General features: G+C 47.2%; 3 non-coding genes across 3 annotated transcripts; all 3 read right to left on the bottom strand.

Annotated features, from left to right (window-relative positions):
- Positions 1–37891: 37891 nt before the first annotated feature.
- On the bottom strand, positions 37892–37998 carry LOC146818010 (U6 spliceosomal RNA). The gene has a single exon (XR_014964531.1). It is a non-coding gene; the product is annotated as a U6 spliceosomal RNA (small nuclear RNA).
- Positions 37999–39836: 1838 nt separating this feature from the next.
- On the bottom strand, positions 39837–39945 carry LOC146818009 (U6 spliceosomal RNA). The gene has a single exon (XR_014964543.1). It is a non-coding gene; the product is annotated as a U6 spliceosomal RNA (small nuclear RNA).
- A 1835-nt stretch (positions 39946–41780) lies between these two features.
- Positions 41781–41889, bottom strand: LOC146818008 (U6 spliceosomal RNA). Its single transcript, XR_014964542.1, has one exon. It is a non-coding gene; the product is annotated as a U6 spliceosomal RNA (small nuclear RNA).
- Between the last annotated feature and the right edge of the window lie 30200 nt (positions 41890–72089).

Genomic DNA, 72089 nt, shown 5'->3' with positions numbered 1-72089 from the left:
GGCCTGGCACGTGGGGCAGGACCGGCAGTGGTTGAGGACGTCGTTTCTCATCTTTGGCCAGAAAAAGTGGGTCACCAGGCGACTGTAGGTTTTGTCCTGGCCCAGGTGTCCAGCCAGAGGGACATTGTGGGCCAAATTTAACAGGAAGTCTCTAAAACGGAGGGGCACCACCAGCACTCGACTGGCCCCTAACTCCGCGATTCTCTGTTCACTGTACAATAGGTCGTTGTCCCAATAGATCCAATGGGCTCCGGTGGTGTCCCCTGCGCTCTGGGCGAGGGCTTGCTGGCGGAGTCCCTCGAGGGAGGGACAGGTCTTCTGTTCTTGACGGAACTGTTCCTGGGTGGGCCCCCCTTCTTGACGCCACTGAGCCAGGTTGGGAAGGTCCTGGGGCTGAGCGAGCCCTTCGGGGGTTTGCTCTGGGGGGTCGGTATGGTCGGTGTCCTCTACTGGAGCGTTCGGGGGAGGAGGTGCTGGCCATTCTGGTTCTTCTGGTCGGGGGATGGCACGGGCGGCCATGGACCGGGTGGTTACGCACGCCCAGTCCGGGAGGCCCAACATCCCCAGGTGCTCTCTTCTTTCTACGGCGGCCCACGGGGAACTCTCAAGATCATTCCCCAGGAGACAGTCCACGGGGGCATCATCTCGGACCGTCACCTTCAACATGCCGGAGACTCCTCCCCATTCGAAGGGGACGCAGGCCATCCGACATAGACTCTCCGAATTGTCGGCTGAACGGACGGGGCAGAGAATGTTCGGCAGGATCTGCTCTGGATTTACCAGGTGACAGCGGACGGCCGTCACACTGGCCCCCGTGTCACGTAGTGCTTCGGCCCGGCGTCCATTAATGTTCACCCACTGACTATATTTTCTGGTGTTGGCGGGTAGGGGAGCCCGCGGGACCATGTCTCTTCCCCCTAGGCACGCTAGAACCATGGCGGCCGGTTCCCACTCTTGTTGTTCCTGCTCGTATTCTTCCTGTTCTTCGGAGATTTGTTCTCCCCCCAGGGCGGCGGCAGCTACCTGGCGGGGTCTCGGAGTTTGGTTCTGTGGACAGTTCGGGTCATTGGCGTAGTGGCCGACTCGCTGGCATCGGTGACACGTGACATTGGCTCGGAACCCCGGGCGCATCGGGGGGTTGCCCCGGCTGGCCGGGGGCGGGGTGCTGGCCGCGGGAGCGGCCGGGACAGTGTCTCTTCCTCGTCCCTGGCCTCCTCCTCCTCCTCGGGGACGGTGCTGACCTTGGTTGTTCCGGTTCTGTTCGTGCGGCCCTCTCCGGCCCACTCGGGTGCTTTCCCACCGGTCAGCTTCGGCGGCGAGTTGCCGTGGGTCAGTCAATTTACTGTCGAGGAGGTGCTGCCTGAGCTCGACGAAGCAGTTGTTAGAGAGGTGCTCCCACACCATGAGATTAAAAAGTTGCTCGTAGGTCGTTACGTGGCTTCCCTTGATCCAACCCTCGAAGGCTCGGCTGAAATAGTTGACATATTCCACCCAAGTTGTACCCGGGATCCGGGTGCAGTCTCGGAACCTCTGGCGGTACATTTCGGGTGTGAGCCCATATCGGGTGAGGAGGGCAGCCTTCATGTGGTCATAGGATGACATCTGATGGTCTGGGAGCTGTAACAGGGCATCGCGGCCTTCATTGACGAACCTCCCCCATAGACCGGCTCCCCAGTCACTTCGATCGATCCGGTGGGAGGTCATGGCGATCTCGTAGGCCTTGAACCACTGTTGTATGTCGTCCTCTCGGACATATTCTCGAACGACATCCTTGGGGATGTGGACTTTCTTTTCTGTCGCTCCCGGGGTGCGCGGTCGCTCGGGCACCTCCAGTTCTTTGTTCTGCTTCCGTAGGTCTATTTCTGCCAGTTTGCGCTCGTGTTCGTATGCTAATCTCTTTTCTTCGAGCTCTCTCTGCCTCTGTTTTTCTTCCCGTTCTTCTCGGAGCCGCAGATGCTCTAGGTTCAGTTTTTGTTCGGCTAATTTTAGTTCACCGTCCATTTTGAGCCGTGCCATTTCTAACTCATGTAGTCTGTTTTTTTCTCTCTCTTGGATCTCTTCCTGCGAGAGGCCCGTTCCTCGCTCTTCGGGAGCCGTGGTGTTCCTCTCTGATGCTGCAATGTTTTGGTCCGGGGATCTGGCGGCCCCGGTTTCTGCCCACGACTCAATGCGTGCTTGAAATCGTCTTTGGAACTCAGGCCGGTGGTAGCAATGCCTAGTTCAATGCAGAATTGTTTCAATTCACGATGGTGTCGTACTTTAATCTCTGGGACCGCGTAGGGGACAGGGCCCTACCCCTGTCTATCTTGGTATTAGCGAACCGCAAATGGTAAATGCGGTATGTACGAGTGCTTTATATACCGTTCTAGCTATGAATGCACTGTGTACACGTTATTCCGCTTCACTACGCGGGTTCCATTTTGGAAGCGGTGGCCATCTTGTCATTGCCCTCACATAGGCTATAATGGAGCAAATACGGGCCTCACAGTACATGGGCTTCTCCTCTGACTTCTCTGTGACCTGGGCAGCTGGCTCTGCTGCCCCGGGTCAAACCGGTCTCACGAGCTCCCCTTCCTCCGTCCACCTGTGATTAGCATCAGGGCTTGACCCGTCATAAAACCCTTTCATTCTACACAAACCTCCGGCTAATCTCTTTCACACCTGCTTGTTCCTGCTTTATGACTTGTTTCCCAAAACAGGAGATGCTCATGTTTATTGGGGGGTCTGTCAATATCAAATGTGGGATCTGATCCTTACTGTGTAAATCATTGTGGGCTGGCCGAACTGGAATGTGGGATGGTCATCATGACTCTGCTTTTTCGTTTGTAATGTATACTTGTAATGGCCGTATCATAAAACCTAGGAATGTATGCTTGAGGCCAGAAAAAGGGTATTTAAAGTGAAGTCCGTTTCTATGATTTTCAGCAGTCTCCTGAGAACATACACGCTGTTGTACTTCTAGGATACCTGTCATTGGTCTGCAGCCAATAAACGATTCTTTGACTTCACCCAGAAGACTCTGTGTTTCTGTAGGTCCGGAACAGGGTGAAACCCAGAAGTCATAGGGTGTGTGCCCCTGCACCGCTGGGTCTAAAATACCCAGTACTTCAGTTTGGCGCCCAACGTGGGGCTCGATTTCAGCGGTACCAGTCCAAGCCAGAGGTTCGTGAGGAGCTTCGTGTGGAAATTCCGGAGGAAGGCCGCCACTTCATCGACCCCTGCATGTCGACGTGGTCCGAAAGTCTTTTCTGCAAGGTTCTCCGCGTCCCGACGGCTACGAAGGACTGCTGCCCTGATTAATCGACCTGTTTTGGACCCTTGACGAGTTTGAGAGAGCGAAACAATCGAGAGAGTCTTCTGGTGACGCCATTGATCAGCAATATTCAGATTAAGTATAAGTGGAGCGTCTCCCATTTGTTTTGGTATCCTTCGGGATCATTTGAAATTAGTGATTTGGAGTTTGCAAACGCCAAAGCCAGAGGACTCGTGTATTCACGAGACTATCGTAATCGATAATCCTTTGACGTTTGGGATCTAGACTAGTGGGCGAAGATGCCTGGTTCTGGAATATTTGGTAGATTATTCTGTTTGGGTTGCGGAAAGGATTTCCAGCTGGAGGAATCATGTCCGGTTCCTCCGGTTGGAACTCCAACTTATGAGCTCTATGTGAAGCATGGCGTAGGCCCCATTGCATATAACGAAGTATGGATCCACTACACTAGGAAAGACGGTGTTTTAAAATGGCCCCAAAATGGTAGTTTCGATACTGATATTTTAGATAATTTGGAAATTAAATTGTTCAAGAAGAAAGCCCGGCCGGCGATGTTTGACTCTTTCCGCTTATGGCGAAAGGAAGCCAAACAGAAGGAAATTAAGCTAGCGAAAAAGAATGAAAGAGAGAGAGGTATGACAGTAATGCAAGCAGCTGTACAATTTAAGGATAATGAGGAGGAGCAAATGAGTGAGCAATTGCACAGGCAGCGTAAGTTAGGTATCGACAAATGTTACCCAGCTTTACCACACTCTAAGCAGAATGAGTCCGAAGAAAAGGAGAAAGATCCCCTGATGTCACATTTGTTGAGTTCGCCACCCCCGTATGCTCAAAATGCCACGGCGCCTCCCCAGCTTGTGAATATGCCACCTACAGTGAATATACTGCAAGCCTTACCGCAACCGCCAGCTGTGTTCCCGACTGCTCCCGCGCTCCCTGCGACTTTGCCTAATTCAGCAGCTGCCTCTTATGACACTATTCCTTGCACTACTTCAGTACCTGTTTCTACATCCTCTTTTCTTCCCTCTGTTTTTCCCCCTGTTTTCGCCTCAAATTCTCCTTCGGCGCGACAGCGTTTAGCTAATGTGGTTACTACGTTAATGTCGCCTCTCTTTGATTCGTCTGGTGCGACCCCTGGCTTACAGCGTAAGCAATTGCGTAGTCAGTTGCCTAACCCTGATGAGAAAAAGGTAATAGATCGCATGGCGCGCAGATGGATTGTTTTCCCTGCACTGTATGATTTGGAGTCAGTGGTTAATGTCTTCCATCAGTGGGATGCCCCGAAACAGAGATATGTGTTTGAGAAGATGTGCAAAATTCTCTGTGAAGAATTGGAGGATAGTGGTAAAAATCCGAGCCCGCAGGAATTGTGTAGAGTGAGGTCTGATTTTGGAACTGGTATAATTGTGGATCGCGAAGTAGATAAAGCAGTTGCGGTTGTATTGTCCTTCAGGAATGGTGATTGTCAACAGTCGTTGTTTGAACCTGATGTCCTTGTGGGGAAAAAGGTAAAAGTGCGACAATACCCTATGAGAGAAGTTCCCCCGGTATGGAAGGAAGCAGTTGCAGCTGATGCTGGTGCCGGTATTGCCGCTGCGCCGGCGCATTTCCAGCGTGTTTGGGTGCATGTTCCATGGAAGCGATCTGAGGTGTTAGCGCTTAAGCAGTCCTTACCTGATCCCCGTAAAAACCCAGCAGGTTATTATAAAGAGTTGTCACAGACGGCAGGGTCATGCGTTATGAATCTGGCCGACATAGACATGTTGTTTGGTAATGTTGTTCCACAGCCTCTATGGGGGTCAATCCGTAATGTAGATCACGATGCAGAACTAGGAGACACATGGGCTAACATTGTTGCTGCTGATGCTAGACAAACTGGTGGTGCGAAACCAGAGCCTTTAATAGCAGAACTGCCTGGTAGAATTATCACGTATATGAAGACAATAATGCCTGTGATGCGTGTAAACTGGGACAAGTTATCTGCATGCAAGCAGAAGAAGGATGAGACAGTGTCAGACTTCTTTACCAGGTTTGAAGAAACGTTTATTGATCACAGTGGGCAGGATATGAGTACTGAGGGTGGCCAACGGTTATTTGTGGATACATTTGTGCAGAATTTACTTCCTGATCTGTGTAAAAAGTTGAAAGATTCAGAGAGTTCTTGGGCTGTTTCTTCTTCAGCGCAAATACTGGCTACTGCACAGTATTATGAAAATCGGGATAAAGACGAGAAGGATAGGACAGAAAAGAAAATGAAGGAATTGAAGACAAAGGTCCTCTTACAGCAGGCCTATCCGCCACGTGGAGGTCAGAATAATTATAGGCAACCCCAAAGTGTCTATCACCAACCCCAACAGTTTCAGAACAATCAGCAAATGAACGGGTATTATCAACCACGTGTCCCTGTAGGTCCCAACCAATGTTCATACTGTAAAGAGGAAGGTCATTTTAAATATAGTTGCCCTAAATTACTACAGCGGAACGGTAATATGTATGGCGCAAGAGGTAGAGGTGGTCAGCAAGCTCCTAGAGGTAGAGGGCGTGGAAATGTTCCCCAGAACGCGCGTCCTCTGCCGCCTCAAAATACCATTAATAGCTTTGATCAGCAAGCTAATGCGACTAGTAATACGGCCCAGTATTATAATAATGATTATTATGCAGAGGATGGCGATGCAGAAAATAATGATTACTAGGACAGCCATAGACAGAGAGAGGGAGTTGTTTCAGTGCCAGTGGATCAGAGTGGACCGTATGTTGAGGTGACTACAGCAAATGTAACGGAGCCTTTTCTGCTAGACACTGGTGCTGCAAAGAGTTCAATCATGCATTCAAAACTCCCTGGCGCACCTTTGTCTGGCGACATAAATGTTTCAGTAGGTTTTTCTGGCGCCCCAGTTAGGAACCCGATTTCTAGTCCTATGTCACTTTCTGTTGGACCTTGCGAGCTGAAAGCACCCCTGATCCTAACAACAGGTTGTGGTGAGAATTTGCTGGGATAAGATTTGTTGAAAAGATTGCATGCTACCCTGTATTGTTCTCCTTCAGGAGTACAACTTACATTAGGTAAGAAAGTGATTTCCCCGATGTACTTGTCTAAAAATACAATGCCGCCTGAACTGTCATCCCTTCCGGATGCCCTCTGGGCTACTGGTCCCAATGATGTGGGCCTCTTGGAGATACCGCCATACGTGGTAACTTTAAAGGCTAATGTCAGACTGCCACGTATTCCCCAGTATAAAATCTCTAGTGAGGGCCAGAAAGCATTGTTAGACATTGTCGGCGACTTGATTAATAAGGGTGTGATTGAAGAGACAAGAGGCAACGTTTGCAATAGTCCGATTTTACCTGTCTTTACCTGTCTTAAAACGAACGGACCCTTCACAGCCACCTGTTTACAGATTTGTGATTGATCTTAGAGAGGTTAATAAGATTGTTGTACCACAGTTTCCGGTTGTCCCTGATATAACTGCCTTGTTAACAATGATTCCAGCCTCTGCTGCATGGTTTTCAGTGATCGATTTGAAGAATGCTTTCTTTAGCATCCCAATTGCGGAAGAGAGCAGAGACATTTTTGGTTTTAGTCTGGGAGGCCGAAGCTTCCGCTTCAAACGCGCTCCCCAGGGCTACTGTGAGAGTCCATCCATATACAGTCAAGCTTTGAAAGCACAACTTGATGCACTTGTTCTACCAAGTGGCGCTATCCTGATTCAGTATGTGGACGATTTACTAATCGCTGCGGATACTGAAAAGATCTGCAAAGAAGCTACATTGTCATTGTTGCGCCATTTATCTGCTTTCCATCACAAGGTGTCTCTCTCTAAGCTGCAATATTGTCGACAAGAAGTGACCTATTTAGGTCATCTCTTATCGAAGGAGGGAAGGAAACTGACCCCAGAGAGAATTCAAGCTATTGCACAGTTGAGTGTGCCAAAAACACAGAGAGAAGTGCGTGCTTTCTTGGGAATTACCTCATACTGTAGGCATTGGATCCCTAGTTTTTCCTTGCTGGCAAAACCTTTGTTAGCCTTAACATGTAAAGACACACCAAATCCTATCCCATGGTCTGAAGAGTGCCAGAAAAGTTTTGTGGAATTGCGCAATGCATTGTGTTCAGCACCTGTCTTGGGCACTCCTGACTACAGCAAACCTTTTACATTGTATGTTCACGAGAAAGATCGATGTGCGTTGTCAGTGTTAACACAGCCTTTTGGCGACAGACCGCGCCCATGCGCATATTTTTCATCAACCTTGGACCCTGTAGCAAGGGCATTGCCAAGCTGTCTGAGAGCGACAGCGGCTGCAGCAATGTCTATCCGACAATCTGCTGGTTTGGTAATGGACAACACATTGATCGTTATGGTTCCACATGCTGTAGATACATTATTAAATAGGACCAAGACACAACACTTGACTAGTGCGCGATTATCAGGTTATGAGCTCACACTGTTAGCAAATCACATACACATAAAGAGATGCAATACGCTGAATCCAGCTACGTTATTGCCGATTCCAGCAGACTCAGATGAGATTGAGCAACATGACTGTCTGTTCAGAACGGAAGAAGAGACGAAAGGAAGAGTAGATCTAAAAGATACTCCCCTGACTGAGTGTGATGGTACTTTATGGGTGGATGGTTCGTGTTTTAAGCTCCCTAATGGTGACACGACCGCTGCATATGCTATCACGACTTTGCACACAGTTGTGGAAACTGCACGAGTGCCACATAACTCGGCCCAAGCAGCAGAATTAATCGCCCTCACGAGAGCATGCGTGTTGTCTGAAGGAATGAGAGTGAACATATACACAGATAGCCAGTACGCCTTTGGCGTGGCTCATAATTTTGGGCGATTGTGGAAAGAGCGTGGGTTCCTGACGTCACATGGAGCTAAAATTCAGAATGGCAAGTTGGTGAATGATCTCCTTGAGTCACTGACCCTACCGTTGCGATCATGAAATGCAGTGCGCACAGGAAAGTTACAGATGATGTTGGACGTGGGAATGCGTTTGCTGATGAGACCGCGAAAGAAACGGCACAGAATGTGAAGACTAGAATGTATGTTGCAGGCCCCGCAAGATGGGTTAATGATGTTGGGATGTGTGAAAACACAATAGAGAGCGTGAAGTCGCTTCAAGCTGAAGCCACAGAGGAAGAGTTAAGCAAGTGGAGAGAAAGTATGGGTAAGTTGGATGAGAATGGTTGCTGGATTGATCTGACAGAACATAGGCGATGGTTGTTACCTGACGCATATGTGCTTCCAGTGGTTACTATGGCACATGGAATGGCACACATCAGTACGAAAGGTATATGCAAGTTGTTGGCTCCAGTATGGCAGAATGCTGGGATTCCCAAGTGTGCAGAGAATGTGGTTAAGAATTGCATGGTATGCTTGAAGTACAACCCTGGTAGGGGAACCCCAACTCCAGCTGGTCACTTTGCACCCCCATCATGTCCATTCGAAGTTTTGCAGCTGGACTTTATTCACATGGAAAGATGCAACAACCTGAAATATGTACTGGTGGTTGTTTGTGCTTTCTCGAAATGGATAGAGGCTTATCCTCTGAAAGATAACACTGCCCTATCCACAGCTAAAGCCCTTGTGAAAGAGTTTTTCCCTAGGTTTGGAATGCCAAGAATGGTGTGGTGTGATAACAGAAGTGAGTTCGTGGGTAAAGTGATGAAGAATGTATGTGAAGGATTAGGCATCCAGCAGAAATTCCATGCTGCAAATCACCCCCAATCAGCTGGATTAGTAGAGCGCTACAATGGAGCCTTAAAGCTCAAGCTGGCCAAAATTCAGGCGAGCACCGGTCTTAAATGGCCTGACGCTCTGCCTCTAGCACTCCTGTCCACCAGAATGACCGTACACTCACGAGTGGGACTTAGTCCATATGAGGTAGTTTTTGGCCGTCCGGCCAACATATGGGGTGTACCGAGGCCTACGAAGTTTAGTGAGATAGAGCATCCAGTACTGCTCGATTACCTGTATGATTTGACTGTTAAACTGCGTGTTTTGCACCAACAGGTACATGATACTCTCCCTCAAGCCTCTGAAACTCCTGGACACCCTATCAACCCTGGTACGTGGGTGCTAGTCCGAAATTTCCAGCGCAAGAGCAACGACGAGCCTCGCTGGATCGGCCCTCATCTTGTTCTTCTGTCGACAAGATCAGCAGTGCGAGTGAAAGGGAAGAAGCACTGGATCCATGGTACCCACTGCAAAGTAGTCCCCTTGCCTCTGCCATATGACCAGTGGGTCAAGGAGGGTATCGCCGACTCTGAAGCAGACACTGTACCTCGTTTTATACCATTCAGTGACGCACGCATAAGAGGCACAGTTTCAGACCAAGAGAGTGACAATATTCTGCAGGAAGCTGTGCCACCATCAAATCGACTGGACACCACTCAGCCTGAACTTTTGTTCCAAGACCAAACAGCACCTGGCCGTCTCCGTTATAATTTGAGACCTAGGCCCATGGACAAATAAAGATTTCCTTACTATTTCCTTTTTGACATTTTTTGCTCTCCCATCTGAAAGACTTTCTTGATTTTTTGTTTTTCGAACCACCATCCGGGTTCTGCCGCAGGGTCGCGGTGCCAAGACTTTGGGGTACAGGCCGAAGACGTTAGGTCGACGGTCCTGGTTGGTCTAGGGCGTTTCCCTGGACTGACAGGCGTACTCCTTAGCAGAAGAAACTCATCCGCCGCGAGCGGCCCGAGTAGAGGATGGAGTTTTTTAAGATGGAGAGACCCGTTGAGGAAATGAACTTTAAAGCAAGGATATGTAAAATTATGAAAAGTAAATGTTTTGTCTTTTTGTGCCTTTTTACACTGTGTAGTATAGTAATGTTTATTGTAGGATTTGTGTTCTTCTCCACTCAAAAGCCCATTGCACCCACTGTACAGCCTATATCTCCTTCTACTGCCTCCTCTCACTCTTTTCACCCTTTGCCTGAACACGAGCAGACCAGACGATCCGAGTTTGTAAATAACTCGTTTATCCAGCTCTTGCACCAGCACCAACTAGTAATGAATACGACCAATTGCTGGGTGTGTGGGTTAATGCCACATACCATTAACAAGGGTATTCCCTACCTGGTGCTGCCGTATAGTTACAACGGATCGTCATGGGCATTCCAGACCATGTTTCTCTATGCTCTAGATACGTACTCCCCTCGTCAACCGCGTTCCATCAGACCTATCACCAATAACAAGGCTTTGATGAAAGGAGTTGCCGATATGAGTAGAGATATCGACGCATACTCGTCCATTCCCAAAGAAGAGTTGAGACCTTATGTAGGATGGAACGCGACGGGGTATAGTATTAGTCTGGGTGAAAGACAGCGAAAAATCTCATCTCCAATCTGGGTCGTACCCCACATGGGACGGTTCTGCTTACAGGGTAATGGTCAGAATCCTAGAGCTCAACTGGGAAGAAGTGACTGTACTGAAACGTACACTTTCCCGTCACAGTTCTCCCCTGCGTTTCTGGCTGCCAAGGGCACATATTTCATCTGTAATGACCGAGCATATACATGGTTGCCCCCTGATTTCTCGGGCACATGTTATATTGCGAATTTGCTACCGCCAACATTCACTGCCGCCTCTGACTATCACAAGACTAGAGTTGTGAGAGGCGTGATTAGTAAGGAGGATACTGCCGGTCAGGAAGCAGGAGACTTCTTCTTGGGTTTCCTGCCGTTTTGGGGACCTATGGTCAATAGTAGGAACCTGCGACAACTGACACGTGTGGTTGAATCCACTTTAAATGTAACGGCTGGTGCCCTTAGTAATCCGACAGCTGAGCTCCAAGCGGATCGCCTTATGACTTTACAGAACCGCATGGTTCTAGACGTTATCCTTGCAGACCGCGGTGGAGTATGCAAGGTTATTCAATCCAGTTGCTGCATTTTCATACCAGATAACGCTCCAACAGTGTATCAAGCCATCTCCAAGCTCCATAAAATATCTGAAGCCATACACGTGGATAAAGGAGATTGGTCAGTGATGGGGTGGTTCTGGGAACTGATATCTGCCTGGGGTTGGAAAGTTCTAATGGTCATTGGAATGATCTTAGCCATCCTTTTCCTGTTCTGTCTGTGCATACAGTGTGCTCCTGCGATATGTGGCCTCTGTGCTACCTTATGTGTAAGGAAACCTGTATCGAGGGACGAGCTAAGTAATAGGATGATGCTACAGCAACATCTCCATGACTTTGCGAACATTGACCTAGACTCGGATTGAGATGAGTATAGTGATTGCCTATGTAAGGGCAAAAGGAGGGTCTGTCGTACTTTAATCTCTGGGACCGCGTAGGGGACAGGGCCCTACCCCTGTCTATCTTGGTATTAGCGAACCGCAAATGGTAAATGCGGTATGTACGAGTGCTTTATATACCGTTCTAGCTATGAATGCACTGTGTACACGTTATTCCGCTTCACTACGCGGGTTCCATTTTGGAAGCGGTAGCCATCTTGTCATTGCCCTCACATAGGCTATAATGGAGCAAATACGGGCCTCACAGTACATGGGCTTCTCCTCTGACTTCTCTGTGACCTGGGCAGCTGGCTCTGCTGCCCCGGGTCAAACCGGTCTCACGAGCTCCCCTTCCTCCGTCCACCTGTGATTAGCATCAGGGCTTGACCCGTCATAAAACCCTTTCATTCTACACAAACCTCCGGCTAATCTCTTTCACACCTGCTTGTTCCTGCTTTATGACTTGTTTCCCAAAACAGGAGATGCTCATGTTTATTGGGGGGTCTGTCAATATCAAATGTGGGATCTGATCCTTACTGTGTAAATCATTGTGGGCTGGCCGAACTGGAATGTGGGATGGTCATCATGACTCTGCTTTTTCGTTTGTAATGTATACTTGTAATGGCCGTATCATAAAACCTAGGAATGTATGCTTGAGGCCAGAAAAAGGGTATTTAAAGTGAAGTCCGTTTCTATGATTTTCAGCAGTCTCCTGAGAACATACACGCTGTTGTACTTCTAGGATACCTGTCATTGGCCTGCAGCCAATAAACGATTCTTTGACTTCACCCAGAAGACTCTGTGTTTCTGTAGGTCCGGAACAGGGTGAAACCCAGAAGTCATAGGGTGTGTGCCCCTGCACCGCTGGGTCTAAAATACCCAGTACTTCAATGGCTGTACTCTTCCAATTTCTCCATCTGGAACTTCTCGGTGGATCCGCTCTCTTTGGTTGACATTGTGGTTTCGTCGTGGGGTGAGCTACTCTCTGTACGATTACGCGTTGATTCGGATCGCGCCGCTGGCCACCAATGTTAGACGGACCGGGAGGGTCGGCCGAGGACAAGGGGAGAGGTCTCCGGGGAGAGCCGTCTCCAGCGATCGTACAGACGAGTAACTTCCCCCCCACAGAGGTACACCACACAAAGATAAGGTTTTGACGGTCTTTATAAGCAATCTCTAGGTACGATAGAATGGTACAAGGAGGTCAGGACTCAGGGGTCCCCTCGATACTAGTCTCTTGGTTGGGAAAGGGGGTAGCGGGACAGTCTTGTTACCAATCTGGTAGATGCGATGATATGATGGATAGCTCACAATCCTCGAGCTCGGTGTTCTAGATGGACGGGCCGCGGCAGCGCCAGCAGGTCCCGGTGAAGGTGGTCGTTACAACGGTCCGCGGCAGCGCCAGCAGGACCCGGTGAAGGTGGTCGTTACAACGGTCCGCGGCAGCGCCAGCAGGTCCCGACGAAGGTGGTAGTCACACCGGTCCGCGGCAGCGCCAGCAGGTCCCGACGAGGATGGAGGATGCAGAAGGCCGCGGCAGCGCCAGCAGGCAGGACGATAGTTCACAAGGCAGGGCTACGGCAGCGCCGGTAGTCCGTCAAGGATGAGTTCTTCTCGGTGTCTCTCGACTCCAGGATACAACTGCCTTCCTGCTCTGGAGCTGCCCCAGTTATAGGTCTGGCGCCCTTTGATGTCCGGACCCTCGCACTTGGAGGTCGGGAGGTCCGGGATGAGGGAGTCCAGACACCCAGCAGGGGGGTGGAGCCAGCGCCCGGGGGAGCTGGGGGGCGATCGGCACCTGGCGGGGGAGAGCCATCGACACTTTTTTCTCCCATCGACCTGCCAAGTGGTCCGTTCACCTCCTGGGTGGATGGTGGTGCCGGGATGTCGGGGCCTGGCCAGGCCCAGGGTTAGGGTCGAGCTGAGGCCACGCGGCCTCGTGGTGCAGTGTCCAAGATGGCGGCCGGGCCGGGCGAGGGAGCCGGTAGTGGTTCGGCCCCATGATACAGAGATGTCCGGGGGCAGGAGTCCCGTCTGGAGACGGGGTGCGGGTTGTTTCTGTGGGTAACACCTGGAGGGCCGGGGCTCGGGCCCTGTCATGCGGGGAGGGAGCAAGCCCTTCATGTGGCCTGTCCAACAGTGTTGATTACCAATTGGTGTTGGTGCAATAACTGGACAAATGAATTGTTAAAATATTCTGTTCTCCTGATTAGTTCATGTTGGGGAAGCGTATATAATTGTTGTGTGGAGATAGTAGAATGAAAAGGCAAAGAAACAGAAGTAGGAACAGATTTGTGCTGCATAACATGAACAATCCAACCTATACAAGCCAATATGATACTAGAAAACATAAGAACACACAACATTATGCCACATTGACTGTACACTAATTTACAATATTTCTTTTTCATCCCTTCCTTCTTATTATTCTTTCCCAATTTGACATCCATCCTCTAAAATTGTTGCTCACTGCAATCTTCCTTACTCACTTGGTTGTGATTATTAGCCGTCCTATGACACTGCAAGTCCTGGGGGCCTAGCCACTATACAGGTCACGAACCAAGACTCCTACCGTGACCCTGCAACCTGGACAGATGATACATGTCACGAAAGAGATGAAAATTTCAGGTGTCCTTGACCAGTCTAGGCCTTAAATTATAACGAGTTCTGTTCAGTACAGTTTGGTCCTGAAATAGTGTCTGTGGATCTGTAGTGTTCAATCGGAGATGTGGCGGTACTGCTTCTTGTAAAACGTCGTCATCTTCTTTTTCAGACCGAGCTCCATCTAGGTGTGCACTACTGAAAGGTACAAACCGAGGGACCCTTTCGCCTTCAAAATCACCTACACCCTTACAGACCCACTGGTCAAAAGGCAAGGGCAAGGGCACCTTTTTGCAGTGCACGCCATGGATCCAGTTCTTTTTCCCTTCGACCTTCACTGCTGTACGTGTTACTAGAAGAACCTGTTGATGCGCCCTCCAAAGTGGTTCCAAATTCCTTGTCCTCTGAACATTTTTCACACAGACTCAGTCTCCCGGGTGGATAGAATGACCTGGGTCTGTGGAGGCCTCTGGTAAAGCGTCTCGAACCTGTTGGTGGAGCACACATAATTTAGTGGTGAGGTCATGCAAGTAATCAATCAGCATTGGATACTGTATGTCAGAATACTTTTTAGGGCAAGGGACTCCCCAAACATTAGCCAGGCGCCCAAAAACAACCTCGTATGGGCTGAGTCCCAAACGAGAATGTACAGCTGTTCTAGTGGATAGGAGAGCCAAAGGTAAAACATCGGGCCAGGCAAGTCCCATGCTAGCCTGTACCTTTGCAAGCTTAAGTTTGAAAGTGCCGTTATAGCACTCTACCAAACCCGCTGATTGGGGATGGTTCGCCGCATGGAATTTTTGGACGATACCAAGACCGGCACACACCTTCTTCATAATTTGGCCCACAAATTCACTTCCATTGTCACTCCAGACAATGCGCGGCAAACCAAACCTAGGGAAGAACTCTTTCAGAAGAACTTTGGCAGTGGACAAAGCAGTGATGTCTTTCAGGGGGTAGGCCTCTATCCATCTGGAGAAGGCACACACCCCCACCAAAACATATTTGAGATTGTTGCATCGTTCCATGTGAATATAATCAATTTGCAACACCTCAAAAGGATATGTCGGGGGAGCAAAATGACCTGCTGGAGTTGGGGTTCCCTTTCCTGGATTATGCATCAAGCAAACGATACAATGCTTCACTAAATTATCTGCACATTTTGGAATCCCTTCGTTCAGCCACACTGGAGCCAGAAGCTTACATATTCCTTTCGCACTGATGTGGGCTGGACCATGTGCCATAGCAACTACAGGCAGTACATAGGCATCTGGTAACAGCCAACGCTGATGTTCTGACAATTCTACTTGACAGAAGAAACCACCACGGCTGACCACTGGTTCAGCACCTCAAACCTAGTATGTACAATAGTAGATGTCCTGTGCACAATTCTTCCAAAGTCCGCCGCAGAGGGACTCCACTGAAAATCAGATGAGGAAGCACTTTTAACAAAAGAGGAAGGTGCACCAGAAAAAAGTCCAAACTTGAGTGAGTCCTTAGAGTTCCTTTTAATTTTCATATATGTTTTTTTCTTATCATAGAGTAAGAAATCAGCCAACGCGTTTCGTTCTTTAAGATAAGAACTTCTTCAGGGCTGAAACAAGTAACAAACAAATATATAGACATAACTACATGCATATACAACATATATATACATATATATACATATATATACAACCAAAGTGCTACACACACTACATAAGACCATGCACATAAAAACATCGTTACACATATAAATATAGACAAATATGTATATGTAAATACAAAAACATACAACGATATTCATATAAAATGAGAATAATATAAGTATACATAAAAACAGCAGAATAAAAAGACTGCATATATACACAAATAAGAAGAAAAAATCTCATTCATTATTCAAAGGGTACTAATACAGTAAACAAATGCTCATAAATATAGGATTTGTGTGAATATATTCAACACATTCATATTATAGAAAGAGAATAATATCCCTCTGCGGTCTAGGTCCCTCAACCGCAGGACCTAGACCTAGACAATTTCAAAAAATCTCAAACACTGGCCAGTTAATAAGAGGCAAAAAGCTATATATATATATCTCACCGGTGTTTAAACGTAGTAGAATAAGTAAAAAGTAGTCATCCAGCAGTATGTAATTCATATATCGCCGTGCAATCAATAATAGACGAGTTCCTTAATATAGATTCAAATGAATAGTTTGCAGAGATTCCAAAATGCTGTAATGTAAATAAAGACAAGAAAACAGGAGAGAAAAAAAGAAGGAGAAGAGAAATGGATAAAAGAAGAGAGAAAGCAGAAATGAGAAGGAGAAAAGAAAAAATAATAATAAAGGGTACAATGTAATATGTATCCTGGTCTCCAAGAGCCCTATGGGCCTGCAAAAACTCCTTGATCGCTTCACCTCGTTCTGCGTAGCCAGAGGCTTGGTTATCAACATAGCTAAAACCAAGCTTATGGCTTTGGCACCATCTAAAAGTTTCAGAAATAAATTTAAATTGAACGACAGCCCGCTGGAGTTAGTAGAGGCCTTTGATTATCTTGGGGTAAGGATGAACAATAAATTAAAATGGTCACCCCATCTGACCAAAATGGTCCTGAACCACAAACGGATTTCTGGGGCCATAGCGAGGCACCAGAGACTCTCCTACAGTCGACCTGTAGCTCCAGCCATTAAAGTATATGAGTCTTTTTATTCTGCTGTTTTTATGTATACTTATATTATTCTCATTTTATATGAATATCGTTGTATGTTTTTGTATTTACATATACATATTTGTCTTTATTTATATGTGTAACAATGTTTTTATGTGCATGGTCTTATGTAGTGTGTGTAGCACTTTGGTTGTATATATATGTATATATATATGTATATATATGTTGTATATGCATGTAGTTATGTCTATATATTTGTTTGTTACTTGTTTCAGCCCTGAAGACGTTCTTATCTTAAAGAACGGAACGCGTTGGCTAATTTCTTACTCTATGATAAGAAAAAAACATATATGAAAATTAAAAGGAACTCTAAGGACTCACTCAAGTTTGGACTTTTTTCTGGTGCACCTTCCTCTTTTGTTAAAAGTTCTGACAATTCTATCCAACATCCCATTGCGTCTAACATTCCTGTACTCTCTTTCCACTTACTCAACTCTTTCTCTGTAGCCTCTCCTTGAATCGATCTCACACTTTCTATTGTATCCTCACACATTCCTTTTTCCTTGACCCAATTTGCAGGGCCCGCAACATACATGCGACTCATAGCATCTCTGGCTGTTTCTTTCGCTACCTCATCCGCAAAAGCATTCCCACGACCAACATCATCAGTAGGGCTCCCGGTTTTCCGTATTTACGGATTTATACATATAAATACAGACGGAAATCGATAATTCCTTTGTCTGTATTTATATTTATAAACGGTAAAATACGAGTAAATGTTGCCGCGCTAGTCTCCCGCCTCCAGATTCCTGCAAGCAAAAACCAGATGCCTCTGGGTTTCAGCTGACAGGGCAGTATTGTGTAATGTGCTAATTCTTCCAGCAATAGTCGGAGTGGCGATGCAGGGGCTCTAGAAGGGGTGAACAACCAACAAAGCCCCATTAACAAGCGAATGGTCTTTTAAAGACCTGTGAAGTGCTCGGGGGCGGCTGTGTGTAAGCTGTTTCAGCCCGGGCTGCCACAAACGTGGGGGGGGGGAAGGTACGCACTGCCAGCAACCTGCCAGGCCAGTGCACAACTCTTGCATTCCCCTGCCACTCAGAAGAGCTGGCGAGCGGGTGGCCCTTGCCGCAGTAAAGCTACAGACACAGAAAGTAGAAATTGAAATAAATAGAAGGCTTTTTCCGGAGAAAAGGCTTTTTGGTTGTTTTGCAAAAAAGCCAGTGATGATGTGAAAAATAAAAGAGAATGAGACATGAAATAAGTAAATAACGACTTGCAATTTCACCTTCCATACAAACACAAATGTAAGAGCCTGTTTATTTGTAAGAAGTGTTATAAAGTGCTACAAGTCGCCTACAGCACTTCAGATCATTAGCCAAAAGATAACACTGAGATGAGATCGTAAAGCATCTTCACTGCCCCAGGCAACCTGCTATAGTGAGATTAGGCAAGACCTAAAAGACTGCTGAACACAAGTGGACATAGTTTTCTGTTTGTTTGATGTCTCCTAAAAGTAGACTAGGCACCGTATTTTGGGCAGAAGTTACAGCGTTTCTTTGATATAACTCAACTTCATTCACGCCTCGGCTCCCAAAAGTATATTGTATTGCATTGGCATTTATGTTTATCGATTAGTACTCCTGGAGGCGCTAAAGTGCTTTCCTATAACCCTTCAAATTCCAAAATGGTTATTTACTCAGTCTCTTTTTAAAAGAAATTCCATATTGGGATAGTATTGGGTTAGCATTCATCTGTGAATGGTGTTCCATCAACAAAATGAAAGTTAGCACCTATTTCAAAACACAATACACTGGGTTTGGTGAAGGCCACATCACGTTGGGGTAAGACATCGTATTGCCGCGCTAGTCTCCCGCCTCCCGATTCCTGCAAGCAAAAACCCGATGCCTCTGGGTTTCAGCTGACAGGGCAGTATTGTGTAATGTGCTAATTCTTCCAGCAATAGTCGGAGTGGCGATGCAGGGGCTCTAGAAGGGGTGCAAAACCAACAAAGCCCCATTAACAAGCGAATGGTCTTTTAAAGACCTGTGAAGTGCTCGGGGGCGGCTGTGTGTAAGCTGTTTCAGCCCGGGCTGCCACAAACGTGGGGGGGGGGGGGGGGGGTACGCACTGCCAGCAACCTGCCAGGCCAGTGCACAACTCTTGCATCACCCTCTCTCTGTCATTGCGCGCCATGCTTCTGAAATGTAAGAAAACAAAGTGCATTTGCGTTTCAAATGTCCAGTCCTGCCCCTCCCGCCCCCTTTGCATAGGCTCTTCTCCTTTCCTTCTGGGCCCCACAAGTGTGAGCGGGTGCCGGGGTGGAAGTCAAAATGCACAAGAGGCCCAGGTGTTTCTTTCTTAGAACATGACACGCAGAATCGCTCACCTTAGTACATAAGGTGAAGCGATTACACTTGTCATGTTTAAAGAAAGAAATAATAGCCTTTGCATCTTGACAACTCCTGGATGGATTCCTCTGGGAAGCCGGCGTGAACTAGCCAGCACAAGCATCCACGTAGGGGCTGGTCGTGGGTCAAAATGCAAAAAGGGTATTTCTTTCTTTCAACATGCCATGTAGTATAGCTTCGAGTTATGCCCTAAATTGAAGTTATTCTGCGTGCCATGTTTAAAGAAAGAAATGCCTTTTTTTGCATTTTGACGACTGCTCGTTGGAAGCTGTCGGGTTTGATAATATCTGTGTAGCATCCATAGAGGGTCCTCAAAATGCAAAAAGAGCATTCCTTCTGTAGTGCTGTAATCTCCATGAAGCTACATTTCTAGGAAGGGTCTTGCGGAGGCCATGTAGGTGAGAAGAGAATGTTTCAGAATTAAATTACTTTCTTGGTCTTTTTGAAGCCAGTTATATTTTCAGAGTGCAGCACATGGGCAGGAGTCGGGTAACGAATTGTACAAATGCTGGCGAATGTTCTTTACTGAAAGTTGAGGTCAATGAATTTTCCCGTTTGTTTAGACCCCATGAGGCTAAAAATGTTCTCAATGTCATGTGGTGAAGACCAATTGACAGCAAACTGTTGGGTTTATATTTTCAAGTTTTCGGATAGTAAAAATGTATTGCCTTCCAAGATCCATGCAATGTGCAGTCAGGGCTGTGACTAAATCCAGGCTTACGTTTCTTTCACTATCCTTACAGTAAAAAGCCTTGCACAGGCACAGGGAGATTAAGTGATTTGCCCAGAATCACAGGATGCTGAGCCAACGCCCAGGCTCGATCGAACCCAGTTCCTCAGCTCCAAAGTCACCAGACGTCCTCTCCCCCCTCCATGTTTTCTTTACATGTTTGTGCACAGTACCCAAAGAGTTGAAGCGGAAAATGTTTTATTCGCTTTAATGCCACATTTAAATAGGGGCGCGTCAATGAACCCCAAAATGTGTGAAGTATCTTCATACTTTTTGTTGTGAATGTTTTGAATCAATACAACACTGTTGTGCGGCAAGATTGATTTGGGAAAGTACGTGGGTAAAAACAGATTACTATCAAGGTATACCTACGTAACCCTCCAGTGCCTTGTTATAAAACCTGACTGCCGGGGCACAATGTCCTGTTACAAAAACATTGTGGACGTATGTGACCTTTTATATTCAGAAGTACTTTGCAGAAGTGCACGAGCGCATGCATTCTCAGACTATAGAAATGTCTCGGAGTTGTGAATTTGGCTTCTGTGCAAGTTCATAGTAAATGTTTCCTGTCTGCGGAGTGAGGGGTTTATTACATGGTTTTATTGAGGCCTCTGGGGCAGGTTTCAGAGGGGTGAAGCTCTAACAGAATCTTTTGGTCATTCCAGTACCATCAGCAAATATTGAACGGGTTTTCAGTGGTCTTCACTTCATTAACAAACCAGAAAGAGCCTCAATGCCCTCAAAGTCTCTTGAAATGCACATGTGCTTGTACTACAATGGCAAAGTTTTCAGCTGAATGTATTGTGTTGCCCAATAGCAACCGGGCGCAGGTGTGCCTTGTCAATGTAAATAAATGTGGAAAAATACTAGCTGTAGCGTCGCCTTTTGCTTGTGGCAAAAATAAATATGGATAAATACAGAAAAAAAGCCCAAAAAATAAATATGGATAAACACAGACGGAAATGGCAAAAAAATAAATACCATAAAACCGGGAGCCCTAATCATCAGTAATCCTCTTATGCGCACTACACTTTATGATTGCTATCTGGGTAGGCAAAGCAAGTGACTCAAGAAGATCAGTTACCAACTGACCAGAGGCGTAGCTAGAGCTTGTGGCGCCCGGGGCTATCCCTCAGATTGCCGCCCCTGGGGGAGGGGTGCTGGGTAAAAAGGCCAGCGAGCACTTGAAAGAGGTCCGAGAGACACGTAGTATCGCCGCTAATAGTTACCTCGATCATGCAAGTTACATGCACATACATGACACGGTCCAAGGCTTCACAGTGGAATATACCGGTGACTGGCAGTACAAAAGAGAACACACAGACTGTATGATCTATCTGGGGACTCAGAAAAACTGCATGTGACATCCATCAGAGAGCTGCATGAACGATTACCTGGTAATCTCCTCAGCACATTCCAAACATGCACATACATGACACTGTTCAGGGATCCATCATCTACAGCTGACATTCAATGACCATACATCATGGTCCCGCCATCAAAGTAGTGGGGACCTGCACAAACGTGATGTGCTCTGGGGACCCCAAACCAACTTAACAGTGTCGAAGCCTGTGATTCTTTATCTTTCAAAAACAGCAAATTAATTATTCACAGGGAATGACTCACTGGAGCCCTTAGAACCAAACGCAGCACAGAGGGGTCTGTCAGCTCCACCTTGCCAACACAGAGCGAATACAAAGCCCGCTCTGGTGGCCAAAAGGCAACAACCAGGGGTTGCGCCCTGTCATTACTTCTAAGCAGCAGCAACCAACTCCCTGGGAATGAAAAGACGTGTGCTCTTGGGACCCAAAACCAGCTTGAAATAGTGCATCTCTCTTTCACAGCAGCCTCAGCACACACATGGTGCACAGCCTGCCCAGGGGCCCAAAGCTAAAATACAGGTAGGGGCGACACATTATCATCACAATCCTTAAACACAGCTGTAGGAGCCATGGGAACATGTTCAACTTTAACCAAGGCCCGGGACAAACTGTTCCGGCGCTGCGGCACTCCTTGAATATTCAGAAGAAACAAGAAACATTACATTTTTCTGTGATTTTGTTCTCACATTACTTTCATGGTAACCAACAGTGTTAAAAGTCTACAAGAACAGTAAAATCATAATAATGTGTCAAGTATGGAACGGCAAGGCTCGCACACTGCCGGGTGATGTGGGCCATGAATGGTCAATGTTTCGAAAAAGAAATGTGCAAGGCAAATACATAGATACAAGACAAAGACGACATGAAGCACGTTAAGTGTGATTGTCAGCTGCTAAAATACAAGTGAAATGCATCTAGATTAAAGGAAGCAGATGTACATAGGTGAGTCTTGAGCAAACCAGGTAGGCTGCATTATGCTAAACTTACATGAGGTGCTGTTAGGTGTGTCTATTTAAATATATTTCCAAAATAATACAGCACATTATGACTAAATTAAAGAAGACAATAACAATCAAACTGAAAATGAAGGGATGTAAAGCCAGGGAATTGAACCCTGGATGTACATGAGATAATCATGGAGATTATGGGATGGGCTGTTTTGTGCTACACTACTGTGACCCCCTGTTAGATGTGCCCATTAAAATATATTACCAACATAAGTTAAAATAATTTGAGTAAGCTACATCTGAATTATACATTGAAGAAGAAAATTGTGCAATCTACATGACTGATATGGGACTACTGCTGCCAAAGAGATTCAACCCTTGATGTGCATGAACAACAGATGATACACAGTAAGAAGCGTTCTACTGTACATTGCTGTTTTGAGTAGTTCCAACGTCAGTTGGTAAAGAGCAGCCTCAAAGTGCATAGCTGCCAAGCTTTCAGATTGCTAGGTGTGATATTTTAATGATTTTATTGTAATTGTGAGTCCGCCGCTGCAGACATTTGCACCAGTTTTAGTCTTCTTAGAGTTCCTCATTGCTCAAATGGGTGTAATTACTGATATATATATATATATATATATATATATATATGTTTCCCTCGTCTTCATTGCTTGAGTTTTGCTTGCACAAAAGTGTCACTCACAGTCGTTGAAATGTCACTCATAATTACAATTTAATTATGAAAATGTCACACATAGCAATTTGAAATTTTGGCAGCTGTGCAGGGGGCCCTCGTGGGGTTGAATTACGGCCTGAATAAAGGCCTAGAAACTCCAGCCAGAGCGATCGGTGAGTGAGTCTCTCCTTGAATTCGTAATCTCAGGGAGAACTCCAAATGCTACCCCAGCAGGCAGCGAATGCTCCATCGCCCCCACCCCCTGATGCCAGTGTGATACTTGGCAGGACTGCCTTTGTCACTGTGCGGCTCAGCGGTCTGTGTGAGGTGAACAACTGCTGTAAATGTGATACCCGGCCATCGCCACAAAATTAATTGCTGAGAGGAACTGGCAGCTCGCTGGGAAACTAGGGACTTTGTTTTCGAAGAGCCACGGCTTACTCTGCAATATCATGACCTGATTGATCACCATTAAGGCCCCCAAGTAACTGTTCGGTCTCATGCTCCTTAAAACCACTAGAATAGAGTCAGCTGCCTGGCAAGTGGTTTGGAATGTGCCTGCTGATGTGCATTTCTGCAAACGCAAAGCATTTTTTTTTTCACGGGCATATTAAAGCATTTTGTCAGCTGAATTTATAAATCTGCTATATAAGTTGCAGAGAGATGGAGGAAGGGAGACACTGGCATAGTAAAGAGAGTGGGCAGAAAGAAAGGTATGGAAAGAGGAGGGAAAGGCAAGAGGAAGGAGGGGGAAGAGAAGAGAAGAGGGAGAAAGGAAAGAGAAGGAAGAGGTGAAAGGAAACAGGCTGAGGCAAGAAAAAGAAAGTAGAGAGAAAGCAGATGTGTGACCCTAAAAAGACCAGATGTCAAAATTATTAGAGACAAGAGGGGAAGAAGACGAACAAGATAAGCGAAAGAGAGAATGGAGAGAGGCTTGATGGAAACCAGTGTTTCATTCAAGTTTTCAACCTATGATGCCAGCTCTGTCCCAACTACCAGTGATGGATGAGCTGAGAATGGAACCGCCTACCCCCCACAGTGAAATTATCTTTTAATAATTTTATCATATCATAAATCGCTTTCTTCAAGCTGCTGCCTGGCTGAGATTATTCTCTCTTAAAGGGGCATCTGAAGGAAAGGCAACAGGCCTCTCCTGCACCACTAATGGGCACCACCAGTAACCATTCCAGAATGCTGTTTGATGACTGTGACGTCTGCTTGGATATTGATAGCTATTGTGACTTCATTCACTAGATGCCCTTTAATGAATGGTCCTTGGGTAGCACACACAGTATGATTCAGTCTTGTTGCACAAATGGGTGCAATGTCTGATATTTATATGTTTGCCTCAGCCTCGTTCCTTGATTTTGCTCGCCAGAAAGCGTCACTCATTGCCATAGAACTGTCACTCATAATTACAATGGAAAAAATTATGAAAATGTCACTCATTAGTATCTGAAACCTTGGCAGCTATGCATGATGAGCCACTCAGCCACCCACCCCTCTAAAAACGTTTATCTAGCTGGGCTCCTGCTGCTCTCTTACCTCACTCGCTCCATGGTCTCTACTCTATGGCAGGCAGGGGTTAATAACTTCAAATTCCGGTGCTCTGACTGCAGCAGCCAGACTCCAGAGCCAGCCTGCAAATCACCCATAGCAGCACTGCCACTGACTGCCCCAGACCACAATTGACTCCTCACGACTTACATGGCCGGATCCAGCTTGAGCGCGTAGCGGTGAAGCGCGTGACGCATCACTGCTACGTTCTCGCGTCGCGAGGGCGGGCCAAAATCATGTTGTCCAGGGCCGTCATTGGTAGCGCTCGCGCGCTACAAGATTGACGGCTCTGGAGGTTGGGACTGACCATTCTGCCACCAACAGTCAAGGCAGGCAACTTTACAAACGCGGGACGTCGTCGCGGCCGCCTCGGAAATTTTGGCAGCACTGTCAATAACTGGGACGCGCGTGCTGCACTGGTGGCCCGTTGCGGCCGCGACGGCCTTTAGAATTTATTTGGGGACACTGTGTCCCCAAATAAATTATAAAGGCGGCCGTGGCCGCAATGGGCCGACAGTGCCCGCGGCCGCCCCCAAAATAGTGCCGCCTGGGGCGGACCGCCCCCACCGCCCCCCCCTAGCTACGCCACTGTAACTGACCATGCTGTATTTTAGTACCGTGGGAGGTAAAGAATCCCCTTTCCTTCCATAAGCGACCAAAGCTATGTGCCACACCAAACGCATACTGGCTGTCGGTATATACATTCACTCTCTTCCCCTTAGATAACACACATGCTCTGGTCAAAGCCATCAGTTCAGCCGCCTGAGCTGAATTATGTCTGATGCGTGCTGTCTCCACAATTGTATGCAAGGTGGTAACAGCGTAAGCTTAAGTTGTTTCACCATTAGGGAGTTTAAAACAAGAACCATCCACCCATAGGATCCCATCCGGGTCCATTAGTGGTGTATCTTTCAAATCAATCCTACCTTTTGTCTCCTCCTCAGTACGCAGAAAACAATCATGTTGTTCCTGAATACCTTTCTCTTCTGGAAGAGGTAACAATGTGGCTGGATTTAAAGTGTTACATCGTTTGATGTGCACGTGACTAGCCAAGAGCGTCAGTTCATACCCAGACAAGCAAGCGCTTGTAAGATGCTGCGTTTTTGTCCTATTTAGCAAGGTATCCACTGCATGTGGTACCATGACAATAAGAGTGTTATCAAGCACCACTCCAGCGGATTGACAATTTTATTAACCTCCCGGAGATCAATAACAAAGCGATAAACAGGAGGCTGAGAAGGATCAGTGCGTTTAAGAACCGGAAGAACAGGACTATTGCATACATTTCCCCTCGTCTCCTCGACCACACCCTTCTGAACCAAATAATAAATAATAGCACAAAGTGCTCTTTCACCATCATTGGGAATTTTGTATTGAGGGATGCGTGGCAATTTAGCATTGGGCTTGAGGGTAACAACATAGGGTGGGATCTCAAGACAACCAACATCATTTGGACCCGTAGCCCAAAGTGTTGCAGGGAGAGAGAGCAATTCAGGTGGAAATTGATCTTTAGACAAATACATTGGAGAAGTCAGTTTCTGCCCCAAAACGAGATGTACACCAGAAGGAGAACAATATATCGTTGCATGCAGTCTTTTCAATAAATCCAAACCCAACAGATTTTCGCCGCAACCAGTCGTTAAAAGAAGCAGAGCTTCCAAATCATAAGAACCAATTGAAATAGGCAGAGGACAAGAGACCGGGCTATGAACTGGGGCGCCAGAAAATCCTACGGATACGTTTGTTAAGCCAGACAAAGGTGCCCCAGGGAGTTTGGAGTGAATAATAGAACTTCTCATCGCACCAGTATCTAAAAGAAATGGCTCTGAAACACCCATTGTAGTGACATTAACATAAGACCCATTCTGATCTACTGGAATCGATACAACTCCCTCACTTTGTCTATGGCTGTCCTAGTTAGCGTGAAGACCGTCATTCTCACCTTCAACATAGTAATCATCATTGTAATACTGTGTAGACTGAGTATTTTGTTGATCAAAGTAGTTCATAGAATGTGGAGGTGGAGGGGAACGCTGTGTCTGGGGCGACATACCTCGACCTCTACCCCTGGGCGCTAACTGGGAACCACCACGACCTCGTGGAGTAGATAGTCCTCCATTACGCTGTAATAAAACCGGGCAGCTATTCTTAAAATGACCTTCCTCCCTACAATAGGCGCATTGGTTGGGACCTAACAAAGGCCGCGGAATATAGGGCTCAGGCTTTTGAAACACCCTCTGAAACTGGGGAGGCTGTTGAAACTGGCGCTGAGCAGAGCGAGGAGGATAAGCTTGTTGCAGAAGAACCTTCGTTTTTAATTCTTTAGTCTTTTTCTCTTGCTTGTCTTTTTCCTCTTTGTCCCTGTTTTCGTAATATTGAGCAGTAGCCAATATCTGAGCCGAAGAAGAAACAGCCCATGAACTTTCAGAGTCTTTTAACTTATGTGACAACTCGGGGAGCAAATTGAATATGAATTTATCTACAAATAATCGCTGTCCACCCTCCGTAGTCATATCCTGACCACTGTGATCAATAAACGTCTCCTCAAAACGAGTGAAGAAATCGGAGACACTCTCATCTTTCTTCTGTTTACACGCGGCTAATTTATCCCAATTAACTCGTAAGGTGGGCATCATTGTTTTCATTAAAGTAATAATCCTACCAGGGAGTTCTGTGATCAAAACATCAGGCTTAGCACCACCCACTTGTGCTCTATCCGAGGCAGTTATAGCATCCCAGGTACCACCCAATTCTTGAACGTGATCCTCTCTACGAATCCGAGCCCATAATGCTTGTGGGACTACATTTTCCATCAGCATGTCAATATCCGCTAAGTTCATAATACAGGCATCAACAGTCTGAGACAATTCTTTATAGTAACTAGCAGGGTTTTTACGGGGATCCGGTAAAGATTGTTTGAGGGCCAAAACATCAGATCTCTTCCAGGGCACATGTACCCATATACGCTGGAAGTGAGCGGGAATAGCTGGATTATTACCTGCTTGCGCAACCTCTTCCCTCCATATCGGAGGAACCTCTCTCATTGGGTAATGTTTCAATGTCTGCCGAACAGCAGGATCAGAATCAAGAAAATTTTGTGAAGAAAATAACGACCTAAAAGTAACAAGTGTCCTTACGGCGTCCTCAATCTTAGAACCCACAATGAGTCCTTTATCGAAATTAGCCTGAACATCCAACAAACCCTGGAGAAGTAGACCCAAATCCATATCCTCCCATTCTTTAGCGAGAGTGTCACACATAACATTAAATACATATCTCTGCGTGGGCGCCTCCCACTGATGAAAGGTGGTCATGATATCTTTCACACTATACTGGGGACCCTTCTCGATCCATTTGCGAGCGAGAGAATCCAATACCACCCGTTCGTCGGAACCTGGAAGTTGACTACGAGACTGTCTTCGAGAAAAAGCCGGAGACATGTCCAGAGTCTCAAAGAAAGGGGACAAGAAACCAGATATTCGTTTGCGCACAGTAGGAGAATTAGACATAAGGACAGGGTACAAGGTATTAGGCGATACAGGAGAGGAACTGGCAGTTCTAAGGGGAGCCGAAGGCAAAGAAGATTGAGGTTCAGGAGATGGAGACAAAGGAATCGGTGGCACGAGAGGTGGGAGTGGCAATACCGGAAGAGGCAAATGTGGAAGAACCGGAACAGGTGGGGGGACAACAGGTAGCTGAACAGGTTGTAACAACGGGGGTGCATTAGCACCTTGTACATAGGGTGGAGGCAATCTCAAAAGGTGAGACATCAAAGGGTCTTCCTCCAGATCCTTACTTTTATCAGAAGGGGAATTAAGCAACACCGGATAGCATCTATCTATTGCCATACAATGCTGTCTCTCTGAAATTTCCGTTGTATTATCAATCTCATTATCTTTAAACTGCTGGGCAGCCTGTATAATCATCATATTTTGTGCTTTCTTATCTCATTTTGCCTGCTTAATTTCTTTCTGTTTGGCTTCCTTACGCCAGAGGCGAAAAGAGTCAAACATTGCCGGCCGTGCTTGTCTTTTGAACAATATCGCTTCCAAATTGTCTAATATGACAGGCTCAAAACTACCATTTTGTGGCCACTGTAGAACGCAATCGTTCTTCGTGTATCGGATCCATGCCTTATTAAAGGCGATGGGGCCGACACCATGTTTTGAATATAGCTCATAGGTGGGAGTTCCAACCGGAGGAATCGGACAAGAGTCCTCCAGCCGGGAATCCCTATTACAACCAAAGCAACAGAACTTCCTAAACTTATTCAGACCAGGCATCGTTATTTCACTGGACTATTCACAAACATCAAGGGGTTAAATCAAATACTATAGCACAAACGTACTCACCCCTCGGCTTCGGCTTTTGCAATAGCCGAATCAAAGACCCAAATCAAAACAAAATAGTGGGAGCTACCCACCAATACTTAACTAAGTGTCTTCTTACGCCAACAGAGGCCCGTCTAATGTCTCGCGATACCAAACATCATCAAAGGGACCAAAGCAGGGCGGCAGTCAGGGCAGCAGTCGTCAGCAGCCATCAGAAAGGAGAAACCGCGCTGCAAAAGACCTTCGGACCACTTCGACATACAGGGGTCGCTTGACGTGGTTCGCGATTCCTCCAGAATTTTCCTGCGGGGTTCCTCACGATCCTCGGGCAAGAACTGCTACCTCTGAAGCCGCCCAACGTTGGGCGCCAATTGAAGAACCAAGACCTTAGGGGCCTGGTGGCGCAGGGTACGCCTTAATCTCCTGAGTTCACCTGCTTTGTCGAACAGAGACACGGGACACTCCGTTAGGTGTAGAAGATAGGGTTTATTAGCTGCAGCTAAGTACAGTTGTCCCAGAAGTACACTCTGTATGTTCTTAGGAGACTGCCACTTTACTTCGTGGCGCACAATCTTTTATAACATCCATATTCACGAAGAACACTCCCAATGCATACAGGGTCAACCAATGAGAAGAATGTGAAAACAAGATATTAAGTAACTCAAATAAGCCCCTCTCCCAACTGTGTTTGTCACCCTTCCCCACACGTTAATCAGTGGTAGTGTTTATAAGTCGACTTGCAGGTGGCAGGACACATTTGTATGGCCCAGAGGAAAGTTGTGAAATGAGAGAATACGAGTAAAGAATAGCGAAGGTCAGAGGATAAGATAAAGTCAGGAAAGAATGGTGCGAACCAACAGATAGTTGAGACAGGGATCAGTCAGACCAGACGAGGATTAGTGAAGTCGGCCGGACCCTGACACCAGCTATAAACAGAGGCAGGAGGTTATTTGAAACATTGCAGTAGGATGAGGGAAAACAACACTTTGTTCACCGTGCCGCCTGAGTGAGGGCAACACAAAATGGCAGAACGACACAAAATGGTGGCTAAATACGAACGAGATCGGAAACTGAATTACCTCAGAGTAACAATCCATTATTCTTCACTGCATTTGTGGTCCAAGACTTCACCAATTGGAAGTATGTAGATTATGCCAGGGTTGCAAAGGCTCATGGTTCAGGCTACAGACAAGGAACATTGTGACATCACGCTGCCTGTGGAAAAGTGATATTAAAGGTGAAACAGCTGCACAATAGGTTAGGTGAAGGGCTCTGAGAGTGGAAAGGCAGCATGCTTTGGTACCTGGACAAGGTGAGCCTATGACAAGGTGTCTGAATTTCGCCTGTATTGTAATATTAAACACGTTATTGTTGTACCCGCCTGCTGATTAAGGAGTCCTCAAGATCAGCTCCACACAGACGTGGAACTGATGATGTTAATGCAGACTATTTAAGAAACTGAGGCTGATCTAAAGTATTTCCTTGGATCTAGGACCATTTCGCCTGACTGTTAGGTCCTTCGTCCTCCTAAAGTCCTTTGTTTAAGTTAGGAACACCTGACACAACAGAATTTCAGGAGGTCAAGTGGGTTTACTTCTGTCTTTTTTTTTTTTAAAACTCTTTTTATTAACATTTTCATTTATAACCAATACTGCAATACCATAGCGTGTATTATCAAGTACATCATAGCTTGCTCGTGTCAGCCGCTGCAGCGCTTCAAAAGTTCCATTCCGTCTCCTCAGGACTCTAACACCCTCTTCCCCCATCGTGCCAAACATCTTGCGTGATACCACCACAGACACCCCAAGTTAGTCTGAGTCATCCGTGAGGGATTCATCCTGCGGGGGCTCACAAATGTTTCCTCGATAGTCATTCCACTTTCCCCATATCTTAGTCCATTTTTTGGGGCATCTTCTGTGCACATAGACCGCTTTCTCCGTCACCATTAGGTCGTCCATCCCTTTGCACCATTTTTGGAGGGTCGGAGCCTGCCTGGCTCCCCACAGCTGCGCAATGTCTCTTTTCGCCAACGCCATCCCCAACGCTACCCATGTTTGCACTGTCTGCGTGATATCCGCTTCGTCCCAAATATTCAAAATGCACCCCCTGGGATCAGGGACTAGTGTTGCCCCTGTGACCTGCGCAGCTGTTCGCATGACTGCCCTCCAATAGGTCTGGATGTGAGGACACTGCCATAGTATGTGCCAGTACGTGCCTGGTTCTCCGCACTGTCTGACGCAGAGCGGTGTGTCGGCTCTATGTAGTTTATGTAGTAGTGTCCTGGTGTAATAGGTACGGTGTAGTATCTTAAGTTGTATTAACTTAAATCTGGATGAGATCGCCACTTCTCGAGGTGATGCCAGCGCGTCCTGCCAATCCATCTCATCCATATCCCCCACGTCGGCCTCCCATTTAGTTTTGAGGGCTTGAGTCGGGTCCGGTTGGTTATTTACTAGTTTTTTATATGTGAGTGAGATAGCCTTCTTCGTCATATGATCAGTAAGGAGCCTGTCTTCAAGGGGTGTGGATTCTGGGAGCTTAGTGCCTTGTGGTATAAGCGCCGTAAGGGCATGCCTTATCTGTAAGTAGCGAAACGCCTCCGTGTCTGCCATCCCATAGCCCCTTTGCAACTGCTCAAACGGGACCGGGCTCCCCTTTTTCCACACATCCCCTACCTTTGAGATACCAATCAAATCCCACTGTTTAAACCCCTTCGTGTTTCGTAGCCTGCCCAGTGTATCGGTGTCCCAGAGTGGTGTCGCCTGCGTGATGACTCCTTCCCATCCCATCTCCTTCTGTACTGCGTGCCAGATCTTAATTGTGTGTGCTGTAGGGCCGATAAGATGCTTGTGTCGATTCCTATTGTACAGTATTCCCATTAGGTTATCCTCCCCCAGTAGGTGTCTGTCCATACGGTAGGCTGGGTCTCCCTGATCAGCATGAAGCCATTGGTTGATCACCATCAGGTGGGAGGCCCAGTAGTACAGTTTAATGTACGGGAGAGCTATCCCTCCATCATACCACCCTTTCACTAGTTTGTGCATCGCTATACGTGTCGCCTTGCCATCCCACAGCAGCTTACTGAGTTCACTATTCACTTCTCGAAAATATGCCGGGGCGACCGGGAATGGCGTATTTTGTAGGGCGTACAGGAACCGTGGGAGCGCCATCATTTTAAAGAGAGCTGCCCTGCCCAAGAGAGTGAGCGGTAGGGACCGCCAGCGCTGCACATCCCTGCGTAGTCGCTCCAGTGGTTTTTTAAGGTTTTCAGCTATGAAGCGGGGTTCCTGCGCCGTTATGTAGATGCCCAAATACATAAATCCCTCAGTCTCTATTTTAGCAGCACAGTTACGTGGGAGGCGGGGCCTATCGCCTGCGAGTATATAAATGTGTGACTTACCCCAATTTATGGTATACCCTGAGACCCGGCCGAACGCTACGCAAATATCCATGAGGCCAATGAGTGATCGGGCCGGTGAGGCCAAATAAAGGAGTATGTCGTCCGCGTAGAGTGATATTCTGTCTTCCCACCCCAGCGCCCATTTGAGCCCACGGATTACCTGGTCTTGTCGTATCCACGCCGCCAGGGGTTCTAACACGAGTGCGAATAGAAGGGGGGATAATGGACAGCCCTGCCGGGTTCCCTTCGCCAGAGGGAAGGTACCCGAGATCCTCCCATTGGCCACAACCTGTGCCATCGGTTTTGTATAGAGCAGCTCCACCCATTTTATGAATTTGGGACCGAAACCCAAGTGGTGAAGCACCGCGAATAAAAACGGCCATTCCACCATGTCGAACGCCATTTGCGCGTCCAGGGAGAGAATTATGGCGTCTTCTTGAATGAGGGGTTTGCGTGCCATGACGCTATTTACTCGCCTCAGGTTCAGCGCTGTGTTCCGCTGCGGCAGAAACCCCGATTGGTCCGGGTGGACCACCGACCCCAGACACGGCTGGAGCCGCCTCGCTAGCACCTTGGCTAGTATCTTCGCCTCCGCGTTGATCAGGGATATGGGCCGGTAGGACATGCAACTGTTTGGCGGTTTCCCGGGCTTGTGTATTGCTACTATCGTGGCCAAGCGCTGGTCTCTGGGAAGCTCCCCCCTTTCTAAGCTGTCATTATACATGTTCAAGAGGTGGGGTGTTAAGACTGTAAGCAGGTGTCGGAAGAGCTCCACCGGGATACCATTAGGCCCCAGGGCCTTGCCCGTGTGGAGTGCGAGTATGGCCTGAGTCGTTTCCTCCAGCGTAATGTCGGCCTCAAGCGCCTGCACCGCTGTGGGAGCCAACTTTGGCATTTGAATGTCATGTAGGAAGGCTATGTTTTCCACCATAGTGGCCGTTGCAGTTGGGGTGTAGATGCGTTCATAGTGCCTCGCAAGTTCCTCCACAATGTCTTGGGGGTCTGTGAGTGGCGCGCCATTGGGCGCGGCCAGTTCAGCTATCCATCTATCAGCTTTGTCTTTCTTATCTAGCCAGGCCAGCAGCTTTCCCGCTTTGTCACCCTGCTCATAAACTGTGTGCCTCGTGGTCTGTAGTCTGGCTTTCGCCTCCTCCCATACAAATGTCTTGTACTCTTGTTGCGCCAGCTGTAGCCCATGCGCTGCCTCCTCGGTAGCATCGGCGGCGTAGTCCGCCTCTGCCCGTTGCATGTTTTCCTCCAGCGCGTGGAGTTGTTGGCGCTGGCGCTTCTTGTGATGCGATATTGAGGAAATGGCCTGGCCTCGTAGGACCGCCTTATAGGCTTCCCAGAGTGCCGACGGCGATTCCACCGTGCGCTCGTTCTCGCTAAAGTAGTGTTTTGTGGTGGCGACCAACTTTTTCTTGATCTCTTTAATCGCTAAATAATGTGGGTAGATTGGATAGAGTCTGCGCCTTCCCGGGATGTCTGATGAGTATGTGAGCATGAGTGGGGAGTGGTCCGAGATTCCCCTGGGCAAATGCGTCACCTCTGCGACCTGTTCCAGTCCCAGCATCTGTGTAAACACGTGGTCTATCCTCGACTCACTGTTGTGTACCCCTGAGTGAAAGGTATACTGCCTGTCTTGTGGGAACTTCGTTCGCCAGGCATCTGTGAGGCCGACCGTATCCACAAAATCATTAAGTTTCGAACTAGCGCTACTGGGGCCTCTGGGGGGCCTCCTATCCATGTCAGGGTTAAGTACGGCGTTGAAATCCCCCCCTATAATCGTTGCCCCCTGTGGGAGTGACAACAGGAATGCGCCCAGGTCCGGGAGCGCGGTGCCATGCAGTGCTGGCGGGATATATACCGATACGAAGTTGTAGCGCTTCCCTTCCCATTGACCCGTCAAAGCAGCGAATCTGCCCTGCGCATCGGTCCATGTCTGCTGTACTATCAGGGGGCAGCGCTTGTGCAGCAGTATACCTACCCCCCAGGATCCAGAGGTGAACTCCGAGTGTACCCCCATTTTATACCCCCACCTGTCTAAGGCTTGACATGCAGTGCCCACCAAGTGCGTTTCTTGCAGCAGCGCTACCGTCGGCCCCTTTCGTTTAATGTATTGGAGCACCAGTCCTCGCTTAATCTTGTCCCCCAACCCGTTGACATTCCAGGACAGGACCACTAGGTGTTTGCCCGTACTGATGTGGTCAGATGTGTGCAGCTTGTCCGTCGCCCCTAAGGTTCGTGCCGTGTCTAGCCCCATGTGTTATCGTATGTGGTATGTGCGGTGTAGAGTGATCGGTGTATGGTGAGTCCATGCAGGTGCTGACCAAGCTTGCGGTATGCAGCTAAAACCTTGTGAACCAAAACCCCCTGTAAACCCCTCAGTCCCCCCCCCCCCCCTCCCTGCTGCCCTGCCCGGCGGATTTTAAACTACCCACCACCCCCAACTGTGTACTTGCGTGCCAGGGGGGGAGATGCCCGCTGCGCCCAGTCTCAGTGTCCCCTTCAGAGCTTCATCATGTCCGCGGCTGCGAAGAGGGCTCAGGCTCCAGCCGTGCAAGCCTCCTCCCCAGCTCTCTCCAGTGGAGCGCCGTCTCTAGACTTCACAGGCCCTCTGAGCCATCGCCGGCAAAAGTCCCCGGGGAGGCCGCCAGGGCCAGCCCCCACGGCCCTTCCCCCGGAGCGGCCGAGGTCGTCAGTCCATTCTCGTTGTCTGGCGAGCACCGCGTATATATCGTACTTGGCCCGGTGTCACGGTTGTACGTCCGCCTCCTCTTGCAATGGGTCCGACGCCTCCGTCCTGCCCGCGGACCTTCCATGTTTCTGCGCCGCTCCCGTGCGTCCCGTTGGCTTGCGCCAGCCCTCCAGCCACTCCGTGGCTTCCGTCGGGGACATGAAGAACCAGGTTTTGCCCTCCGCCTCCACCCGGAGTTTCGCGGGGAAGAGCATTGCGTACTTCAGTTCTCTCTTTCGGAGCTCTTTCTTCACGTCCAGAAAGTCCCTGCGTTGCCTCGTTACCAGCGCCGTGTAGTCCGGGTATATCTCGATTTTGCTGTTTTCGATTCGGAGTGGGGGAGCGACTCGCGCTGTTTGCAAAATGGCGTCGCGGTCTCGGAAGTTGAATATTCTTGCTAGTATCGGCCGTGGTGGGGCTCCCGGCTTGGGCGGTCCACCTGGCACCCTGTGCGCCCTTTCCACCGAGAAAAATGCCGACAAGCCTCTAGGCTGGAGTTTCTTCTTGACGAGGTCTTCTACATACAGGTCCAGCGCTGGACCACGCACGGTCTCCGGCACTCCCACTAAGCGGATGTTGTTGCGGCGGGCGCGCCCTTCTTGGTCGTCCAATTTCGCCTCCATTTGTTTCTGCGCCAGCTCCAGTGCCCTCACTTTGTTTGTGAGCAGCGTTGTTTCCGTGGACAGAGTGGCCGTCGTGTCTTCTACCTCCCTCAGCCTGTCGTTGATTTTTGACACGTCTGCTCTTAACAGTGTAATGTCCGTAGAGATAGTGCCTATCGCCGTTTGCATTTGTGTCAGTGTGCGCATTATGTCCTGCAGAGTAACCTCCCCTGGCTGACCGGCCTGCGTTGCGTCTTCAGTCGTCCCGGGAGACTCCGGGGTGAGCGAGGTCTCCCTGCGGTAGGCATATTTGTCCAATTTGCCAGTCTGAGGCCCCCGTTGGCCTTTACTCCCCATGGCGCTTGTTTCGCCTCGCGGTGTAGCGGGAAGGTCGGCAGTCGCTGCGGCCAGACCGCGCTTTGCAGGTCAGCGCTCAGGCCCGGCGTTCCCCTCCCCCCCCGCCCAAGCAGGGGGTCGTCGTCCAGGACTCACTCGCTCTCTTCAGGTCCCGGCGGGGAGCACCATACGCATCTCCCGGTGCGTCGCGTCCGCTCTGTGCCAGGGGAAGGGGGTCGGAGGCGCCGGGCACGATCACCGGTGCCGTCCCCTCCACTCACCGAGGGAGCTCAGGCTCATCAATCCCTTCCGCGTCTCGATTTTCCCGGGGCGCTCCCAGGCCGGTTGTCAGCAGGGCCCTTTTTCGCTGGTGCCGGGGTGGGGGCGGCCAGGACACCTCCGCGACTCGCGGCCGAGCCCGCGTCACGGTTCCTTTGGGTGTGCTTCGTCCCGCAGTGCGATCCCGCACCGCCGGATCCTGAACGCCACGGGGCTCCCTCGCGTCTTGGTCCTCCTCCGCTTCTTTTTCTCTCTGCGCGGCGTCCCGGTCCTTGGAGCGAGCCCACTCTGCGCGCCACTTCTTCGGCCGCGCCCTCGTACTCCAGGCCCCGGTCGCGGCCCCGGATAGTAGGCCGCACCACTGGCCTCGTCGATGCTGACCCCGCGGCCACGCCTCGAGCTCTCAGACGGCACTCGATCAGCACCGGAGCCTCCCGGTGGTCAGAGCAGCTGGTTCTTGTCACCGTGGACGCGGATCTGTGTCAGGATTTTGGGGGAAAGAAATTAGCGAGCGCGGAGCTCTCCTAGGCTGCGGCCATCGCTGTCGGCTGCAAGCCACGCCCCCTCCTGTCTTTTTTAAAACACACATACACACACACACAATTTCTGGTCCTCTTAAGGACAAAAGTATGGGTGTGCCTACATGGGGCCAGTGGTGCAATGGATAACGCGTCTGACTACGGATCTGAAGATTGTAGGTTCGACTCCTATCTGGCTCGAAAGGGTCATGGGTCCCTGTTTTATGATATTCCTGTGGAATTATTATTTACCTCAGACTTGTTGTAGGTTCAATATTCTCGAGCAGGACTCATCCAGCTGTCGTTCCATGGTAGGGCTGCAGTAATAGGACCACGGCTAATTAAACGTTTCCCATTTGCTGCTGGATTCTATGTGAAGGCCGTCATGTCGTGTGCTGCTTTTGTATTTTAACATGGGTCTCTGAGTCTCTAAACTAGAAAAAATCTTGTTGAGAAAAGTGTGTGTGAGAGGGTCTGTGGGTGCAGGCAGGTGTGTGCACTTGAGTGCTGACCCATTTACATGTGTGAGAGGGACAAGCAAATTGCCTGTGGGATGTAGGCCTACAACTGGAACCAAGCAGCCAGGCAGTACCACAGGTAAGGAGAGAGGAAGGCAGTTCATTATTAGAAAAGGATCATGAGCATCTTGCCCTGCTCCCTTCGGCCCCGATCGGCCCCGATCGGCCAAGACCTCTCTATTAGGGTGGAGGGTGAACATTTCTTGTACCTCAGAAACTGAGGGATGCAGGCCCAATATGTCCTCCAAGGGCCTAGAGGACCTGGTGCCCAATCATGCCTGGTGTTTTTCAGCTTACCCGACCAATCTGGTTGCAAGGCGGATTTTAACAGTACTGCTGAAAAGGGACTCCCAGACAGCCCTGAGGCCATCATTTGCATAGGCCCTCCCCTTCTCTTTGTCTTGCTTCCCACAAAGCAACGCATCGCTGGCAGCAGTATAGATTTGGGGGTTGTGAAGAATAATGACAGGGAGGCTGAAGAAGAGAAAGAAAAGTCCCAGAAGTCCTGCAGGCTTCCTTGCTAAATGCAGCTGGACATAGAGTGCACCTTCTTTACTGCCAGGTAAAAACATTAAACATGTTGAGGAGAGACAAATTGAAAAATACATATTAGGAGGAAAGCACTGGAACCTGCTTTATTATTTCAATTAGTCTTGAAAACATAGAACATTTCTCTCCTGAAAGCTGGTAAAAATATGGTACGCTTCACGAATTTGCGTGTCATCCTTGAGCAGGGGCCATGCTAATCTTCTCTGTATCATTCCAATTTTAGTATACGTGCCGGCGAAGCGAGCACACTTCATTGATGAACCTACAATGTTTATAAACTCTCTAAAACTACGGTCTCCAGACATAGGGTGGCCTGGCAGAGATGCTCGGATGGCCAGTAAGCATTCAAATCTGAGTCAATGGGCAAAAATGCATGAAGAGTAACAATCCATTATTCTTCACTGCATTTGTGGTCCAAGACTTCACACATTGGAAGTATGTAGATTATGCCAGGGTTGCAAAGGCTCATGGTTCAGGCTACAGATAAGGAACATTGTGACATCACGCTGCCTGTGGAACAGTGATATTAAAGGTGAAACAACTGCACAGTAGGTTAGGTGAAGGGCTCTGAGAGTGGAAAGATAGCATGCTTGGGTTCCTGGACGAGGTGAGCCTATGACAAGGTGTCCGAATTTTCGCCTGTATTGTAATATTAAACACTTTATTGTTGTACCCGCCTGCTTACTAAGGAGTCCTCAAGCTCAGCCCCACACAGACGTGGAACTGATGATGTTAATGCAGACTATTTAAGAAACTGAGGCTGATCTAAAACATTTCCTTGGATCTAGGACAATATCGCCTGGCTTTTAGGTCCTTCCTTCTCCTAAAGTCCTTTGTATGAGCTAGGAACACCTGTGAGAACCGAATTTCAGGAGGTCAGGTGAGTTTACTTGTGTCTTCTGGTTGTGAGCCGTAAACGTGGCTAAAAAGTTTGATTGAATGGTGTTTTAAAACACACACACACACAAGCTTTCTAGTGCTCTTAAGGACAAAAGTATGGGTGTCACTAGATGGGGCCAGTGGCGCAATGGATAACGCATCTGACTTCAGATCAAAAGATTGTAGGTTCGACTCCTATCTGGCTCGGAAGGGTCACTGGTCCCTGTTTTATGGTATTCCTGTGGAATTCTTATTTACCTCAGACTTGTTGTAGGTTCAATATTCTCCAGCAGAAATCATCCAGCAGTCGTTCCATGGTAGGGCTGCAGTAATAGGACCATGGCTAGTTAAACGTTTCCCATTTGCTGCTGGACTCTATGTGAAGGCCGTCATGGGGTGTGCTGCTTTTGTATTTCAATATGAGTACCTGAGTCACTAAACTATGAAAAAAGCTTGTTGACAAAAGTGTGTGTGAGAGGGTCTGTGGGTGCAGGCAGATGTGTGCACTTGAGTGCTGACCCATTTACATGTGTGAGAGGGACAATCAAACTCCCTATGGGCTGCAGGCCTACAACTGGCAGCCCCAGCAGGCAGGCGGAACCACAGGTAAGGACAGAGGAAGTTGGTTCATTATTAGAGCAGGCTCATGAGCAACTTGCCCTGCAACCTTCTGCCACAATCGGCTAAGACCTCTCTATTAGGGTGGAGGGTGAACATTTCTTGTACCAAAGAACCTGAGGGATTCAGGCCCAATATGTCCTACAAGTACCTAGATGACCTGGTGCCCAATCTGGACTGTTGTTTTTCAGCTTACCCGCCCACTCTGGTTGCAAGGCGGATTTTAACAGTACTGCTGAAACGGAACTCACAGGCAGCCCTGATGCCATCATTTGCATAGGCCCTGACCTTCTCTTAATCCGGCCTCCCACAAAGCAACGCATCCCTGGCAGCAGTATAGATTTGGGGGTGGTGAAGAATAATGACAGGGAGGCTGAAGAAGAGAAAGAAAAGTCCCAGAAGTCCTGCAGGCTTCCTTGCTAAATGCAGCTGGACATAGAGTGCACCTTCATTACTGCGAGGTAAATACATTAAAAATGTTGAGGAGAGACAAATTGAAAAATAGATATTAGGAGGAAAGCACTGGAACCTGCTTTATTATTTCAATTAGTCTTGAAAACATAGAACATTTCTCTCCTGTAAGCTGGTAAAAATATGGAACGCTTCAAGAATTTGCTTGTCATCCTTGCGCAGGGGCCATGCTAATCTTCTCTGTATCGTTCCAATTTTAGTATACGTGCCTCTGAAGCGAGAATACTTCATTGATGAACCTACAATGTTTATAAACTCTCTAAATCTACGGTCTCCAGACATAGGGTGGCCTGGCAGAGATGCTCGGATGGCCAGTAAGCATTCAAATCTGAGCCAATGGGCAAAAATGCATGAAGAGTAACAATCCATTATTCTTCACTGCATTTGTGGTCCAAGACTTCACCAATTGGAAGTATGTAGATTATGCCAGGGTTGCAAAGGCTCATGGTTCAGGCTACAGATAAGGAACATTGTGACATCACGCTGCCTGTGGAACAGTGATATTAAAGGTGAAACAACTGCACAATATGTTAGGTGAAGGGCTCTGAGAGTGGAAAGATAGCATGCTGGGTTCCTGGATGAGGTGATCCTATGACAAGGTGCCTGAATTTTCGCCTGTATTGTTATATTAAACACTTTATTGTTGTACCCGCCTGCTTACTAAGGAGTCCTCAAGCTCAGCCCCACACAGACGTGGAGCTGATGATGTTAATGCAGACTATTTAAGAAACTGAGGCTGATCTAAAACATTTCCTTGGATCTAGGACAATATCGCCTGGCTTTTAGGTCCTTCCTTCTCCTAAAGTCCTTTGTATGAGCTAGGAACACCTGTGAGAACCGAATTTCAGGAGGTCAGGTGAGTTTACTTGTGTCTTCTGGTTGTGAGCCGTAAACGTGGCTAAAAAGTTTGATTGAATGGTGTTTTAAAACACACACACACACAAGCTTTCTAGTGCTCTTAAGGACAAAAGTATGGGTGTCACTAGATGGGGCCAGTGGCGCAATGGATAACGCATCTGACTTCAGATCAAAAGATTGTAGGTTCGACTCCTATCTGGCTCGGAAGGGTCACTGGTCCCTGTTTTATGGTATTCCTGTGGAATTCTTATTTACCTCAGACTTGTTGTAGGTTCAATATTCTCCAGCAGAAATCATCCAGCAGTCGTTCCATGGTAGGGCTGCAGTAATAGGACCATGGCTAGTTAAACGTTTCCCATTTGCTGCTGGACTCTATGTGAAGGCCGTCATGGGGTGTGCTGCTTTTGTATTTCAATATGAGTACCTGAGTCACTAAACTATGAAAAAAGCTTGTTGACAAAAGTGTGTGTGAGAGGGTCTGTGGGTGCAGGCAGATGTGTGCACTTGAGTGCTGACCCATTTACATGTGTGAGAGGGACAATCAAACTCCCTATGGGCTGCAGGCCTACAACTGGCAGCCCCAGCAGGCAGGCGGAACCACAGGTAAGGACAGAGGAAGTTGGTTCATTATTAGAGCAGGCTCATGAGCAACTTGCCCTGCAACCTTCTGCCACAATCGGCTAAGACCTCTCTATTAGGGTGGAGGGTGAACATTTCTTGTACCAAAGAACCTGAGGGATTCAGGCCCAATATGTCCTACAAGTACCTAGATGACCTGGTGCCCAATCTGGACTGTTGTTTTTCAGCTTACCCGCCCACTCTGGTTGCAAGGCGGATTTTAACAGTACTGCTGAAACGGAACTCACAGGCAGCCCTGATGCCATCATTTGCATAGGCCCTGACCTTCTCTTAATCCGGCCTCCCACAAAGCAACGCATCCCTGGCAGCAGTATAGATTTGGGGGTGGTGAAGAATAATGACAGGGAGGCTGAAGAAGAGAAAGAAAAGTCCCAGAAGTCCTGCAGGCTTCCTTGCTAAATGCAGCTGGACATAGAGTGCACCTTCATTACTGCGAGGTAAATACATTAAAAATGTTGAGGAGAGACAAATTGAAAAATAGATATTAGGAGGAAAGCACTGGAACCTGCTTTATTATTTCAATTAGTCTTGAAAACATAGAACATTTCTCTCCTGTAAGCTGGTAAAAATATGGAACGCTTCAAGAATTTGCTTGTCATCCTTGCGCAGGGGCCATGCTAATCTTCTCTGTATCGTTCCAATTTTAGTATACGTGCCTCTGAAGCGAGAATACTTCATTGATGAACCTACAATGTTTATAAACTCTCTAAATCTACGGTCTCCAGACATAGGGTGGCCTGGCAGAGATGCTCGGATGGCCAGTAAGCATTCAAATCTGAGCCAATGGGCAAAAATGCATGAAGAGTAACAATCCATTATTCTTCACTGCATTTGTGGTCCAAGACTTCACCAATTGGAAGTATGTAGATTATGCCAGGGTTGCAAAGGCTCATGGTTCAGGCTACAGATAAGGAACATTGTGACATCACGCTGCCTGTGGAACAGTGATATTAAAGGTGAAACAACTGCACAATATGTTAGGTGAAGGGCTCTGAGAGTGGAAAGATAGCATGCTGGGTTCCTGGATGAGGTGATCCTATGACAAGGTGCCTGAATTTTCGCCTGTATTGTTATATTAAACACTTTATTGTTGTACCCGCCTGCTTACTAAGGAGTCCTCAAGCTCAGCCCCACACAGACGTGGAACTGATGATGTTAATGCAGACTATTTAAGAAACTGAGGCTGATCTAAAACATTTCCTTGGATCTAGGACAATATCGCCTGGCTTTTAGGTCCTTCCTTCTCCTAAAGTCCTTTGTATAAGCTAGGAACACCTGCCAGAACCGAATTTCAGGAGGTCAAGTGAGTTTACTTGTGTCTTCTGGTTGTGAGCCGTAAACGTGGCTAAAAAGGTTGATTGAATGGTGTTTTAAAACACACACACACACAAGCTTTCTAGTGCTCTTAAGGACAAAAGTATGGGTGTCACTAGGTGGGTCCAGTGGCGCAATGGATAACGCGTCTGACTTCGGATCAGAAGATTGTGGGTTTGTTACCTATCTGGCTCGGAAGGGTCACAAGTCCCTGTTTTATGGTATTCCTGTGCAATTCTTATTTACCTCAGACTTGTTGTAGGTTCAATATTCTCCAGCAGGAATCATCCAGCAGTCGTTCCATGGTAGGGCTGCAGTAATAGGACCACGGCTAGTTAAAAGTTTCCCATTTGCTGCTGGATTCTATGTGAAGGCCGTCATGGGGTGTGCTGCTTTTGTATTTCAATATGAGTACCTGAGTCACTAAACTGTGAAAAAAGCTTGTTGACAAAAGTGTGTGTGAGAGGGTCTGTGGGTGCAGGCAGGTGTGTGCACCTGAGTGCTGACCCATTTACATGTGTGAGAGGGACAAGCAAACTCCCTATGGGCTGCAGGCCTACAACTGGCAGCCCCAGCAGCCAGGCAGTACCACAGGTAAGGACAGAGGAAGTTGGCACATCGAAATTCTTAGAAAATCTGGGAATCCAGATGAAGTTCCTCTCTCGTAGAGCTTCTGAGGAAAGGGATGGTCCCTGCAACCGACCTGGCACGCAGCTTCTGTGCCAGCACCTTCCCTCCTTTGTCACCTCCCAGGTAGAACTTGCGCCGTAGGCGGATTAGGGCGGATTCGGCCCTATCTAGGTCTAGACGTTTAAGGAGGGTTTGTTTTTCTCCATCGCGCACCACACCCGAGGGGCCCCGGCGCGTTTGTGTATCGCCTTTAGTTCTGCCACCTGCTCAAGAGCTAAGCGAACCTCTTTCCGTCTACATGCCTCAGCCGAGGAGATGGCCACGAACACCCGAGCAGAACTGCTTTGAGTGCGTCCCATACCACGGCCAAGGAGGTCTCGCCGTTGTCGTTAAGAGATAAATAATACCTGATTTTGGAGCGCACCTACTCTACCACCGCAGGGGAGTGTAGGAGACCCACGCGTAGCCGCCAACGGGCAGGTGCCTACCCAATTACTTCGGGACGCAGGGAGAGGGATACAGGTGCATGATCCTAAAGGGAGCCTACAGCTATTGATGCGTCTTGTACTCAGGGGAGGAGGGCATCAGAAACCAGTAGCATGTCTAGTCTTGCATATGTTTTATGTTCTGCCGAGTAGTGTGTGTAGTCGCGCGTATCAGCATGTCACAGGCGCCAGACATCATGGACGCCATTCTCTGCCAGCCAGTGTTTCCCCTGAGGGGAGAGGGCTCCTATCTGAGTGTAGCGCTGCCCTGACCTGTCCCAGTCATTATCCGTCACCATATTGAAGGCCCCACCTACCATTAACGCTGAGTCCGGCGACGCCAACCCTTCTTTTAAATGTCTGCGAAGGAACGCTTCCTGCTGTGAATTGGGAGCGTATACCTTGATGAAAAATCTCTGAACTTGGTACCAGGCAGCCTACGAGCCGCAAGGGGGGGTCCAGGGAGTCTGAAAGGATGGACCACTCCAGGGCTCCTCCGGCTCCGCAACAGTACCCCCATTCCCTTGGTGTAAGTGGAGGAGGCTCACGGGGCGTGGGTGGTCTTGGGACTGAGAGAGTGTTGAGAGGACTGCGTCGCGCTCTTTCGCTATCTCTTCCGGGCCTGGTTTTGTGGAGGCCGATGGTTTGCCAACTGTCTGCCAACGGGAGAGTGTTTTCCTGTCATGCTTTGAGGGAATGTTCCTTGGCGCCAGATTTGTGTCAGCAGCAATTCCTAGGAGATCCATAGCTTCAGTGAGGGAGCGTATCTGCCTCAACGTCCCTTGGTGCTTGAAGATGATAAGAAAGGGATGCCCCTAAGAGTACGGTATCCCTTTGTCCCGAAGGTGGGATGTAACAACGCGGAATTCCCTCCGCTTGGCTAGAGTTGACGCTGCCAGGTCTTGAAAGAGGGCCGGAGTGTGCCCTCGGAACTGAATCGGTTGGGCTACTCTCATCATACGTAGTATCTGCTCCTTCAGATGAAAGTCATGCACACAGACTAGCACATCAGGCGGGGGGGCTTTTCCGCCTCTGGGGAGGCCCACTCGGTGGATTCGATTCATCTGGATCTTTTGCGGACAGTCTTCACCCAAGATTTGCTGGAAGAGGGACATGACGTAGTCACGCAAGTCATCACCTTCTGCCTTCCAGGGCACCACGCAGATGCGGATGTTATTTCTTCGAGATCGGTTTTCTAGATCCTCTGTGCGGGCCTGGAGATCTAGAGTTTGGTCCCGCAGACGAAGGACCTCCTGTTGTAGTTGGTGAAGATCATCCTCTCGCCAGCTCATGCTCCTCCAGTACAGCCACTCTCTCACCCACCTCATCGACATCTCGACGCACCTCCTTGAGATCGGATGCGAGCTGCCCCTTCAGCTCCAAGATGTCTTCTTTTATGGCGTAAAACAGTTCCAGCAAGAAGGCCTTTGTGGCTGGGCCATCTGCTTCGTCAATGGGGTCTGCGTACCCTTGGTCATTAGATGTTCCTTGGGAAGTCTCGGAGCCCCCCGGTTGCTTGAGCAAAAGTTCTTTGAGGGATTTCCCCCTCCGTGCTCGGGCCGAGGCCATCCCTGCCCACTGGAGCCGAGAAGGCGGGTGGAGAATTATTCGCAAGCCAGACATTTTACCACAGCTCCTGCTACAGGTCTAGGCCCGCGATCAGGGTCCGGCCATGAGTCCAAAAGGTGCAGAGCATGTGGGGGCCGTCAAGTCTTGAAATTCCAGTAGGGAGCCGCAGTGCAACTAGCAGTGGCACCTGTCACCGCAGCACCCCCTGTTGTGGGTCAGAGAGCCCGGGCAAGCAGTGCGCATAGTGATATCAGAGCCCAGCCGCGGTGTCCAATGGGCCCACTTCTTCCATCCGGTCAAGATCCAGAGTGCTGCCCAGCATGGAGCGCTGGCCAGGGCAGAGAGCACCCCAAACACGCAGCTACGCAGGGTGGGTGGGAGGGAAGCGTTGTCTCTCTAGAAGTTGACTGGCGGTGTTCTTACGTCTCGTGGACAAATGTTTAAGAGCCGCATGGGGGGTGCAGCAGCAGTCCTGACACCCAGAACCCCAGCGCAAAGCGACTCACCGGGGAGCGCCCTTCTGTCAGCCGACGAGCGCGGCGTCCGTCTAGTCCAAGTATCTAGATCCGGCAACTCCCCAGATAGGCCCCTCGGTGCCCGTTCTCCTTAGTGATAGACCGGGAGGTTTCCTGCAGCTGTGCCCAAGCCCCCATAATCCGCATTGGGGCAGGGGACAAAATGGCGGAACAGGAGCCTCACCTGCGTTGAACAGGGTCTCGGAGTCAGCGGCGTGCGGGTGAGGGCCGGGCCTTTGGATCTTCCCCGGCAGTCGCGGTAGCCTGCTGAGCCTCTAGTCCGTCTGGAAGTCGATGCTGCAGCGTCGGTGGGGCCAGCCGGTGTACAAGCAAGCCAGAAGCATGGGCGACTACAAGATGGCGGCCGCCGTGTAGGCCGTGTCCCAGACCAGGCCACAGCCACCAGATACGAGGGTCTCCTGGCTCACCAGACTTTCAGTCAGGAATGCAGGCAGCTGCGGCGGCAATGTGGCCGATCCGGCGTGCTCAGGGCCAATTTGCAGAGCTGGGAGTGTTGAGCTTCTGAGGTCCTCCGGAGGACGCCGCCGCTTCTGAGGTGGGGCCGGACGGTGTCCGTGCCGCCTAGGTGCTTGGAAGATTACAGAGTGGCGGCCGCCCTACAGGCCACGTCCCAAACCAGGCCCACGGCTATCAGATGTGAGGGACGCTCGACTTCCGGGACCGTCCGTCAGCAGTGTGAGCAGCTGCCGTGGCAATGTGCCCGGTCTGGTGTGCTCCGGGCCACCTTGCAGCGCCAGGGGTGCGGGCCGTATCCAGCTTCCGTCTCGGCCGCAGTAGCCCCAGCATGGGTCCGTTAGATGTCGGCAGGAACGCTGCAGCGATCCAGTCGCTGTCTTGTCAAGGCACCAGGATGATCAGGGATTGACGCCCCTCTTCTGCCGGTGAGTTGCGGTCCAGGGAATGGGGCAAATACAAGGCTATTAAGGCGGCAGTGCAAGAGGAGCAGAGTCTTGCGTCCTACTGCCCCACCATCTTGGTCACACCCTCTGGGCCCCACATTTTAGACAATTGTGAGGTCTGGTCGGATCTAACCTGTGAGTCGTCGCTGGAGTCACATACAGTCAGCGTAAACATTTGAAATGAATTAGTTTATGATGTCTGTTTAGGGAAACCATTTTTGTCAGGGAGCAACATTTAACCAACTGTTCGTCAAGAATGGGGTGTCCCAGATCCTCCTCCCAGGCCCTGCGGATTGTAGCATCTGCAACAGGAATTATAGCTGAGCATACGCGGTACAGTTTAGAAAAAAGGTGCGCTCCCTTTGCATTCTCTATCGTCATCGTGAGTGGGGCAAACTAATCTGGTTTCAGAGGAAACCTGGGCAAAGTCACCTTTAGAGCTGAGCATACCCTGTCCATTACATATCCATAAAAGTGGCGGAGTGAAACCGCTCCTCTTCTGTCAACTGGAAGACATGTCCACCCGGAAATAGGTCTCCAATCTTCGTAATGTCAAATTTGGCTAATGTACGCTGCACTAATTTCTCTCCCATGATCGGTATCCAGCGATTATTAGGGATAGGAAGAGCCGAGGAGTATAATATGGGGGCGCCAGCTATGCGCCGCAGCTTGTCCCAGGCCCAGCTAGTGGTGGAAACAGTTTGGATATCTTTGGGGACCCTGGCCAAGCCCCTGGACAACACAGAGCGCAGGGCGTCAGGCAGGACCAAGTCTGCTTCGGGTCGCAGGTAAGGAATTTTAGCATCGGGATGGAGCCAGGCATAATAATAATAAATCTGTATTTGTAAAGCGCGAACTACTCACCCTTACGGGTCTCAATGCGCTGGGGGCCATCGAGGATACTAAGTGAGTTATTACCCAGAATCACATGGTGCTGAGCTGAGCTGCTGCCGGACACAGGGATCAAACTGGGAACCCTGTGCTCCGAAGTCAGCTGCCCTGGCCACTGTACCACACCACACCTCTCCACTGCATTTGTATAACAGCACTGGGAAGCCAAGTAATAAAGCTGAAGATCTGGGACGCTGAACCCTCCCCTTTCATAGGGCAATGTCAAAGCCTGCCACAGCACTCTTGGTCGCTTACCCCCCAAGCCAACCTGATCAAATGAGAGCGTAGTGTTAGAAAGAAGCTGTTTGGTAAGGGGATTGGAATGTTGTTAAAGAGGTATAAACATTTCGGCAGCACAATCATTTTAATCAGGGCAACCCGTCCCGCGAGAGAGAGGGGGAGGTGTATCTATTTTTCTATCTGCACCTCTAATTTATGAACCGCCTGGCTGTAATTGAGCCTAAGCAGTTGGACGGTGTCTAGGTGGATGTGAACGCCCAAATATTTGGTTGAGTCGGTGAACCAGGCCAGCGGGAACTCACAATCCCATTGCACTGTGCTGGATGTTAGGGGGATTATTACCGATTTGCACCAGTTTATACCCAGACCCGAGAATTGTCCAAATCAAATGATTTCCCTTATCAGGAGGTCTAAATTCTTCTGAGGTTTGCGCACATAGAGAATAACATCATCCGCATATAGAGAAACTAGCAATGGTCCAGTATTAAACTGCAGTCCCCTTTGTAAATGTTTTTCTTGGAAATGTCAGACTAACGGGTCCATTGCAAGTATAAATGAAAGTGGCAACAAGGGGTAGCCCTGCCTGGTTGCTTAGGATAACGTGAACGGGTGGGACAAGGAACCATTTAGTCGCAATCTCGCAGTGGGACCGCTGTACAGCATCGCCGTGTTGGCCACGAATCCCTTGGGCATACCCATTCATAGCATTACGGATATAAAAAAAGGCTACTCCAAGGAATCGAATGCCTTCTCTGTGTCCAACAGTTTGGCAGCTGCGGGGACCTCAAGGTTTATTCTATGTAGGACCGCAAACAAGGTACAAAGATTAAGTGAGGTAGACCTTTGAGGAACAAATCCCGATTGTGCCGGGGCAATGATCTTGTCCATCAAAAGGGCGAGGCGGAGGGCAATAATTTTAGCGAGAATCTTATAGTCCAAATTTAATAGGGACAGCGGTCTGTAAGAGGCACAATGTAGGGGATACTTGCCCGACTTAGGGAGGAGGATAATAACTGCTTCTCTGAGCATGGGGGGGTAGCATGTTCCTCTCAAGAGATTTGGCATACACTTCTATCAACCTAGGGGCCAGCAAATCTTTATATGTCTTATAAAAACCGCCGGTAAAACCATCCAAACCAGGTGCAGTGGACCCATTCAAAGCCACTTTTGCGCTAATTACCTCCTCCTTCAAGAAGGGTTCTGCCAGAATGTCCTACATATACTTCTCCAGATACACCAGAGCTATCTCAGACAGATAGTCCTCATGTGCAGTAGGGTCATGTGCAGCCTTGGAGGTGTACAGAGTAGTGTAATAGTCTAAAAATTGATCGCGGATCTCGGCAGTGGTATTGAGGCGCTGTACCGACGCGAATTTCAAGTCGGTGATGTAGGCTTTCTTGTATAGGGGCCGCAGCATGTGCGCCGGCGTACGTCCTGGTCGCTCTCCCTCCCCATAGCGACGGGCAGACGCATATTTGCTTACGAAGTGGGATTCTCGCTCCGCAGATTCCTTGAATTCAGTTAGTAATGTAACCCGTAGTTTAGTCTTTTCTGGACTTGGGTGAGCTAAACAATCCCTGTCCAGTTCTACCAGCTGCTGCTCAATACGGGACAATGCATCCCGCAAGTCCTTCAACACCCCGGGCTGTTTTGCAATACAGACCCCCCTGATGTAGGCTTTAAAGGCCTCCCATAGCACTGCCCATATATACACCACGCCGGTACTGATGGTGAAATAATCTTCTATTGCCTCCCCGACCTCCGAGAGAAATAAGCCATCTTGCAAGGCCCGGCTTGGGAACCGCCATTGGCGTTCATAGCCGTCAGGTCTGCGAACCCGGAGCTGAAGTATCACGGGGAGTGATCAGAATAAGTCCTGGGGAGTGTAATGGATTTGTACCACTGGCCCACACCCGGTGTAAGCAACCAATAGTCAATCCTAGTCCCCGTATCGTATTGGGCCGCGTAGTGCATGTAGGCTGTGGTGGATGGGTTTCGATGCCTCCATATATCTATGAAAGTCAGGGATTAACAGACTTCGAGGAGCGCCCGTCGTGCGCGCGGTTTAGTGGCAGTGGACGAGGTCGAGCAATTCAATGTGAGATTCAATATTAAATTCAAATCCCCGCCAATTATCAAATTGCCAGCGTCTAGGCGGACGAGCTGTGACTGCAACTCATAAAAGAAGTTGGGGCAGTCCGTGTTGGGTGCGTAAATGCATATTAACATATGGTTATGTCCCATTAATCTCCCGGAAACTATAGTGTAGTGGCCTTCCCTGTCACATAGGATGGAGTACAAGTGAAAGGGTACCCTTTTATGTATTAGGATTGCCGTACCCCTAGCGTAGGTACTGAAGTTGGAAAAGTAGTGGTGCTGTCCCCAGCCTAAAGCAAACCGTGTGGTCTCCACCTTAGGCAAGTGCATTTATTTTTATTTTTTATTTTTTTTTTATATTTTTATTGAGAGTTCATATACACAGAAAGAGCATTTCAAGGCTCATCAGCCGTAGGGTTTGACATCGAAAATTTAGGAATGCGATGGATATGCATACGTACAATATAAGCAATTCATTGTAACATAGCAGCGATATGAATACGGCATAAACAATACATTAAACATTAGCAGCCATTTTAGTGAATAAAGTGCATAGTGAGATAAGTGTATGGAGAAACACAGATAAAATTTTAAAAGAATATATAGAAAAACACAGATAATATTCTAAAAAAATAAAATTAAAAAAAAATAAAAAGGGGGGATTCTGCTGTAGGTTTCACCTCTTATAAAACCTGTCTGGACATATGGTATGCAAAATGCCATTCTCATGACAAAAAATGTCAATCCATCTGGCTATCAAACCCGCTCCAATGCTTATGGTAATTCCTAAGGGCTCCTGCTCTTAATGCATATTTTCTTTCCCTACCCTGGATCCGAAGTAGTTTTGCCTTCCATGCTTGAAAGGTTGGAGCTTTCTCTGATTTCCAAAATTGTAGGATTAGGGATCTAGTTATTAAAGATGCTATAAACAAGGCCTCATCGCAGAGAGTAGGGCTCGGGGAGCAGCCTAACACTGCTATTGATATATCAATCAGGATATTGGCTTTGATCGTAATACGGAGATAGTTTCCTATTTCTTCCCAAAATTCCGTTATTTTTGGACATTCCCAAATAATGTGACTCCAGGTACCCTTCTCTGCGCATCGGAAGCACTTATCTTCAACCAGTGGGTAGACATTGTGGAGAAATGAGGGAGTTCTATAAATAAGCCATTTACTATAGAATTGCATACGTTGAAAATTCGCACCGCGGAAGATTTTTTAATTAAATTTATTAATTTTATCCCATGTCGGTTTGCTAATTTCAATGTCTTCCCTCTTTTTCCACCTATCTTTGGCCTTAGTAAATGCCTCGATTGCATTATCCTCTTTTAATAATTTAATCCACATACTAATTTTCTTTAATGAGGGATTGTTTAATGCTGTTGATACATCTCTTTTATAAAATAAATTAGCTATATCACATTGTCTAAGCTCCGCATGTAGCATACAAAAAGACCATTGCAAGATTGTGCTTGAATGATGGATTTGTCTAAAAACTTCTTCCCACGTTTTCCATCTATTTCCCACAAGAAAGTCCTCTATTATCTCAAAGCCATTTTCACTCCAAAGTCTCGCTGTGTTAATATCCAAGCAGCCCCCTTCACCAAAACTGAGATTAATTAACTCAGTTGTGCTGCTTAAGTTAAAAATACCGTAAATGTCAGGAGCTGGGTTTTAATTTTAAATAGCCATTGGAGAAACTTATAGCGGACTTTCTTTGGATATTTCGTAATTCTGACAGGGTCCGTTATTTTAGATTCCAGCAGAATCCTCTTCATAAAAAAATTATCTGCCACGTGGTTATTTAAACAAAAAAATCTGAAACTGTGATGTGCAAAAGTAGCAAAATAATAGTCTCTAATATTTGGGAGGGACAGTCCTCCTTGCGTTGTTGGAAGATATAAGGTGCTAAGCGCTAATCTTGGAATTTTTTTAGTCCAAAGAAAAGAGGAAAACAAAGCATCCACCTTTTTAAAAAAAGAAACCTGGATTGGGCAAGGGGCAGCGCTAAAGAGAAAATTAAAAAGAGGTAAAATTGACATACGTATTCAAGCAACCCGGCCCATTATGGAAAGTGGCAGTAAATTCCAACGATCAAGGTGGGACCCAACCTTTTTTACCAGAGGTATATAATTTAGTGAATATAGATCTTCCAAGTTGTCCGAGATATATATTCCCAGGTATCTCTTTGGGCATGAGTTATAATTCTGCCTAAATTCTGGCAATAAAGTGTCTACAGTGCAATTAATTAAAATTATTTCCGTCTTATTAACATTTATCTTATAGCCTCCCAATTTTTGAAAATCAGAAAAGATTTTAAAAATTTTCACTTGGCTTGCAGGCTTTGAATCTAAAAAAGGGCAATGTCATCGGCATAAAGTTTAATATTTGTCATTCCGACTACTGGTACTGTATCGGACATTATGCCCCTAATTGCAATGGCTAGAGGTTCAATAAAAAGAGCAAATAAAATTGGCGACAGTGGACACCCTTGCCGTGTACCTCTGCTAACATGACATGTCCCAACATTGCAATTATTGATAATGATATGTGCCCTCGAATTAATATAGAGTTGTTTTAAAAGAAAGATAAAAGCCTGCGGAAAATCGAAACTGTGCAAAATAGCAAAAAGACAGTCCCAAGACACCAGATCGAAAGCTTTTTCAGCATCAAGGAACCAAACTTGTGCTTTCACCTTATTAATGTTAAAATAATCCAGTGCCTCAAGTAAAAATCTTGTATTTGTATGGAGGTGCCTTCCTGTTATAAAACCACACTGATCCGGGCCTATAAGAGGCCCTATTATTTTATTCAGCCGGTTCGTTAAAAGTTTCGTAAACATTTTATAATCTGTATTTGAAAGACTTATGGGCCTATACGAGTTTGAATTTTCCTTGTCCATTCCTTTTTTTAAAATACTGACCACCACCGCTGAATGAAAACTTTCTGGGGGGGACCCCCCTTGTATTAAATAATTAGCCAAAAAAAGGAGTTCTTTACGCAAAGTCCCCTCAAATTTTTTTTAAAATTCGGCGGGAAGTCCATCATCTCCTTTTGCCTTACCATTGGGTAGGGAAGAGATTACCTCATCTAATTCTGACATTGTAAAGTCCTTGATCAAAAAAATGTTATCCTCGTGGGCTAACTTAGGTATTGCAAGTGACTCTAAAAACGCAGAAATAGTTTCGCGTGCAGCCGGTTCAGTAGCTTGATACACTTCCTTATAGTGGTTTAAAAAAATCTCACCAATGGAAGCTGTGGTTTTTACCTGAACATTAGTGGCAGGGTTCATTAATCTCTCGATCCTATTGCGTACTTGATTTTCTTTGGCTTGCCAGGCTAAAAGTTTGCCTGTATATTCGCTCTCCTCATATATCTTCTGGGCATGAAGATTGCTGTTAATATTACCCAGGTCGTAATAATAATCTTTCATTTTATTCCTTGCCTCAAGGAGCTTTTGCCCAGAATGTAAGGATCTTGCCCTATAATGTTCTTGAGTTGCCTGCGTCAGATTTACTTGTAGGTTTAACTTAACCTCCCTTCTTGCCTTCTGCTTTGGGATTTCTTTAGATGTAATTATTCCACGCAAGGTGGCCTTAAAGGCATCGCAGGTCGCGTTAAGTGGAGCTGTACCTCTATTCCTTGCAAAAAACTCACAAATCTCTTCCTCAATATCTGCACACCATTGTGTATCCAATAAGTTATGTTTATTAAAATACCATCTCATAAGTGGTTTAAATTCTTGTCTTCCTACATTTAACTCCATATAAATTGCTGCGTGGTCGGAAAAAGCGTTTATTAAATGAGCATATTTGTGTACCTCTAACCCGTGTGATGTTAAAAAAAAGTCTATCCTGGACGCAGAATTATATTTTGCCGAGTAGCAAGAATAATCATGTCCAAGCGTATTACATGATCGCCAGTAATCAACAACATCAAGATCTAACTTACAACTCTGTAAAGCGATGGCCACTTGGGGTTTATTCTGGCGCCTATCTTTTTTCGAAGAATCAACTAAAGGGTTCTGTAAAAAGTTGAAATCCCCACCCCATATTATTTGCCCAGGTAGTCCTGTTAAAGCTTGCTTCAATTGTAAAATTGGAAGAGGGTCGTCTATAACTGGAGCATAGATTGTAGCTAAAATTATATTTGCATGGTTAAATTTACCATGTAGAAGTGCCCATCTGCCACTAGGGTCGGAAAGTGTACCTTCCAAAATGAAGCTTACATGCCTTCCTATTAGAATACAGACCCCTCTCTGCGCCAATCCAGCTACTGAGGAGATTTTGTAGCCAGCCCAGCCCTTAAAAATTTTATCGAATTCAGTCTGGGTTCTATGATGAGTTTCTTGTAAGAAAATGACATCTGGGTTCAGGCTCTTTAGCCAACACTCAATAGCGATTTTTTTACGGGGGTTATTTAGACCGTTTGCATTAAAAGAGACAAACTTCAATGCATTACTCATCCCTCAATAATTGTGCAAATACGCAAAAAACAGTGCTTCAATAGTTCAATAATATTAATTAATTTAGGAAAAAACATCAGTTAATCTGAGCATTTGTGCAAACATAGCAGTTGAAATAATGAGGAAAAACCGACTTCAGTATATTACTCATCCCTCATTGGTTGTACAGATATGCAAAACACAGTACATCGATAATTCAAATAGCAGCAAGTAATCAGTTAATCCGAGCAATTGTGCAAACATAGCAGTTAGAATAAAGAGGAAAGAACACCTTATGTGTAAATACGCAATTTTCATAGTTCATTAATCTTAGTACTATAATATTAAAGTGCAAATGTTACCAAAAGCATAGACAAAAAAAAAAAAACACCACCTGGCAGACCACTACTGCTAACTATTCCTATATTCTCCATTCCATTCTGTAACACTAATTGGTCAAACAATTCCCTAATATATGAACTCTCTTTTTCTCCCCTGCAACACCACCATGTGCCCCCCCCCAATCCCCCTCTCCCCCCCTAAAGAGGGCGGTAACCCCCCTTGGCCCACTTCCGTCCCTCTTTGTGTCTTGTCCTTCTGTGTGGATGCCATCTTGTTGCATCCTTGTGTGCTTCCTGTCCCTACTAGAGCCCACCCCTCTTTTTTCTTTTCTAAAAAAAATATAGAACCAAAAAGAAGAGAGAAGAGAAGAGAGAAGAGAAAGAAATGAGAGAGAAAAAAAAATGGTGGCACTCTGCAACTTGTAGTCCTTCTCTCTGCAACTGGAGGGATGACGGCGTAACCCACGTACGCCGCTGCTGTGTTTCCTGTTCCACTGGCCCCACCCACGACGCTGTTCAGCTGCCTGGCGCCGCTCGCACCGTAATGTCGCTACTACGGAGGTCTTTCCACTGCTCAGCCTCCTGCTTCCCTCGTGGAAATTTTTTCGGGAAATCAGCTTGGCTTACCGTTCTTCTCACCGCCATGGCGCACTGAACTTTGTTTGGCGATTCCTCCAGTCTATCGTCTCTCCAACCTCCCGCAGCACTCCAGAAGGAGCTCGGCGCCTGTTTTCAACTTTTTGTAACTGGCTCTGGCTCTGGCTCTGGTTCTGGTGATTCTAAGATCAAGGGAGGTGCGTACGGAGTGCGGCTCTGCAGGTCCTCGGGGGAAGGTCAAGCTCAGTCAGTCACAGCGTTTACAGGTACTATGGCGACACGAGTGAGAGGTAAGCAGAATAGAATTGATACAGCAAGGGGATTGCTAAAATCGCCACCAGTGATTATATCAACACCCAAGCCTAAAGGCATTGAAAGGAAAGGTGTGGGGAAGACACGACAAAAGAGCGTTTTGAAGATTAAGGCAATTGAGACTGTAGAAAATCATAGACAAAGTAAACGCAGCGCTCTAAAACAACGAGCAGGAGAGGAGGAGGTGGGGGGAGAGGATGATGACTCCGAAGATGAGGAGATTGATGAGGATGGCGATGAAACTCTATTGGAGCTTTCAGCTGAGCTGCACCTCCGGGCAATTGGCGAATTGGGAGAGAGTAATGTGGAAGACCAGGCGGGGGGGAAAAAAATAGACAGCATAACTGATGGTGCGAATGCTTCCCAGGCTCTAGCCAAGAAGGCTGATGTTTGCTCAGGCCCTAAGCAGTACCCCTTTTTTCCAGACCATTGCAACACCAGGGCCAGCCCCATAGTACTCCTGGACAGGAAGAAAGAAGCCAGATAGGTGCCAATGGCGCACTTGAATCGGTGATTTCTGATGGGGAAAAGGGGAATCTATCCAATCTAGAAATATCTTCTGTGGGGCCACAGCTAGGCCCAGGCTTAGAAGGACCGTCCCTGGGAATGCTCAACGAAAATGAAAGTCTCCCCCCTTCTATAAATATTCAACAAACTTCCAAAACCTCCAAAATCCCAGCTCTCCTATCACCTGCGTTGCCGTCGCTGCCACCTCCACCGCAGACCCCTCTATGCTCTGTTTTCCAACCACACGGTCCTGGCACGCCTGGAAAGACCGGAAAGACGCCCGTAAATATCGATCTGTTATCTCTGTCATCCCCATTTCCTCCATCATTGAGTCCAGTAGCCTCGGGGCAGGACATATGTCCACTTGAGACACTAGAATCTGATCTCTCTGAGCCCCTTAATGTTCCAAAATTAAATTCTGTGGAAGATATGCTCCTCACGATACTCCACGAATTAAGGGATTTTAAAGTCTCCCAAGCTCAAGAAGTATCGCTTCTACATACCAGACTTACTAAATTGGAGGAATGTTTTGGGAATCTTCCCATGAGGGTCTCCGAGGCTGAGACCCGCATTTCGACCTTAGAGGACACTTTGGCATCAATGAAGAAAGATCTCCAAGTAGCAGATAGAGGGAAGTTACAGATGGCAGAAAAATTGCAGGATTTGGAAAATTTTAACAGGCGGTCCAATTTACGCTTAGTAGGTATTTCTGAGGGCCTGGAAGACAGAGATGTGGTAAAATGGTCAGAGTCTCTTTTAAAAAAGGCTATACCTGATCTTCAGGGCGATTTAACAATCACTAGGGCGCACAGAATCCCTGCATATAAACCTAATAATCTGAAATTCCCTCGTACAATATTGTTAAACTTTTCAGACTATAGGATTAAAGAGAAAATTCTCAACATCGCCTTTGCGAAGAGGACATTCAACGTAGACGGAATAAACAATTTTCGAATTTTCTCGGATATGTCACCGGCATCTGCTCACAGGCGCAAGGACTTTGTTAAGATGATTGATTCCTTTAAAGCCAAAGGAGCTCAAGCTATGATTGTGCAACAGTCTAAATTGAAGGTGTTAGCTAAGGGGAGATTCTTTATCTTTACGGATTTACAAGAAGCCCAGTTGTTCCTCGAGGGTCTTGGTACATAATCTCCAGGCAAACAAAAAAAAAAAAAAAAGGGAGGGGGGAGGGGTGGTGAGAATGAGAAGTAGGCAAGTGCATTTCTTGAAGAAATGCAATGTCTATGTTGTGTCGCTGCAAATAGTGTAGGACATGTTTCCGCTTCCAGTTGTCGTTGAGCCCCCTGACATTCCATGACATAAGGGCCAGGTCTGAGGGGCCAGCAATAGTGCCTATCCTAGCCATCTGGTTGGAGCAAGTGTCGAAATAACATTTGTGAGCTGAGAGAAGGAACGTAGCTGAACAATGAGCATAGCAGTAACTAAGCAATAACAAATGTGTCCGCAACATAATCCCCCCACACCCCACCCAGCCTTGCGTCCCTTATTGCGCGGAACAATCCCATCAACCAACAGTACCAAACTTCCCAGGAGCATTCAAGTTGGTACAATAAATGGATGTAACGGTTCACTAGGTACAAAACTGACAGTCCCTTGGTCTACACCTGGGGGGTAGGCAACGCCCTGTTCGTTACCCAGCATACTGAAACTATACATGCCATCGGTATGAGATTATCCCAATAACCATATACCCCAAAAAAGGGGCTCTGTTAGTTATATTCTGCCTATGCCCGGTCATTCAGTGGTGAAGAGCTCCATGCTAGCGTTCGAGCCTCGTCGCTGGAGAAAGGGCCCCACCCCGTCTACTTTCTGCTGGCCGCCCATATTTTTATTAGCCTGGCAAAACTCCTGCACATTGTTGGGTGAGTCGAAGATGTGTTGCCTGCCATTAATGTCCACCCGCAGCCGCGCAGGATATAACATGCCATATTTGAGACCCAAGTTCCTGAGGGTGGCCTTAACACTGGTGTATTTACGCTGAGCCTCCTCCACCATAACTGTGAAGTCCGTGTACAGGGCCAACTTGGACCCCTGTCAGGTCGTGTCACCCCGCTCCCTGGCCAGTCGCAGGGCAGTGTCCCTGTCTCGGTAGTTCATAATTCGGGCAATGATGGGTCGGGGCGTGCAGCCATGATTAGGGTGTGTCAGGAACCCCAATAAAGACTCTTGTGGGGGTCATAAAAGAAACGCTGTGGCCATGATGGGAAAAAGACCGGTCCGCTCCCACTTCCTGTAGTGGTGCGCGGTCTAGTTGTTCTTCTCAGAAATGAAGGTTAGCTGTAATGCACCTGCACGACTATCGCACGGCGCACTTCAACTGTGGTAAACCTTCTGACAAGAGGTTTGTTTGTGCGCGCTTCCTGTCAATGCTTCAATTACCACAGAAAGACTTTGGATATCGCTGGCGCTTGACATCCCAATAGGGAAGTAACAAGATATGTGCACTTATGTTTCTTTGAGTGAGTTTTAACCATAGCAAATTTTTTTCTCTGCAGTTATTGACTTTGGAGTTCTTGAAAGAGCAGTGCCGGTTCGTCATTCAGGATTAAGGACCAGAAGGAGTGGTTGATTCCGGAAGTAACTTCAGTCAAGAGAAGTACTCCAATACATTCAAGTAAGTGTGCTTATTTGTTTTTGGTCATTCACTCGCTTTGTCCTTGAGGGGCCCAGAGACTGCGAGTGGATTAAATATTGAGACTGCAATTTGTTTTATGAGCAAGAGGCTAACGAAGGTGTTCAGAGACTGAGGACAAGTCCTATAAAGAATAGTGCTATTGAGAAAATCTCCACAGAGCATTGAACTTTAAAAAGAACCTTTAATTTAGAAACTGTGAGAGAGTCATTACCAGTATTTTCTAAGGAGATATTCAGGAGAGACTTGTTGTTAAAGACATTAAAAAAGAAATTCACTAAGGATAAAACCCTAGCTGGCAGAGCTCAACATAATTCATCAAATGAGTGAACAATGAGCTGGCTGGGTTCTTCCAGTAAATCAGATGTACATTAAAACAGTTTGTTAGTGCAAACAGTTTGATTAGGCAAAACAGCACAGAGAGGAGCTAGCTTCTAATAAGACACAGATAAGAGGCCTCCTAGTAGAGGGTAGAAAGATTGTCAAAGGAGTTTCACAGTCATAAGGAAGGGTAATTGTTTTTGTGTTTATTTACAGAACTTCCTATTGAATACCTGAAGTAGGAGCCAGTGTCCAGAGGCGTATCTCTCTTGTTTTGTCTTCCACTTCCCCTTTCCCCCCGGGCTAAGTTTAGTGACATTGGTCATCACCTATTGCTGGCCTTAGTTGGAGGAATCTGGGGTAAGAACATCTGTTCCGGAGGGGGCCGCACTAGAGTTTATCCAGTTCTGACAGATTGAAGTGCCTTCCCATCATATATATACTTTATTCGATAGCAAGGTATCATAAAAGTAAACACAATACAACATAGATCAAATGACATTCAATATTAAAATGGATTAATACAAATTGATAAAAACCAAAAAAAAAAAAACAATGTGCAAATACACTCAAATTTCTTAAAATACCTTAATAAAGAGAAGAAGCGACAAACCCAGAGAATATAGACAAGCAAATACATATCAGTTATTCAAACATAAATTCATTAAAGTGGCACAATTACACCATATAAAAGGTCTAACCAGTATTTAATTCAGCAAGCTTTGATCGTATTTGCCATGCTTTCCCCAAATATTTAGCAACTCCACAGATTATCAACGGGGATGTAGTATCTGTTGTTAGGATACGAAGGGCCACTGAACACTGCCTGGTTCCCAGAATTCTACAAACTGGGGTTAGCCATTTTTTCCTGGGTCCCCTGTATGCCTTACAGGCAAACAGGAAATGACCCAGTGATTCAGTTGGATTAGGACACCCCGGACAAACTGGGTGAAGAGATTTAGAATTTTTCCAGCTGTTTGTAAACTCATTCAGGGGTAGCGTGCCTAGCCTCATTTTGAGGAACAGAGCTCTATCTCTAGGTATGGAAATGAAATCAAGAAACGGCTCCAGCTTAGGTGCTGGCTTGTGAGTCAAAAATGTGTTAGTAAGAGTGCCCAATTTAGGATTACCCACATCCTTTGCTTCTTTGCTTGCCCAGTATAATTTCTTGATGGTATCTTTTGGGGGGGGCTGCTGAGATAACCATTCATCTTTTAACCCCAAGTTGAATACCAGATCCCTTAGTTTTTTCAGCCACGGAATCACCCCATAGCCATTTAATGCAATGAGTTCGTCAAGAACTAAGGCATAATTGCTAAGTTCTGTGGTTTTTCTAAGGCGAACCCAAAAAAGTAAAGGGCGAAGCCCAACAATATCTTTAATTGAGCGACGACCCAAATCATATAATAATGGTTTAATCGGGGTAGAAACTGGGAGACCCACTAACTCTCTCATAAATTTACGTTCAGCTAAGACCATGTCAGAGACTCTTTCTGAACCCCATAGTTCAGAGCCGTAAGTTGCGGCAGAGAGTGCCTTGCCCTCATAAACCAGTAATGCGGGGCTAATGGGCTTACTAGAGGACAGGCGATGATCTCTTACAATTGCTCCTGTCACTTTCTTGAAGTTTAGTAACATCTTAGAGATATGCGAATCCCATTTCATTTTTGAATTTATCCTGACCCCTAGATAATCGAATGCATCCACTTCCTCCAATAAGGTGCCATTTAATGCAATATTAATTTTCCTAGCTTTTTTGTTTCTGGACAATACCATCAATTTGGTTTTTAGTGGTATTTATAGTGAGGCCACGACTATTGCAAAAGGTACTAAACCTGTCCAGCAATTTCTGGAGCCCAAAGGGTGTTTTAGACATGAGGAGAGTGTCATCTGCAAAGAGGAGGGTTGGTATTTTTTCCCCCGCCAGGGTGGGGGCATCCGCTGGGTCCTCCCTCAAATGGTCTGCCACCCCATTAATAAAGAGGGAGAACAAGGTCGGAGCCATCACACATCCCTGGCGGACCCCCCTCTGAACAGGTATTCTGTCAGTCAATTGACCTTCACTCCCCCATCTAATTCTTGCATACGTTCCCTCATGTAATCTTTTAATGAGTTCCAGAAGATATCGGGAGAGTCCCATGTCATATAATACCTGCCACAATTTAACCTGAGGAACAAGGTCGAAAGCGGTTTTAAGGTCAATAAAGGCCAAGTGCAAAGATCCCCCACCAATTAGAACGGTCTTCCGGCAGGTAGCTATGAATCTGAATACTTGGTCCATAGTACCTACTATCTTTCTAAAACCCGCTTGCAAATGTGTAAGAAGGTTTCTCTCCTCTATCCAGGTCCCCATACGTGAGATGAGTACCCTGCCAACCACCTTTTGGACAACGTCGATTAGACTTATCGGTCTGTAGTTGGCAGGGTCCTCTCTCGCCCTCTTCTTATAAATTGTGACAACCTCTGCACCCTTCCAAGAGTCTGGGACTGCATGGCTCCGCAGCAATAAATTCATCAAATTACAAATAAGATTTGCCCATACTACGGGGTCATGAAGGATCAAATCTCCTGGGAGGCCATCCGGGCCAGCTGCCTTCCCAGGTGCTATGTTTTTAATGGTGGTCTGTACCTCTAGAGGTGTAAAGAAGTCTGTTGGTTCAGAATGTATAGGTACTAGGTTAGAGTCTGGATCAGCAGACAAGGGGTGATCAGATTCTACCTCACTACAATACAGATTTGAAAAGTGCAGAAACCACTGCTGAGCTGTTATGTTATTGGAGATAGGGTCAGAGCCTCTTTTGGTTAATTGGGTTATTAAAGCCCAAAAGGTGCTAGAATCTTTTAAAAAGGCGGCCTTTTTTAATTCCTGCCAATGATCCTCCTCCCATGTCCGTTTAGCAGCTTCAATAGTTTTTCGGTAATTTTGTCTAGCCAGCCTTACAGGTACCGGGTCTTTTTCCTTTAAGGCTAATAAAATGGCCTTTCTCCGGGTTCTGCATTCGGCAGTAAACCAGAGATTACCTCTTTTGGTTACGGGATTTGTCCCACCCTTTGACCCTCTTGTTTTAAAATAGGAGCCTATGCCTTCTATAAATACTTTATAAGAACTGCTAAGGTCTATACAGTTCTTCTCAGCCAACGTGGAATTGAGGAGGGCGAATTCTGCTGCCCTAGAGGCCACTTGAAGGTCTATAGCAGATAAAATGTCCTCATGACCTGACACTTTATGCCATTTAAGCCTTCTGTTGCAGATTGAAGGTATTACTGCTTTTGATGCTAAATTCGTGGGTGTAATACTTTCCTTTACGTACCACTTAATAACTGCACAGAGAGGGTTATGATCACTATCTGGCATTTGCTCTACCTTCATGTCAACCACATACCCCCATGATTTTGTATCTAGGAGGATATAATCAATACGCGATGGCCCGTTTAATCTATTGAAGGTCATAGCCCCATGGGAGTCAGAGGGGGTTCTTCCATTTAATGCCCGAAGATTAAATTCCATATTTAAACCAGTGATCTGCAAAGCCCTCGCTGTCCATTTCTTGATGGGACTCAGGTTTAAGGAGGGGATGAAATGTTTATTATCATCCTCACTGGACTCAAGAAGGTCTTCATCACTTAACGGCTCAAATGTGCAGTTTAAATCACCTCCCAAAATAATATTAGAAAGTGGAGGGATACCTGCTAAAATATTTTCCAGGGAGGAAATGGTGACAGAGTTTTGATTAGAAGGGCCTCCTCTTACATAGACATTAAAGAGATCAATTCTAACACCATCCCATGGCCCTTTAAAAGATAAATGCAAAATGTCTGCTGAGTTGTCGTTATGGACTTTAATATCCAAATTCAATGCTACCTTGATCCAGATGTGTAGTCCCCCAGAGGGGCGACCCACACCCTGGGTCACAGCCGGTATATAAAAGGTAGAGTAACCGGACATGTAAAGGGGATCCAAGCTCCAAGTCTCCTGGAACATGCAAATCTCATAGTTATTGACAAAGTCATGCCAATCCGGATTGACCAGATGCTTCTTGAGGCCTGCAATGTTCCAGGAGAGTATATGGATTATTCCAGAAATGCCCCCTCCGCTGTCCAAGACAGCGTTGGGCGATAAAAAAGGAGAGTCATCACTATTTGCTTGGACCTTCAATGTACCACAAGAAGGGCGTCGTGTACAGATTTCTGAGGAGAGTCAATCAATATCCTCTAATCCTTTAAGAGGGGAAAAACGATTAAAAATAGGTAAATTAAAATTACGGGACCCTACTTAGGGCCTTGGGTAAAAACTAGATTTTGTTGAGTTCCCGGATAGTGATTGTGGATAAAAATAGGTTAAGTCAAGGGTTCTAATGGCACTCTGGAATTGTCCTTAAAACCAATTAATTATATGGCTAGTTGCCCTGTTGTCTCTAAAATTTACAATAATTACATCACCTTCAATGTCCTTCGGCCTTGAACCCACCCAACCAAGCCTGCGAACATTCAAAATTTCGCCATTGATGTTAAGAGGCAGAGGCCTATTCTTTCCTAACCAATGCATGACCTTATTTTTGAGGTCATAATAACCTTCCTTCTTTCCTAATTCTAAAACTGGGACTCCATACAGCGTAGGGAACCGCTTCCGGGGGCAAGTCTATATGATGACAGTTAGCACCAGGAGTTTTAATCGAAGAAGGGACAGCGGGTACATTACGTACGGCGAGATCAAGGCCATCAAAGCAAGCATTGGTAGTTAACTGGCGATGGTTTAGCTCAGAATTAATCTTCCGATTGGGTGGCAAATTAGTTGGATTTAATGAGGGTAAAAGGGATTTATTTTTAGTTATCTCAGATCTAGTTTGGCTAACGTCTGGCACTAACGTAGGATAAGGGTGAGAGGTACTTATTGAAGGTGCCGCTACAATGGGCGAAGGCTCTTTTGATTGGTCAATGTTTTTTAAAATCAACTTCTCCATTAGCCCAGTTGTTCCGAAATGCCCTTCATTCTTTCTATCAAGGGGAGGAGGAGTACTTTGACAAGTGGTTCCAGACGACCCACAATTTCATTTGTTATTAAATTACAATTGTGGGAATCCGACTGAGTTTCTAAATCCTGTGGTTGTTTAGCAACTAGAGGAGTATGAATCACAGGATTTTCCACTCGGATGCACTTGTCACTACCTTGTTGGTTCTTTTTATTATACTTCTTTCCTCCCTTCTTACTTTTCTTCGATGGGGGAGGGCCTACATTATTGATTCTCCCTCCTTTCTTTTGTGGACCAGCGACAATAGCTATGGAAGTTTCCCTAGGTACTTGCAGGTCCATTAGTGAACAATCAGAAGAATGATTAACATGAAAATTAGAGGTACACGGAGATAAATGCGTATGAAGTTGTATCGCAGTATTTGGAACTTGAATAGGCGAAGATGATCTGGAAACAGTCTGAGAAGTATTTGATGTGCAAGGAATAGGCGGCGCCGTCACAGGTGAGATGGCCAACTGAATAGGTCCGAGCGAGGAGCGTTTAGATTGTAAATGTTCGGGCGATAGGCGTCGCTCCACCATGGCAATCTCCTTCTCAAGAACAGAAGCTGCCCTTGTGATAAAATTGTCCAGCGTGCCTCTCACTGAACCTCCCAACAGAGATGTTCTACGTGTTGGAGTGCGTGTTGGCATAATGATAATTGGGTAGGGCCACTGAGTGAATTGATGGAAATTAGTAATATTAAACACCAGAAAAGCAAGTAACACAATCCTGACCGGGAAACCATAAAATTGTAACAATTGCAATGCTCATTAAAGCAAAATGTACCTTTAAAGTTGTTACACAGTTCTTAAAGAGTGGGCCCAGCCCTGCCTCTTCCTGCCCCGGGCGGCCACAGACGGCCCGCCCTTTGCCCGGGCTTAGCCCGTGCGCGGTCCCGCGACGCGGGGTGTTATGCTGATTTTAAAGCGCCTCCGGGCGCTGGAAGGGTGACGCTACTTCCGGGGTGTTAGGACCGGGGAGCCTGGGTGTTGAAGTCCTCTCTCGCCCTCCCTCCACGCTGCGGCCACGAAGTTCTCTAACGCGGCGGCGGGAGGGGGGGGGGACACAGCAAGAGCAGCAGCGATGGTGGGACGCAAAGGGAGGCAGTCCAGAAGTCCCAGCAGGGACAGACCAGGTTCGCGAAGTGCCTTCCTCTTTATTGAGGATTTCAGGTCCCCCTCCTTGACAGTATGGCGGAAGGTTTGGATTTAAAAACCCTAACTAACATCCTAAGTAGTATGCAGGAACAATTAAACAATACCTTAGAAGAAAATAAATCTTTGAGGGAGGAGGTTAGAAGATCTAGCCAAGAGTCCATTCAAACTAGACAAAGATTAGATGAGTTGGTTGCGGCTGGTTCAGTTTTTAAAGGAGTTTCATCTCCCACTCTTAACCCCTCCCCATCTGACATATCCACCCAAGTTATTCATGCCATCTCACCTATTATTCCGTTAGCTCCTCCTGAGAGATATGGTGGAGACCCTCTTAAGGCTCAAATCTTTTAACGCAGTGTTCTTTGCACTTTTTGTGTCGTCCAGTGATCTTTGCGGAAGATCAAGCCAAAGTGACATTTATTTTGTCGTATCTGACTAGTGATGAAGCAGCCTGGTCTATGTCTCTGGTCATCAGAAATGATCCTATACTGTTTCATTTTGAAGCCTTCAAAGTAGAGTTTACACGGATATTTGATCGGCATTCCGCCTCTCAAGTAACCTTACATACCTTTACTTACCACTGGCTGGCTTCGACGGCACTATCTTTTCCTTGCTTCTATCTGGGCAGCACCTTCTTCTTCCTCTTTCTCTTCAGTTCTTCCGTTCTTCCTCTTCAGTTCTTCTAGTCTTCGTTGGAGCTCGGACGAAGTACAGTTTCCTTCCAGCAGCCAGTGTCCATCCACTGGCCGCCCAATTGCAGAGATACTTTAAAAAAAAAAATTCAACCAGCACTCCATAAGAGAGTGTGTGTTTTAAGGCCATCTTTATCCCGCCCCGTCTCTCCCATCTGCCTACATTCACACAAAAAAGCGCAACAAATCGCACAAGTTTTCTTATTTGTCTTTTGTAAAACATCATCGCTCTCGCTTTGCCTTTAGATGAAATGATCTCCCTTTTTATGCAGTATGCTTCTCCAGGACTGTATAGACTTACGCATTCAAGGTGCAGCCTGTGTGTGAGCACCAAAATGTAGATTGGTGTCTATTGACGACCTCCAGCTCATCTTTGTCAAGTGACAGTAAACTGCACCACAGCTGTACACCTCCCCACTCCCCCCTTTCTCCGCTTTTGGGGGACTGTGGCTAGATAAGTGTCTTTTTCGGGGGTGGTCCAGACATGCCTGTATTGTATCAGTTACCACAGAAGATCGAAGCCTTCCCCACCCCAAGTTTGTCAAAACTGGATGTTGCGAGGACAAAGTTCACTAAAAAACGTCACAGGCGCTCTTCAAAGGACTATTTAATTACCTGAGAATATTTTAACTTTTATTGGGCCATTGCAAGTGCTAGAATTCATTTTAGCCTTCACAGATGCTCACTTGGTCGGTCACCATAGGACGAGACCTATCTGATAAGGATTGGGATAATATTTTGGAACACCCAAAAAGAGTGACCCAGAATGCAAAATTTTAATTCATACAATGTATGGTTCTACACAGGTCCTATTTAACTCCGCGCCATCTACACCGAATGTTCCCAAACACACAGTACTGTTGTCCCCGCTGTAAGACTGAATAGGCGGGTTTCATACACATGTTATGGGCATGCCCTCACCGTAGAGGATTCTGGCAGGAGGTACGTGGCGCTGTGAGGGAGGTCACACATTCACAGGTTGCAGACACCATAGAAGAATGCCTGTTAGGGCTCCGTAAATGCACATGTGCCCAGAAAGTCCTGTTTCGCTTCATAGACCTCGCTTTTATATTAGCAATACCAGCTATAACAATGGGACGGAAGTCCATGAGGTCCCCTGCATTATCCACTTGGCACGGTGAGGTGGTACGATGGAGTGGTGCAGAAAATGAGGACGGGAGGACTCTCGAGGGTTGCGCAAGCACCTAATATCCATGGAGTGGGATATCATACTGGAGAGTTTTAAAGCAACAGACCTCAATCCACATCATGCCACCCCAGACCCACAGTAACCAGTAAATCGAACTACAATGGACAGCGTAGTAAGAGGGCGAATGGGGGTTACATATACCCGCAAAAAACAAAATGGAACACTAAGCAGTATTCAAAGTATGAAATTGATGTTGCAGATAACAGATAGGACGGGCCAGAACGTGGGTGGGGGGAGGGGAGAAATTGGGTAGTTGTTAGTAATTATGTTGATAGCCCTATTCCAAATAATGTATCTTCTTACTTATAGCATCATACGGAATGTTAACGTAACAAAGTGAAAACATGATGCACTTGTATGTACGTACCGCAATAATCTCGCTAAAATATGTCAGCTATCTAATGATAAGAAACATAAAAGAAAAATGCTTGTAACTGTTGCATAAGAAATTATGGCAATCAATAAAATTTGTTTTAAAATAAATTGATTCTCAGCATGGATATATACGCTAAAATATGCAGTAACTGGATTGCTACACATTTTGTCGCTTCTGCATGATTTTTTAAATGCATAACTCCTGCTTCATTAAATACATCACTGCACTCTTCAGTGCTTGTCTAGCAGTCCCAGGGCAGAAAATTGGATTCAGCAATTTACCTTCAGCTGAAAGTAGACAGTAATCACATAATAACCTTTGGATAGGGCACAAACACCAAACATGTACCTCTACTGTACACAATGTGTTATATGTGTTCTCCCAATTGTATGTGGCACAAACTCGACATGACGTTATTGGAGAGCTTTAATAAGCACCATTTAAATTACACAAACTCATCTTTTTATATTTAAGGCAAGGGGAGATTAAGAGATGTGCCTAGAATCTCAGGATATTGAGCCGACGCAAAACCTGAAACCTGGTTCCTCAGTTAGAAAGCCGGCAGCTCTGGCCATAACGAACCCTCCCCCCCCCCCCCCCCCCCTTCGTCTTTGCATGTCCCCTCCCTCCCAGCTCCCACCCCCTCTCCCTTCGTCCGTAAATTGCCAGATTAGGCTAACGGGCAGAACATCAAACAGGCCCGAAATTGGAAACAACAAGCATTTGCAATGCAATAGGTCTCGCATTAGTAAAAGTTTTGAGCTTTTGGCGTTGCAAATAATAATGCAGCACCAATCGCTGTAATTTTCAGTAATGCAAGACCTATTGCATTGCAAGGCGGATGGTAGTCAGCACCTTAACAACAAACACTATTCACTGCAGCAGCCGGGCACCGGAGATTAGGTTTCCTTGCAGTGCACAGAAAAACTGCGTTTTGTTTGTCAAAGCTGTGGAAAGTTATCTATAATGTCCATAAAGCACACTTTTTTCTATAGAAAACTCAGGACGGACATTTCTTTTGTGCTTCCAAAGCCTGGAGCAGCTGGTGAGATCGCTCAGTGGGTTAAGCACCAGCTGCAAAGAACTGTGTGTAACACGCAGGTCACTAACAAGCTCAGTCTGTAGCAGGGCTGACTCAGCCCAACGTCTTCCTAAGGTCGATGCAACGAGGAGCATTCAGCTGGTTAGTAAAAACTCTTAGTGGTCAAGGGTTCGGCCAGCTTGTGATCCGCGATAGGAACACAAGAGTGTACATATGAGCTTGAAATTAAAATGCCACTACTGTTTAATCAAATCAGTACCCACTTAAAAGTGTAAAGCCCTGCTCAGAATATCCACATTTATAACATTAAAGAATAGCAGATCTGCTGAAGAGTGCAGCAATTACATCAGGGCTTCCTGTTACAAAGTGCCAGTACTGTTCAATCAAAAGTATAAGAACCCTGCTGCGAAGTGCCACCACTGAACCATTAAAATGAGAGCAGTCTTGTTGAAAAGTCAAGCACATTAAACCAGAGGCGCAGCTAGCAGCACTGTCTAAAGGACTTAGTAATGGGGAATTACTGACAGGACCAAAGATGCAGCTGCAGCACTGCCTAGAGGACTTAGAATGAGGAAATACCGACGGAACTAGAGAAGCAGCTAGCAGCATTGCCTAGTGGACTAAGAATCAGGAATTATCAGTGTGAAAAAAGGCACAGCTGCAGCAATAGCTAGAGGACTTAAAATGCAGAAATTACCGATGGGACCTGAGTAGCAGCTCGCAGCACTGTTTGGAAAGATGGAGAAATTACTGAAGGGACCACAGTAGCAGCTAGCAGCGCCAAGTAACAAAATATGATAACTAAAAAAACATAACCACATATGGTCACAGAGAGCAACACAGAAGGGTGGGAACATGATGCAGTGGACGTCGTGGAAATACATGCAGTTGTGAAAGTTAAAATAATCACTCCCAATCGGCAAGCAGCAGAAGGACACAAGTATATTGGCCATGTTATTTAAAATGCAAAAAAAAGGGAAAAAAGTGTTTTTTGTATTTCGTGGTAGGTGTGAAAGGTGATGTAGAGGAGAATGGAGGTGATGTAGAGGAGGAGAATGAAGGTGATGTAGAGAAGGAGAATGTTAGTGCTTGTAGAAGGGGAGAGTGAAAAGACAGCAATGGAGAGGAAGGAGATAAAGCATGAAACCTGTAGATGAGGGGGCTTCAGAAAGAGATGTACGGTATTTGTGCTTCAAAATGTTAACTGAAAATGTCTCCTATTAAATGTGGTGTCCTTTGTTCTGTACACACCCAAAAAAATTCCTGAGTGATATTGTTAACAGTTGCTCTTATACAAAGATACGGCCACCATTACCAGACGCTGCGATGAACTACACAATAACCCTGGCTCGCCATCTATCTACTCACTTATTGTGAGTTCACGTTTCATAAATGCATCAGATACAATATTTTGCATTTGCTTACGTAATGTACGTGCAGTAGTTTAGTATGGGTACAGTAGACTCTAATGTAACCATGTAAAATGACCTCATATGTCCATGCTGTTCAGTATACAACTGCACCATTCGAGTGCAGAGAGCCCTTTACAGCCGGGTCCCAGTGCCACTGCTGCCCCATTGATAGCCACATCCCTGTACTAGCACCAAAGGAGTGATGTGCCTGAATTAGATGAGTACAGATTTACCAAAAGGGCCATGTTTACGGCCAGCTAAATTGTGCAGCCACCTGTTGCTGACCTCGGGCGCCCTGTGCTTAGAAATAAGTCATGTTTTTTTTTTATAAACAAATTTTATTCGGTTTACAGAAGGAATGCACAAGCCAATCAGCACCGTATTTCAATAATCGAGGGTTACATACACAAGTTCCCGTAACCCAATGGACAGACATTAATAAAGCAAAACTGAGATGAAAACAGTCAAACCCCTCATGATTAGACCCCCCCCAGCCACTTACCCCAAATTCTGCGGTATTTCTTAGGGCACCCACGTGCCACGTACAGAACTTTCTCCTGTGTGGCGCACCAATCCACCCCAGTCTGCCAACGCTCTACACTTGGGGGTTCAGGGCATTTCCAGGAGGCCGCAATGTCTCTCTTAGCTACCGCCATAGCTGTAGTGAAGAACAGTTTTTCATTGCGTGACCCATCCAACCCATCCGTGATGCCCAGGATCGTGTGCTTAGGGTCGTGAGGAACCCCCCACCCTAGAACCTCAGAGAGTTCTTCTTCGATGCCCTCCCAAAATCCTGCCAGGCGGGGACAGGCTCAAACCATGTGAAAGAAGTCAGCGGGGTCATAGCCGCACCTAGTACAGGCGGAGGACGGACTAAGCCCCGCACGATGAAGGCGAACAGGGGTGAGGTATGCGGCATGTAGGTAGTAGAGCTGCACCAGGCACAGCTTAGCCGAAGCGGTGACCGTTCTGGGGGCCATAAGGGCGTCACGCCAGTCTTCTTCTTCCAAGGGGCCCACCCAGACCTCCCATTGTGCCCGCAGTCGGTCCAAGGAAGTCGGGGTGTTGTTAATCAGTGTACGGTAAATGCGGGAAATGCCACCTCTCCCCAGGTCTTCAAACATAATCTGGGCTTCAGGCGGGCTATGGTCTGGCAACTGCGTACCTGTTCTGAGGTGTGACCATAGGGCATGCCGTAGCTGGAGGTAGCGAAAGAATTGCGAGTGGTGCAGCGAGTATCTAGTCTGGAGATCTTCAAAGGAGCGTATGTGGTCCCCCGCCCAGACGTCTCCCAGCTGCGTGATACCTATGAGATCCCAAGCCTCAAAGCCCCGGAGCCCGGTCACTTCCCTGAGCCAGGTCCCGTGCCACAGGGCTGTGCAGCGGGTCAGTGTGTGTGTCTAGTTGGTGCACCACAGTGCTGCCCGCCAGGCCAGCAACACCGAGTGCTTCACCTCCGGAAGACGGGAAGGGATCGGGGTTCCATATAGGAAAGACTGGATTCTGGCGAGGCCCAGCTCCCCTAGTTCGAGTCTGTAGGCTGGATCGGACCACCCCCCGTTAAACCAATCGTGTATGGAAAGAAGTCACGTGGCTAGATAATGTAGATAAAGGTGAGTCATCCCCAAACCCCCGTCAAACGAGGGGATCCTGCAAGTACTGAGCGCCAACCTGGACCTACCCTTCCCCCATAAGAACCTGCTGGCCAAGCCGTCGAGCTCACGGAACCAGGCCCTGGAAAAGCACATGGGGGTGTTCTGAAGCATGTACACCAATATTTTAAAAAGGGCCACCCTCCCCATGGGGTTGAGGGGCAACGACTGCCACCGCTGGAGGTCCACCCTGGCCCGCCTCACCAGTGGAGTGACATTGAGGGCCCAGCTGAGCTCAGGCAGCAAGGTCACCCAGATCCCCAGATATTTGAATGATTGACGACGTAGAGGTATTTCGGATTGCCAGTCAAAGCAGTCCCAGGAAAGGTGAAGGGGAACCAGGACCGATTTGTTGGGATTCAAACGGAGGCCCGATGCCTGTTCAAAGGATTTCAAGATACGAAGACCGGGCAGGACCTGCCAGGTAGATGAGGACATCGTCTGCGTAGAGGGCGATTTTATCCGGTTCAGCTCTGGGCCATTCC

Source organism: Triturus cristatus, chromosome 6, assembly GCF_964204655.1.
Source record: "Triturus cristatus chromosome 6, aTriCri1.1, whole genome shotgun sequence".
Classification (NCBI taxonomy): Eukaryota; Metazoa; Chordata; class Amphibia; order Caudata; family Salamandridae; genus Triturus; species Triturus cristatus.
Note: the sequence above shows the minus strand (reverse complement) of the source record. Positions and strands in the feature narration are given on the sequence as shown.